The 72,089-nt window shown below is 42.0% G+C and overlaps 1 protein-coding gene across 2 annotated transcripts; it reads left to right on the top strand.

The window, feature by feature from the left end:
• The first annotated feature begins 46,464 nt into the window (after window positions 1–46,464).
• Window positions 46,465–71,048, top strand: ZKSCAN2 (zinc finger with KRAB and SCAN domains 2). Of its 2 annotated transcripts, XM_065924530.1 has the most exons (7): window positions 46,465–47,380; window positions 48,378–48,564; window positions 50,768–50,859; window positions 51,187–51,313; window positions 54,313–54,996; window positions 64,619–65,110; window positions 66,419–71,048. In XM_065924530.1, exons 1-7 carry the CDS (start codon window positions 46,976–46,978, stop codon window positions 67,339–67,341), a joined length of 2,910 nt encoding a protein of 969 aa, XP_065780602.1. In that variant the 5' UTR covers window positions 46,465–46,975; the 3' UTR covers window positions 67,342–71,048. The 2 variants fall into 2 exon arrangements, with proteins under 2 accessions (XP_065780602.1, XP_065780604.1); XM_065924532.1 differs by lacking the exon at window positions 64,619–65,110.
• Window positions 71,049–72,089: the final 1,041 nt, after the last annotated feature.

The following is a 72,089-nucleotide window of genomic DNA, read 5'->3' as shown; positions in this document are numbered from 1 at the left end:
AATCTTTCAATGAAATTTGAAATATTGTATGGCATATGCTAAAATAAGACTTTTCCATGGTTTGAAGTGAATTGAGTGACTAATAATGACCAGTAAAATCCTGATGCTTCCCTGGGACCTCTCTCAGGGCTCCAGAATGGATTTGAACAAATAGCAGAAAACAAGAATAAAACTGTCAAATTATTAACCCTACAGTCCTGCTGGTTCCATCTAATGGCTCCATTTGGTTTTCAAACTATAGAGTACATCAGAAACTCCAGCAGAGCTTGTTAAAAATAGATCTGGAGGCCCCAAGCCTCAAAGAGTCATACTCAGGAGGCCTGGAGGAAATGCAGCAATCAGTACTTTAAACAACCCCCACCAAATAATTCTAACCAAGTTAACTTGCTCACCACACCTTAAATAATACTATTCAAACCCACAGCCCAACCTACAATTGCTTTCCTCTGTGCCTCAACGCAAGCTTTTCATTTCCCTTAAAAATCCATTTCAGTAGCCCGAAATTACATTTCTTTAGCAAAGCTCTCCTGGATCCCCTTCTGGGCTTCCATTTTCTTCCCATACTTGGGGGCATTTGTAACCTCCCCTAAATTTTAGCACTCAGGCTAAAGTCATAGGCTTTGGATTAAAAGCCTGGGGCTCAGGTCCCAGCTTTGCCACTTTACTAGCCACGTGACCTTAACCAAATCATTTAAATGTCCCAGGCCAAAGCAGCAGTTGAGAACTGGAGACTAGAAGCCCAAAAGCTGGAATGAGAACATCACATACAATAAATCCAAAGGACCAGAGGTGAGAGATGAGGTTAGAGTTGCAGATCAGGTGAAGAGTTCAAACCAGGGACAAGAAAGAGAGAAGAAAGAAAATGCTGAGGGTAAAGAAATCAGCAAAACAGAAAGAAAGATAAGAAATCAGCTGAGAAAGGGGGAGAGATTTGGGTACAGAGCATTTGCCCCTGGCTCATGTGACTCATAGGACTCCTGAGGGTCACTCTACACACTTCTCCCCTGATCCTCCTTCAGGGACATCACCTTGTACTTAATTTCAGCCACTGCAGTGTTTACACTGGGGAAATTGGCAAATCTAGAAAATCAGAGTTGTTGGTTTTTTTTAAGCAAGTTGGTTGTCCAACCTGTCCCAGCCCAGCACTGAGTCTACCTGAGGAGATCAATTGTTCTTAAGCATCAAATTTTGTGAGCCGTCTTTTTTGGCAGGCAGGTTCACTCAAACAGGCAGAACAAGCTCACTCAAATGGCCATTTGTTTTTGTTCAGCTGGTAAGTTGTGTCTGACTCTTTGCGGTCCCATGGACTTCAGCATACCAGGCTTCCCTGTCCTTCACTATCTCCCAGAGTTTGCTTAAATTAGTGTTCATTGAGTTAGTGATGCCTTCCAGCCATCTCATCCTCAGTCTCCCCCTTCTTCTCCTGCCCTCAATCTTTCCCAGCATCAGGGTCTTTTCCAATGAGTCAGCCCTTTGCATCATGTGACCAAATGGCCACTGAGGGGAAAGGAATGAATGCACAGATGCATGAATGAATTTTCCTGAAGGTGTTCCTAACATGAACTCCTAATGGAAAGGAATTATAAGCATTTTAGTAATTGCAGCTTTTCAGGTGGCAAATGAGAGAGGCATTCCCTACAGACTGCAGTCAAGAACTCAAGTATCATTATTCAATCACAGACACCTCTTCATGAAGCAAATAAATAGATAATTCCAGGGAATCTGGCAAAGCCAGTTTTTGCAACCTCCTTTCCCTTTTAGGAAGGAGAGTGGGAAAGTTCATGATGGAAGTTTCTCAGCTGAATGAAAGCCATAAACAAACATGGACTGGACTCCCCTAGCAGATGAAGACTCTCTGATTGCTCCAGGATCAAATACATTAATACAAATCTAAGGTCTGACAGACTTCAGACCTCAGCAGTCTCTCTGCACTCTCTCCACCAAAACCATTTCAGCTGACTCGATCAAGGAATGTGTTACTGATTTTTTAACATCCGGACAGGAAGTGGTACTGGGCATATGGTTAAGCCAAGACTGGATTACAATTTAGCTGTGAGAGCCATAACATACTTTCTGCCTCTTTGCATGTGTGCTAAGTCGCTTCAGTCAAGACCAACTCTATGCAACCCTGTGGACTGTAGCCTGCCAGGTTCTTCTGTCCATGGGATTCTCCAGGCAAAAACACTGGAGTGGGTTGCCATGCCCTCCTCCAGGGGATCTTCTCAACCCAGGGTTGGAACCCACATCTCTTATGTTTCCTGCATTGGCAGGCAGGCTCTCTACCATCAGCGCCACCTGGGAAGCCCTTCTGCCTCTTTACCTGATCTATAACCATGTAGTTAGTGTAGACTGAACACGGTTTGGTATATGCTTTAAAAAAAAAAGCCAAGGATGTACATTGGGGTTATCATGCTAATCGAAGTCAGAAAGAGAAATACAAATACCACATGATATCACTTATATGTGCCATCTAAAATACAATGCAATTCAACATATCTATGAAATAAAAATAGACTCATAGATATAAAGGATGACTTGTGGTTGCCAAGTGAGGGGAGGGGAGGAAAGGAATGGGAGTTTTAGATTAGCAGAGGCAAACTATTATATATAGGATGGATAAACAACAAGGCCTACTGTATAGCACAAGGAGCTATATTCAATATCCTGTGTCAAACCATAATGGAAAAGAATATGAAAAAGAATATATGTTTAACTGAGTCACTTTGCTGTACAGAATAAATTAACACAATATTGTAAATCCACTATACAACAATAAAATTTTTTTAATTAAAAAAAAATCCAAGGGACTTGCCTAGCTTCCTCAACTCATTTTGAACTTTCCAGATCTTTATTTGGAGGAATTGTTGTATAACTCACTAAATATTTTTGGTGTATACTTTAAAAAGCTGGAAAATGTGAATGTGTCCTTTAAGTATATCTACTATCAGAGCAGCAAGACAATAAAACAGCTGCAAGTAGAGCCTAAGTTGCGATGCTTAACACCTATAGGTGCTCAATAAATACTTGGTGTTGAGTGGATGTGGAGGAACAAGAAGAAAGATTGTAGGAAGCTTATCTCTTATCCTTTTTCATCTTAGACCAAGCTGCTCAAAAACAAAACATGATTAGCTAGGAATCAAATGTCCTCCTTCCTGGGAAGAAGGCTCAGAGAAGGCAAAATGAGCAGGATGCTGTAGGCAGCTATACTGATTAGGAAATTAGGAAGCAAAAGAATCTCTTCTCATCAATAAGTGAAAGCAGGTCATTAGAGGCTTCTTGTGAAATGTGAAGACAGTCTCCTGTGAGGACTGTTGATGCTCTAAGGTTCAAACAGCAGAAGCTGAGTCCCATTTGGGTATGAATTCGGGTTTTAAAACTTATCCTTCTCCTGACTCCTAGTAGTACAATCAGAATTAAATTAAATTGGATCATGAACATTTGAACTGTATAAAGAAAAATACCACATCATATTGAGGCATTCATATTTCTTAAAGTTTTGCTCTAACCCTTCCATATCTTTATTTATTTTTTAATGAAGTATAGTTGACATATGGAGAAGGCAGTGGCACCCCACTCCAGTAATCTTGCCTGGAAAATCCCATGGATGGAGGACACGACTGAAGTGACTTAGCAGCAGCAGCAGCAGTTGACATATACTAGTTTCAGGTGTACAACATAGTGTCTTGATATTTTTATAGATTATATATTGGCTATATTCCCTGTGCTATACATTACATTCTTGTAACTCATCTGTGTTATACCTAAGAGTTTGCACCTCTTAAGCCCCTTTACCCCTGTTGCCCCTCCTCCCAATCCCTGCCTTCTTGCAACCATCCATCTGTTCTCTGTACTCTATTTCTTTTCTTATATTTGTTCATTTGTTTGCTCTTTAGATTTTGCATATAGATGAAAACATACAGTATTTTTGGATGTTTTTTAGTGTTTATATTTATAGTCAGTTAATTATGACTTATTTTATTTAGAGGGGTTTTTATTTTCAGTGTAATTGTCTAAGGTTTGCAGTAGAGACTAAGGAAATGAGCCTCTGATCCACCCCCTTCTCTGAGAATTGCCTTTGCTCTTCTGGACCTCAGCCCCAGTGACTTTCCTTTGTGGCCCTGATTCCCAGCATGACTGAGTGGGTTAGCATGGACACTGGCTCAGGCTGAGACAAATTCTCCCTGGAGAATTTGAACTTGGGGGGCGAGGAATAGACTCTAGGGAGTGTGGGAGGATGTTCGAATGCTAGACATGTAACTTGGGAGTTTGGGGCCAGCTAAGGGTTTATTAACTTATATGCAGACTATATCATGTGAAATCTTGGGCTGGATGAATCATAAGCTGGAATCAAGATTGCTGGGAGAAATATCAACAACCCCAGAAATGCAAATGATAGTACCCTAATGGCAGAAAATGAAGAGGAACTAAAGAGCCTCTTGACAAAGGTGGAAGAGGACAGTAAAAAAGCTGCTTAAAATTCAACATTCAAAAAACTAAGATCATGGCATCCAGTCCCATCACTTCATGGCAAATAGATGGGGGGAAAAATGGAATAAGTGGCAGATTTAATTTTCTTGGGCTCCAAAATCACTATGGATGGTGACTGCAGCCATGAAATTAAAAGATGTTTGCTTCTTGGAAGAAAAGCTATGACAAACTTAGACAGCATATTAAAAAGCAGAAACATCACTTTGCCAACAAAGATCCATCTAATCAAAGCTATTGTTTTTCCAGTAGTCATGTATGGATGTGACAGTTAGACCAAAAAGAAAACTGAGCAGCAAAAAATTGATGCTTTCAACTGTGGTGCTGGAGAAGACTTTTGAGACTGCCAGGAGATCAAACCAGACAATCCTAAAGGAAATCAACCCTGAATATTCATTGGACGGACTGGTGCTGAAGCTAAAGTTCCAATACTGTGGCTAGCTGATGCAAAGAGCCCACTCATTAGAAAAGACCCTGATGCTGGGAAAGATTGAGGGCAGAAGGAGAAGGGGTGACAGAGGATGAGATGTTTAGACAGCATAACCAACTCAATGGATATGAGTTTAAGCAAGCTCCAGGAGATAGTGATGGACCGGGGAGCTTTGCATGTTGCAGCCCATGGGATCACAAAGAGTTGGACACGACTTAATGACTAAACAATAGCAACAAAGGTCTGTAAAAGTGGACAGAGCCAGTTTAGTGAAAGAGTGTAAAGCGTATATGCCGACCAAAAAGTAGAGATGGAAATAAGAAACCTGAGAACAAGAAACAACTCCCTAGATTCCCAATGGCTTGACAGACTCTACATCTGGCCTCCCCAGGTTCTAACTGTTCTTATGTGAAAAATCCCAGCATCCCTTCTAGAAAATCTTTTTAAAATAAAGCCAGTTGAAAGTGGGTTTCTATCACTCACCACCAAAAACAGCAGAAGCTAAGTATTCTGACACAGTTACTCCTAGCTCCTGGGAAAACCTCACTCATTGGTCCAGCAGCCAAAAGTCAGGCACCACCTGTATCCTATGCCATTGTTGTTGTTGTTGCTCAGTCACATCCAACTCTCTGTGACCCCATGAACAGCAGCACACCAGGCTTCCCTGTCCTTCACTATCTCCTGGAGTTGGCTCAAACTCATGTCCATTGAGTCGGTGATGCCATCCAACCATCTCATCCTCTATCATTAGGCAAGCACGAAACAGAGGTGTGTCCTGGAGCTGGACGAGAGCCTGGATCCTAGTTTCAGGTCTAGCTCAATCCAGTCACGTGTCCTGGAGCACGCTGTACACCTCACTGTGCCTTTGCTTCCTCTTCTATAGTATCCCAAGTCCACCTCTTTCCACTTGCAACGTGCTGAGTGGGTCCTCAGTAGATACTGATCTTCTTCCATAAAGTAACAGCTTCTTCCACTTAGGAAATGTTAGCTCCTATATTGATCTGATTTTTTCTTTGAGACTTTAAGCTCTTGAAATAAAGATCTTAAAAAATACCCATACTATTTCATGTTCATTCAGGGTCCATTTTAAAAGATGGAGCCAGACTGCCTGGCAGCATGGATCTGCTGGTTGTCTTGCTGCAAGACAGAAATGAACCAAATAACATGAAGGAACATGATCAGGGAGTGGAGGATCTTTATAATCTTTATCACATTTAATCCTTACAAACAATCATTCCTAATCTACAGATGAGGAAAATGAGTCCAGAGCATCTTAGTAACTTTCCCAGGTGTCACAGGTGACAACTGGGAGGGCCAGAACTATATTCAGGTCTGAGTGATCTTAACCACTGCTCTCAATTCCCACTGCCTGAAGCTTGATATACATCCCACCCTTGACCTTTGTAGAAATTCTGCTGCCCAGACCTAATTTTTGTTGGTTTTGATATGACTCATTGATCTTCCAGAAAGCAAGCAATGGGGAAATGAACCACTTTCCCTCATCCAGGTATGAAATCCTTCCTGACTCTGACTGCTATCTCCATCCCGTCACCTTTGCATTAGCAGTCTCCTCCTCTGTAAAAATAAGTTTTAAAATAACATCCACATTGGCAAAGTGTTCTGAGAATGAAACAAATAAGCCATGGGAAGCACTTCAGGAAATGTCTAGCAGATAGTGAACACTTGAAAAATGTTGGTTTTTAAACTTAGCATCTGCTTACCTGCCTTCCCCTGGCATAAGTGGCATCCTTCACTTTTAATCAGATTTACACCTTTATTCAGCAAGGAGATCAAACCAATCAACCCTAAAGGAAATCAATCCTGAATACTCATTGGAAGGACTGATGCTAAGGCTGAAGCTCCAAGACTTTGGCCACCTGATACAAGCTGATTCACTGGAAAAGACTCTGATACTGGGAAAGATTGAAGGCAGAAGAGGGTGACAGAGGATGAGATGGTTGGATGGACAACCAATTCAATGGACATGAACTTGGGCAGACTCTGGGAGATGGTGAGAGACAGGGAGGCCTGGTGTGCTGCAGTCCATGGAGTCACAAAGAGTCAGACATGACTTGGTGACTGAACAATAACAACAACACCTTTATTCATTTATTCCTTTGATCCACAAACAAGTATTAGTGATTGTGCTATGAGAGCACAGACATGGATCTAAATCGACAGGAGTTAGGGAATTGAAGAAATAGGGAGGGGTGTTCAGTGAAAGAATAATGTAGATTAAGGCTAGGATGCAGGAGGAGATATGACACATTCTAGGGAACAAGTAGCTCATTTTAAGACATAAAGTTAGAACGTATCATTCTTAGGATCAGAATGATCGATAGTTTTCCATATCACTCACAGTTGTGATATAAGCTGAACTCATCACAAGAAATGGTCACAAGACTTCTGATGATGTGCCTCTGCCCACTTCTCTCCGCCCTGCTCTCCTCCAACCCACCAGCCTTCTCACAGATCCTTGAAATCACCCCCAGGGCCCTTGCACTTACAGCTCCTCCTCCAGATATCCAGATAGCATGTCTTAGCTCCTTCAAGACTTCATTCAACTATCACCTCTTCAGTGAGATATTCCCTGAACACTTTAAAACTGTCCCACCCTCTCCTCTCACCCCCTACTCCGTTCTTGCATTAAGTCTCTCCACTGAACTTATTGCCTTCAGATAGGCTCCATCTGTCTACTTAACTAGAATGAAGCTCTGAGATTTTGTTTCTGTTCACTGTTACATTCTCAGCACGAAGAAAGGACTGTTCCTGGCACCTGATAAAGGTTAATTGAATGAATGAATGAATGAATGTGGTTGGTCATAAAATGGCTAAAAGAAAAGAGATGTTGTCAAGAGTCAGATCACAGGGAGGCCTGTGGGCTAAGACAAGGAGACCTAAGCCTAAATCCTGTGAGGAACCCTGAGGGGTTACAGCAGGGTGTGGTGTGATCAGAGTCACACTGTAAACAACCTCTTAGGCTAGGGTGTGGAGAACAGGTAAGGCAGCAAGACCACTTCAGAGACTAAAGCTGTGATCTCCGTAAGTCAAGAAGGCCTTAATGGAGACTGTGATCACAGGGATGGGGGGAGAAGGGACCCAGTGACAGGCATCTAAAGGAAGAATCTGTGGGACAGTGACTAGCTGACAATGGCAAATACCTAAGGGGGGTAGGTGGTGCCTTAAATGACGCCTGTGCTTTCTTTTAGAGAATATGAGTGGCAATTTGAAGGAGTTTGATTTTGCATATATTGAATTTTATGTGTCAATGAATATGCCCATAACTAGTCACAGAGACTTGATGTTCAGTGAAGATCTGAGTTAGACCAAGGAATCTCCTCACATAAATGGTAGTTGCAGGGGATCCATCTGAAATCGTAGGTCCTGGAATTGTGATGGAAGCCTTATGGTGGCACCCTACAGTGTGGGGGGTGAGAGACAGTAGGGAGTATCAATGGGAACAGATAGGAATCCAATCCAATAGGAATCCAATGGGAAACAGATTTTACTCTCTCTCCAGGTAGAATTTGGAATGCGTTATTCCAATATAATCCACTATGGTAACTGACCCTGCATGATAATTAGGTACAGTGCTACTGGTCACCTACGTTGTGGGTGAATTTGGTCTTGTTTGCTAGCATAGGAAACTAACCACCTGCTGCATAATACTGTTTCCCTGATAAAATGTATAGCCCATTCACAAGCTGAGGACTACTCATATTACAAGACAAGAAATTTTCATAGCAGCCCACATTTTGCAGAATTCCAGCTGTACCTTGTGAATTCTTACACCTAAAGGACAATTGTTTCATAAAATGTGAGTGTAGTATGTTCTGAATTCCCAAGTGGGTTGCTGATGCTGAGGAATGTAATCATCTACACAGTATCATAGCTGAAGCCTGAGATGGAAGGGACCCTTGAGCAGTAGAGCACAGAGGAAACAGAGGTAAGCTCCTAAGGTGTGATAACTGAACTTGGGGAACACGAACATCTGAGAGCACATTATAAAACTTGGTAAATGTGTTACACACAGAGTCTGTGGAATTCAGAGTGTAGGATTTGGACATCTTTACTTACTTCCACAGCCAACACCCAGATCTTGGTTTCTAACGGTGGTGGTTTAATCACCAAGTCATGTCCAACTCTCTGCAACCCCATGGACTGTAGCCCACCAGGCTCCTCTGTCCATGGGATTTCCCAGGCAAGAATACTGGAGTGGGTTGCCATTTCCTTTTCCAGGGGACCTTCCCAACCCAGGGATTGAACCCAGGTCTCCCACATTGCAGGCGGATTCTTTACAGACTGGAGCCATCAGGAAAGCCTGGTGGGATCTTTGGGTTGCCACTAAAAAAAAATCAAAACTGACTTAAGAAAAAAAAGATAAAGAAAGGAAAGGAAAAGAAAAGAAAGGATGGAAGAACGTAGGAAGGGAAAAGAGGGAATGCTTTTGAGTCACGTATCTGTAAAGTCGGGGAAAACTTCTACAGCTTCAGGCATTACTGGATCCTGAATGATGGTTTCTGGTCAGTTTAGCTTTCTACCATCTCTTGACTGATTTCTTGTGAGTTGGCTGCTTAACAAGCAAGCTGACCCTTCATAGAAGCAAGATGGCTGCCATTAGTTTCAGGTTTATGTTTTATTTCCCAACACGTTTACAGAAAGAGGATGCTCTTTTCCAATCACTCTAACAAATGGAGTGAACACAAGTGATTGGACAAGCTTGGGTCATGTGCCATTCCTAAAATGACACTAATACACAGAGGGAATAAAATGCATATCAGCCACACCTGAGTTATATGCAATCTAAAATGCAATCAGACCTGAAGTAGGAGAAATAAGTGATTCCCCAAGGAAATTATGGATTCTATTACCAGAAGGAGGATTAGATGCTGGGCAGCAAGAATACCAGATGTCTCAGGGGAACCAGGCTGGAGAAAAACCTTCCTTAGGGGCTTCTCTTCCCAGAAGGCCTCTTTGAGGGCTGATTCAAAGGTGTTAGTGATCTCAAGGAGTCAAAAAAGAAAAAAATTCACATTAAGTGTAGAGAGAATGGATTTGACTGAGGACATATCTCCCACCTATGAATGGGAGAATGCCTACCTCGAACATTTCTGTCTCACCCACCTTCTTCTGCGGCAAGACACAACAAGTTGACTTTAATACCCAGCCTTCCCCCGTGGCCAGTGTCACACTGATCTCTGCTGTTATTTGGCAGAATGTTTGAGAAGGAGAAAATAAGAAATTAAGTTCAGCAATTCTTGAGATTGGTGTTGAGTATGGAAACAAAAGTTACTTCTGAAACTTGTAGGTGTGCTTTTTTTTTTTTTTTTAATTTGGCTGCACCGGGTCTTAGTTGTAGCACACAGGATCTTTAATTGTGGCATGCAGGAACTTTTAGTTGCAGCATGTGGGATCCAGTTCCCAAACCAGGGATCAAACCCGGGTCCCTGCATTGGGAGCCAGAGTCTTCGTCACTGGATCATCAGGGAAGTCCCTATAGGTGTACTTCCACATAGAGTCTACCCCCACTTCCCCTCACTCTAGAAATTCATACTGGGTGTGGCTCAACCTCAGGTCATACTTCTTTAAAAAGAGAAATTATTATTCTACATGCAGGGAGATTGAATGATAGGGCCTGCCACGTGCCCTATTTTCTGTGGCAGGGAAAGGGGGATGGGTTGGAGCAAAGAAGGACTGGGGTAGACTCAGCTCAGGCACCGGCCAAGGAACCGGTGTCGGTCGTTGGTTTAGTAAAGCAGGCTGTACAGGTCACAGGATGGGTCTAAGATGAGAAAAGTAAAGTCCTAAGTAATGATAGGGATACCAAGAGAAGGCAAATAGGGAGTCTAAAGACACTGCATGAAACAACACAGGCTCCAGAACCCATAATCCAGTTGTTTTAACAGAAGTGCTACAGCCAGATGGGGAGAGTGTGAGAGTCGGTCCCTAGAGGTAATTCAAGCTCAAAGACAACAGGGATTAACAAGGAGAGAACATACAATGAAAGCCGAGTAGGTACCTGTTAATGTACGAATGGATTCATGGGACTCTGGAGTAGGGTCATGGTCATGATGCTTGGATACTCCCCCATAAATCTAAAAATGTAGCCCTTTAAATTCAACCTCTGATATCAACCAATAATATGTTAAAAAACCTTCCTAAGTCCTACTCTACCAGAGCCAACTTTATAGCCTGATGTTAAAATAGTGTTTTCCCAAGAATTCTTTATTAAACTTGTTTCTTGACTTATGATCTGTCAACAGAGGGGTTGTTGTCTCCTAAAATATGGATCCAGCTTTTTTAAGGCCCACACCTTGGCTGGTCACACCTTTAAGAAAGCTTCCTCTTTTGATGGCTATTTTTCTGCTGAAACAGATCATCAATTCTTTCAGTCTGTGTTCTTGTCATGCCTGAAACATTTATGCCTTACTTAAGCCTTTCATTATAATCAGCTGCCCTTACTTTGCTATTCCCTGCAAGGGCTTTACCTCAATCACATAAGCATTAGAACAACTGCCCTTTTAGCTGTGGATCAAGTTTTCTTTGGGGTGCCCTATGTAAATGAGAACACTTCAAAATGGAATTTATAAAAAGTCAAAAGTTGACTGACAGAGTAATAATACTACTGCTATGAGTGGACTGTTGAGAGGCCAAAAGAATGGATCAAGAAAGAACACAGCTGGGAAGAAGAGGTGAACTGATCAAAGGCAAGGACAGAAAAGGAAGAGAAACACAGGCAGCGGTTGCCATCAGAGGTGTGGAGATGGTATTAAGGTGGAACTGAAAGGGGAAAAGACAAATTTCTTTGCTACTGTCATGACAGCTGTGTAACAGAAAACAATATAAGATTTGGAAGTCTCCAGGAAAAACAAATGAATTTGATAGAGTAACTGATAGGATAAAGCACTTTTAAAAACTATGTATGTGAGAAAGGCAAGTATTACAAGTAAAAAGGACAAAAAGGAAGGGTAATGGGAAATTTTTCAAGATAAGAAATATAATCACTGTATACCTTTTGACTCTTTGGTGAACAATACCTATTATTGTTCACCAGTATTGTACGATTAGTTTACCCTTGAACAACACAGTTTGAACTGCATAGGTCCATTTATACACCAATTTTTTTCAGTAAATATGTACTACAGTACTACATGACCCATGTATACACAAGGTCAAATCTAAAGTGATACATGGATTCTTGATTGTGTGGTGTCAGCACCGCTAATCCCCGTTTGGCTCAAGGTTCAATTATATAAACAGTGACATCACTATAGTAGAAGGGTGGGAGATAGGGAGTATAAGTGAGCTAAACCCTCAACTATTACTTCAGTTCACTTCAGTTTGGTCACTCAGTCGTGTCTGACTCTTTGCAACCCCATGAATCGCAGCACACCAGGCCTCCCTGTCCATCACTAACTCCCAGAGTTTACTCAAACTCATGTCCATTGAGTCGGTGATACCATCCAGCCATCTCATCCTCTGTCGTCCCCTTCTCCTCCTGCCCCCAGCCCCTCCCAGCATCACGGTCTTTTCCAAAGAGTCAACTCTTCGCATGAGGTGGCCAAAGTATTGGAGTTTCAGCTTCAGCATCAGTCCTTCCAATGAACACCCAGGACTGATCTCCTTTAGGATGGACTGGTTGGATCTCCTTGCAGTCCAAAGGACTCTCAAGAGTCTTCTCCAACACCACAGTTCAAAAGCATCAATTCTTCACAGTCCAACTCTCACATCCATACATGACCACTGGAAAAACCATAGCCTTGACTAGACGGACCTTTGTTGGCAAAGTAATGTCTCTGCTTTTTAATATGCTATCTAGGTTGGTCATAACTTTCCTTCCAAGGAGTAAGCGTCTTTTAATTTCATGACTGCAATCACCATCTGCAGTGATTCTGGAGCCCCCAAAAATAAAGTCTGACACTGTTTCCACTGTTCCCCCATCTTCTTCCCATGAAGTGATGGGACCAGATGCCGTGATCTTAGTTTTCTGAATGTTGAGCTTTAAGCCAACTTTTTCACTCTCCTCTTCCGCTTTCATCAGGAGGCTTTTTAGTTCCTCTTCACTTTCTGCTATAAGGGTGGTATCATCTGCATATCTGAGGTTATTGATATTTCTCCCGGCAATCTTGATTCCAGCTTGTGCTTCTTCCAGCCCAGCGTTTCTCATGATGTACTCTGCATAGAAGTTAAACAAGCATGGTGACAATACACAGCCTTGACGTACTCCTTTTCCTATTTGGAACCAGTCTGTTGTTCCATGTCCAGTTCTAACTGTTGCTTCCTGACCTGCATACAGGGTGTACATAAATAATACCTGAAGTTGATACATCAAGAAATAGGTAAAGGAACTTATTATTGGGGAAATAGCTTGAAGAGTTAAAAACAGTTGCTTCCAGAGAACAGGAAAGGAGGGTGGAACAGAGATTGTTGCTTCTCATCACAGGTCCTCATGCTATCTAACTATTTTTAGTTAGCACAGGACTTAGTGTCAGGAAAAGTTTTACCAAGGACCTGTCCTGTGCTAAGCATTGTTGTTATTTAGTCAGTAAGTTGTGACCAACTCTTTTGTGACTCCATGGACTGTAGCCCATGTAGAGGACCAGGCTCCTCTGTCCATGGGATTCTCCAAGCAAGAGTACTGGAGTGGGTTGCCATTTCCTTCTCCAGGGTACCTTCCCAACCCAGGGATCAAACCCATGTCTCCTGTATCTCCTGCACTGGCAGGCAGATTCTTTGCCACTGAGCCAAACCACAAACACTTTTCTGGCTTACTGCCAGATACTAAACACTTTACATTTATCAACTCAGTCTCTGCAACAACTTGATGAAGTGGTTAATCTTATTTTGCCCATATAACAGAAAAGGAAATTGAGGCACAGAGGATGAAAGCCTTGCCTGAGGTCACACAGTTGAGAGTGGTTACGCTAGAATCTGAGCCCAGGTAACCCAGCTCATAGCCTCTGCACTTTGCCTGCTCCCTAAAAAAACCAAGGCATAGATATTATTATCTCAACTTTGGAAATGAGAAAACATGGGGAGAGAAAAAGTCATTTTCTAAGATCACATAGTGTATAGGATCTATATGACCACGGGTTTGATTAATTTTAATACTCACGCTCTGTCTCTCCATGGCATCATGCAACTTTGTTTAAAAAGGTGAGACAGTTGTGAACAAGGCCATTTTTGTCACTACTGTGTAATATAGTGCTGGGAGTTCTAGCCAGTGCAGTAAGGTAAGAGAGGGGAAAATAAAAAAGCATACTGATGAAAAGAAAGAGAGAAGGAAGAAATAAAGTGGTCCATATTTACAGAGGACATGATATGCTACATAGAATATTCCAAGGAATCTACAAAATACAACTAGAATAAACGAGTTCAGCAAGGTGACAGGATATAAGATAAATATTCAAAAATCAGCTCTATTTCTACATATTAATAATAAACATACAAAAACCAAAATTAAAAATACAATACCATTTACAATTGCTCCTCTCCGGCCAGGTGATTCTTGATGTGCTGAGACATGAAGAGTAAGGAGTCTATAAAGACTAAAGCAGGAATGATCAAAGTAAAAGAAGTAAAACAGGCTCTGATGTGATGGAATGAGTTTTAAAGTGTTCCAAGAACTAGAAAAAAGTCCAGTGCAGCTACAGCAAAATGAGTAAGATGGGAGAATGGACTAAGAGAGCTTGGAGAGAGAAGCAGGAGCCACGGAACCTTGAAAAGGCATAGTAAGGCATCTTCTCCTTGGGAAATGATTGAGGGGAAACAAAACAATTTGATTTCACTTCAGATTGAATGATTACCCTGGACACTCTGTAGAGACGGCTTTGGAGAGAAGCAAGAATGAAGGCAAGAAAAATGGGTGAAAATCACTGAAGTAAATAATCCAGGAAAGAGATAATGGTGCTGATTCTAGCTAAGACAGTGGCAGGAAAACAGGGAGTTAAGAATGAATTTTGGAGGTAGAGTCAGCAGTACCTCTTGATGGAAGGAAAAGGGAAGGGATCAAAGACAACTCCCAGGTCTTTGACTTAAGCAACTGGAAAAACAATTATACTATTTGCTAAGATGATGAAAAACATGGGAGAAATGAGTAAGCAGAGGAGTGGAGTTAAGAAATCAAGTTTTCGGTGCGGGACATAATAAGACTGAAATTCCTAGGGGACAATCAAGTGAGCATGCCAAGCAGACTCTCTGGATCCAAAAGAGAGCTGGGATAGAGGTTGAAAGGGGACAGCTTCAGCATATAGACGGGTGGTTCTTAACTCTGGCTGCTCAATAAATTAGCTAAAGGGCTTTTAAAATCTGCTACTGCCAAGACACTACCACCAAACCAACTAAATCAGAAGCTCTGGAGGTAGAAACCAGGCATCAGACCCTCTAAGGAACACTCAGATTTACAGATTAGAGGAAGGACAAAGGACCAGCAAAAGAAGATTGAGAAGTGGCCAGTGATATAGGAAGATGCCCAGGAGCTTTGGTTCATGGAAGCTGAGTGGGGGATATTTCAAAAAGGAGATAAAACATTGCTATGCCGGGATGTTATGATAATTCAATGAGCAATACAAGCAAAGCACTTTGTAAATTTTTAATTGATAAACACTGGGCTTCTGAGGTGGTGCTGGTGGTAAAGAACTCGCCTGCCAAGGCTGGAGACAAAAGTGATGTGGATTTGACCCCTGAGTTGGGAAGATCCCCTGGAGGAGAGCATGACAATCCACTCCAGTATTCTTGCCTAAAGAATCCCCATGGACAGAGGAGCCTGGTGGGCTACAGTCCATAGGGTTGCAAAGAGTCAGACACAACTAAAGCGACTTAGCATAGCACAAACAAACACTAGATGAGGTATTAGCATCATCTAAGGAGAAAAATTACTCTCCTCCTGGTACAATAGTCCTACCTGGACCATAGAGGAAGGATACTTCCAACAAACCTGGACCTTAGATAAATGCTGGCAAGGATTTATCAATTAAAAGGATTTATCTTAGATAAATCCTGGCACTTCTTACACTTAAGAGAAATAACAAAAAATCCTAAATGTTCATCGCAGCACTGTTTATAATAGCCAGGACATGGAAGCAACCTAGATGCCCATCAGCAAATGAATGGATAAGGAAGCTGTGGTACATATACACCATGGAATATTACTCAGCTGTTAAAAAGAATTCATTTGAATCAGTTCTAATGAGATGGATGAAACTGGAGCCCATTATACAGAGTGAAGTAAGCCAGAAAGATAAAGAACATTACAGTATACTAACACATATATACGGAATTTAGAAAGATGGTAACGATGGCCCTATATACAGGGCAGGAGAAGAGATGCAGAAGTACAGAACAGACTTTGAACTCTGTGGGAGAAGGTGAGGGTGGGATGATTCGAAAGAACAGCATGTATATTATCTGTGGTGAAACAGACCACCAGCCCAGGTGGGATGCATGAGTCAAGTGCTCGGGCCTGGTGGGCTGGGAAGACCCAGAGGAATCGGGTGGAGAGGGAGGTGGGATGGGGGACCGGGATGGGGAATACATGTAACTCTATGGCTGATTCATATCAATGTATGACAAAACCCACTGAAAAATAAAAAAAAAATTAAAAAAAAAAAAATTAAATTAAAAAAAAAAAAAATCCTATGGCTGTGAGGATTAAACAAATTTATACCCATTATCCTTAGCTCAATGCTTAGCATTTCATCATCAGAGTAATAATAATTATTATTATTATTTACTCTAACAATATGAAATTATTTCTAATAATAATAAGCATTTATTTCATTACTTATTATTATTATTAATGCAAACATAGTGCTTTCTATTTGCTAGGCAAAGTTCTAAATGCTTTACATATACTTACTCTGTTAGCATTCCAAAAGGTTAGCTATTGATTTGTTGTTGCTGTTGTTAACTCCAAATGATTTGTTAATTCAAAATGATTTGTTTCCCGAGTGGGCACTAGGGGCTTTGGCATTCCAAAGCCATTGTTCTGATGTGCAGGTTAATAATGGCCTCGTGAGGCTTCTCTGGACATGGCAGAGAAGATGGGATCTGTCCTGAGGGAAGTCTACGGGTCTCCAGTGCCATGAGTCAATTCCTAGGACCACCTGAGGGACAGCAGGACTGTTCTATAGGAGAGCTGTGTTCCACAGTGATGTGTGAATTCCTTCATGGAGGCTATGTCATAGGCAAGTTCACAGCTATATTTGAAGGCATCTGGACATAGAGATAGTTTCATCTCGGTTCTTCAACTCAACTACCGATCACTCATAGACATCAGGTGCTTAAGCCTCACCTTGGCTTTGGAAAGCAGAGATGGTTATCCCCATTCTACAAGAGAGGAGACAGAGGCTTAGGTTAAAAACTTGTGCAAATTCACACAACGAGCTAGGATCAGAGTCAGGACTCAAACTGAATACCCTAAATCCACATTCAGACCTTCTTTTCTACCATGCTAATCTGTTTTTTTTTTTTAACCAAATTTTAAGGAGTTAGAGCTATGGCCAAACTAAAAGAAACCAAAGACAAAGATCCCCGAAGAGATCACCTTCAATACACTAAGGGAAAAAATGGGCAAGGAATATGAACAGGTAATTTGCAGAAGAGAAACACAAATGTTAAAAAAAAAAAAAAAAAAGAGGCAAATGAAATATAAATTTTTTAAAATATACGTATATTATTTTACACTCATCAGATTCATTTTAAAATGTAAGTCAGAAAACAATAAGCACTAGAAAGGATAATAGGTACAACCCTTAGACATTGCTGTTGGGAGCTATAAACTGGTGCATAGAATCCAGAGAACAAAGCAAGGTATCTAGACAACTTAAAAACTCATAACTCCATGATTCTACTTCTAGATATTGTCCAGAGAGAAACCTCTCATTTGTGTACAAGGAGACACGTATAAGGATATTTCCTACTGGTAACATGAGAAAAAATAAACTATTTACATGTCTATCTATCAGGGCATGAATAAATAAGATTGTGTATTCATTCCATAGAACACTATCTAGAAGTTAAAATGAATAAACTAGATCAATGTATATCATCATGAATCAATCTCAAATATACATACTTGACTGAAAATGGCAAATTAGCAGAATGATACATGAAGTACAATATCACTGAAAGAACTGATTTTTAGAAGCAGAGGTTCTAGGGTTAGTGCAGAATAAAGAGGAAATGTATTTGGAAGCAGAGCAATCTTTGGTTAAAACTCTTCAACAAATCATTTCCGAAGTCTCCCCATTTCTTTCTGATACCATTTTTATTTCTGTCTTCCTTTTTTCCCTTCCAGTTTCTCTCTTTCTCCTAAAAACCCCTAATCTAATTTCTATGAATCAGTTTCAGAGAAACTGTAAATTCTCTGACATCATAAGTAAAGCTCTGTATTTCTAAGTATTATTCCTGGGGAATGGGTCCATTGTTTCCATCAGATTATCAGAAAGGTCAGTGTCCCATTAAGATTAAAAATTCAGAGGAAAAATTTTTTTCAAAGAAACATGTAGTTCTGATACTGTTTCCTTGGTCTGTCATGCCCTGGGAGTAAGAGTTATTTCTCGTCAGAAGAAAAAAATCATAGAGAGAGAAAATGTAAAGTGATTTGTTCTGACCCTGTTTCCACTAGCCCCTTGCCCTGGGAGAAAATGCCCCGCCCTTGGAAACATAAACGTCTCCATCCTCCCCAGGCCTCCCATCCATCATTACAGGCAGGCACTGGGCATCAGCAGCTGGCCTCCTTCACTGCCACTCATGACCCTTTCCATCAGACGTCTAGCTCTGGCCAGTTTGTTGACAATTATGAAGATTTTTTTCCAACCCAGCCAAACAGCCTCTGCAACATCAGAGCTCTCCAGACCTGGGGAAACTACGAGAGATCAGGAAAGCCTAACTTGCTTTGTAGAGGACGCCCCAGCAGAGGGCCCGGGCCCAGACCCAGGTCCAGACATGGCTGCACGGGCTCCCCAGGGCTCCTCTGTAACCCGGAGCTCTGGGCCCCACAGTTCTCTTCTCTAAACTCAAACGTTGTCTGGAGAGACCAGTGGGATGGGGACATTTAATACATATACCTGGGGTGAGCCGACGGTCAGCCAGGTGGCTCTGCTGAGCTTGGCAGGCTTGCTCATGGGGATGTCAACTAGCTATCAGCTATCTGGCTTAGCCTCTGCCAGGTGCCTGGGCTCTGCTTTGCTCCAAACGTCTTTCATTCCCTAGCACTCTAGCCTGGGCACGCTCTTATGGTAAATAGAAAAGTACAACACAGCAAGAACTGAGCCTGCGCTAAGCCTCTGCTTGCATCATATCCAATAATACCCCTTTGGCCAAAGCAAGTCACAGGGCCATGCCCAGAGTCAAGGACAGGGCTTGTTACCCCGCCCACAGTGAGCAGGCTCTGCAAGCCAGGGGTCAGGCTCTGCCTTTTATCAGGGATGTCTTTTCAATCCTTTGAGCAAACAAGAGACTACTTTTCACCTATCTGATTTAGTGAAGGAAAAAAAAATTTTTTTATAACACTGTGTGTTCCAGGCACCATTTAAATGAGGATAGGGAGTGTTAAGACGGGATGCAATGGGGCTTCTGTGGTGGCTCAATTGTTAAAGAGTCTGCCTGCCAACGCAGGAGATACAGATTCAGTCCCTGATCCGGGAGGACCCCACGTGCCACAGAGCAAGTAAGCCCGTGTGCTACAACTACTGAGCCTGTGCTCTAGGGCCTGGGAGCCGAAAATATGGAGACCACATGCTCCAGACTGAAGACTGCATGCTCCTGAATGAAAGTCACGTGATTCTTTTTTTTTTTTTCATTTATTTTTATTAGTTGGAGGCTAATTACTTTACAATGTTGTAGTGGTTTTTGCCATACATTGACACGAATCAGCCATAGATTTACATGTGTTCCCCATCCCGATCCCCCCTCCCAAGCCACGTGCTTCTGAATGAAGACTAGTGAAGTCTGAGAGCCCTCAAACCTGTGTTCCATAACAAAAGAAGCCACCACAATAAGAAGCCCACAGATTGCAACCAGAGAGTAGCCCCTGCTCGCCACAACTAGAGAAAAGCCTGCCAAGCCAGGAAGACCAGGCACAACCAAAAATAAATAAATAAAATTATTTTTTAAGAAGAAGGGATGTGAAGAAGGTGAGCAAACGAGACTCACTGAAATCTTGGGTAAGAGTCATACTGGGAGAGGGAACAGCAGAGCAAAGACAGGCTCCCGAGGGAGGGCTGGAGCCAGAGGAGAGTACAGGATTTGAAGGCAGAGAGATGAAATGGGGAGCAGGCTGTGTAGGGCCACTAGAAGGAGTTTCTTGTAAACTCTTGCACCTTTCTAACCTTTTAAAAACAAATGCGCGTTCCTTTCAAAACCATAATTTTAAAGAAATACAGACAGCAAAAACAAATAACAATACTGAGCTGCTCTCCAAAATTCCAATATTAGTGGACTCTATGTGCATTTTATCCTAATTCCTGGCCACCACATCCTTGAGCTTCCTGGAACCTGTAGATTATTATCATTGTTGAGCACAGGCTGCCCTCTGCTGTTCACTTTTGGATATGCACCCACGAGTATCCCCTAAAGCAGCAAAGTCATTGTCCCAGAAGGCAGATAAACCATTGTCAGAATGCCATCTTCCTTGCCTGCAAGTTTGAAGTCTCAGGAAGCCCTTGAAAGACAGAATACAAGAACAGGTCTCCCAAAGGTTTGCACATTCATTTTCCATCATATATTACACTTTTGAAAGGACTCAATTACTTGCCAACTTGCTCATTTGGTCCTGCACAAATCCGTGCAGGGCAAGCAGTGGGGCCTTGGTAGTCCATTTTGCAGGTGAGAGGACTGAGGCTTTAGGAGGCTGTAAAACTGGCACTCAGTCCCACTAGCCAGTGCATAGGAAACCAGGGTGAGAGTCACAATCCTCCAAGCCCACTCCAGCACAGCTGAAGGGCAGCAAAGGGGAGATGATTTGTTCACAGTCTCAAATATGAAACAGAAAATAAAAATCCTTTTTTCAGGATAAAAAGTTGTGACTTGTCATTATACCAACCAAGCCTCCTTCTCATGGTCTCTTTCTGCCTTGCTCTGAGTCCCATCACTGGCCCATAGTGAGTCTCTGGTTTCTGATATGAAGGTTTTGTAGCTTTTGACAGAAGGATGGAGAGGCAGGAGAAGGCCATGACCCTATGCTGTGGCCCACATCACTCTGTACCTCTTAAGGAGCATTTTCTAACTTAAATCTCTGTTTCATTCCAGAGCATCTCCTATTTCTCTATCCATCTTCCCCACCCAGGAAGTAGCAAAAGCTTCTAAGACCCATGCCCTCAGGGTAGAGTTACAGACATACAAAGAGAAAGAAAGGCATGGGTGCTCACTTTTTTAGTTTTAAAAATAGGCTTTTGAAACTCACAGCAGAGAAAATCATTTGAGAGAAAGGGTTTCTGTTTCTCCAAACCCTAGGCTTGGGGTGTCAGTTATGAAGGCCCTGAAGAAACCAGGCATCAGATTTAGGTCACAGACCACAAAATAAAGGGTGAAAGGTTATGTTTTCCTGCCCTGGAAAAAGAGGACAATTCTCAGGAACAGTGAGGGAAAGAAGGCAGTTGAAGCCTGACAGTCTGGAAACTTTAGCCAAGGAGAAACAAGCTAGGAGACACTCCGCAGAAGGGTTTTTTGGAAGTCGTGTGCTGTGTGGAGTGTCATGTAAAACTCTCCATCGCTTCCTGACAAAATCTCCAGTAGGATCTGCACTGCCTACTAATGCTTAGGGAAGTGTGACTTACTTTTCAAGGGATGTGAAAAAAAACAAGTGCTGCGTTAACTGTACCTTAAGGTGAAACTGAAGTGATACACAAGGAGAAGCCAATATACCAACTGCTGTAACATCCTTGACCTTGGAAAGTTCAAACCTGAGAGAATGAAATCTCCTTATCAAAGCCATCATTAAAACGTAATTTGAAAAACATGCTAAAGGCTATTCTAGAAATACAAAATATTGTATGTACACATTGGAGACAGAAACTAGCTCTACCTGGGAAACTGAAAAACATTTCACATTTCAAGGTGAAATGATAGCTTGACAGATGGAGAAGTAAAGAGAAAATCGTTCTGTTAGAACTAAGAGAACAGTCTGAAAATAGTCATGTTTCTCTTGACCGGGTAACAAAGTAAATGAGGGCAGAATCTTAGGAAAACTGATTGGATTAAATAAATGAATAGGCAATGAGTTAGAGCGCTAAAAAATCAAATACAGATGAAAAAAGAAAGCATGAACTACACTGTAATTGTGAGATTTGATTTAAAGAAGAAAGTATTAAACTAAGCAAAGAGGTTTATGTTAATGATGACAAAAGTACAACCCACATGAAGATCTAACCATCATAAATGTTTATATACCAAGTAGCATGTCGTCAAAGTGCTTATAGCAAAAACAGCAGAAACTAAGAAATAGACAAAAACACAGTGTAAATGTTCATTCAATTCTCTCAGCCCATGACAGATCAAGTAGAGAAGACATTCATAAGGATACAGAAGTTGCAAGCAATACAGTTGATGAAGTTGAGCTTACAAATACAGGCAAAAACATGACTATGATATTCAGTCAAAAACTACTTGTTGAACACCTACTGTGTGCTTAGCACTACTCTAGGTATTCGAGGTACAGAAGTGAATAAAACAGAAATAAATCCCTGTGCTTGGGGAGAGTGCAGAAACAAAGACATATGATCACTGGGCTAAGGTGATGGCAGTCAGGTTTTTCTACCATAAAGTTAATACTTTTCCTTTTTTAAACAATAAATTTCCTTTTGGGAGATACTCCAAGATGACATAACTAACCTGTTTCTCATCATGCATGTATTTACCAGTTTTAACATTCATTGGTGACTCTTACCTAAAAAAATTATTGCTCTGGTTATTGCTAAATGGTGATTTTCTAGTTTCCTTATGGCTTCTATTAATATATTTACTAATTGGAATTCTACTGTAAGCAAAATGTTTCTCTCCTCACCATCTATTTATTTATCCATACAGTAACATCTATATGGACTCATGGATTCTTACTTTATTCATCATCCAGTACTATCGTCATTTATTTTGTTGTTCAAACTGTCCCAGATTTGGTCAGTGGGAGACTCTTAAAACTGACTCCTGAGTCCTTTCCCCCTGTCCTCCTCATCTGAGCACTTCCCTTGCTTGCTAGTATAAGATATTCCAAGTTCATACTGTACTTTCCCTACCCTTGCCTTGGAGTCAGACATTTCTCCAAGACATCTTGACCCTTTTTATTGGAGAATGGGATTTAGATACCAAGATATGAGTATTAGGTGTAATTATTACTGGGTTGTCACTGTTACAAGACCATCTCAGACATTAGATAGAAAAGAAAGACATGTATATATATATATATATACATAATACTATTTACATAAATAATACATTAATAAATCTATTTCTGTATTTTTCTACCCATATTTAAAACCATTAATTCACATTGATATGTCCAGTTCCAATCCAACACCACTGGATTTATTCAAGTCTTTCCTTTTCCCACATTTCCTGTGCCCCGCCCCCCCATTTTTCCGGCATTGAGAAGCTTGTCTCTCATTTTTCACAATGTATTTCCTTTGGGATACACATAAAACAGTTTCAGAATTGTTATTTAAAAAAACACACAAATTGAAGAGTTCCGTTTCTAAAACATAAAAAGACTATTGGGTAGGTCTTTTTTATGTAAAAAAAAAAAAAGAGAGAGAGAGAGAAAGAGGAGAGAAAACTAGAGCCCAAAATATGCACTGAAGAAGGATGCCACAAGTATGAAAACAGATCTTTTCAACAAATCAGCAAGAAATCCCAAGTTCACAGATTAGAATCTCTCATTCCTTCTCCAGCTGGATGAGAACTTCACATGTGATGCTAATTTAGCTGAATGTAAGTCTGAGTTCAAAACTGCTTTGCCTCACAAATTTGAAATCATTGGTTAAATTGCTTTGCAGGGACTTTTAGATTTATCCTCCATATTAACTTTTATCTCATAATTTCTTTTCTTTCCTTTTTGTTGCCCATTTGTACTGCACGTTGAGACAAACCATCACAGATTTGTTTTCAGTGGTGTCTTTTCACTGGTTTAGTCTATCTTGAGGGATTTTTTTAATGGCAGTGTGCTCATTTCAAGATCTTTAGTGCTTCTTTTTCATATCATCCTATAAAATGTTTTGTGAATGCTATTTCTTATCCAATAACTCTTAAAATATGAATTATTTGTATTTTAAAGTCTAGCTCATATTTCCTATTTTCCTATTTCTTATGTGTTAATTTTTTCAGTTTACTCAATTTGTTACCTACTTTTTAATAACATTATTTCCCAAATATTTTTTGTGATTCCTGAAGGTGTGCTTACCTTTCAGTTGACAAAAAGAATAACCTAGGAGCTCCAAGAAATTTCAAAAATGTAAAACCAGTTACCCATATAAGAAAAAATGATCATAATATCAGACTTCTTAACAACACTGAATATCAGAAGACAGAGAAGCAACGTCTATGAAGTTTTGAGAGAAAATTATGTGGAGTCCAGACTTCTAGCTCTAGTCCAACCTATGAAGAAAACTAATGCCATAACAGAGCCTCAAACCCATGAAGGAGAAAATTAACCCCTAAAAAATATGACAGCTGGAGAGGCAAAAGAAAATATTAAATTCTATAATTAATAGTTTCAGAAATATTCAATAAGAAACCACATTAAAACCACATTAAAGGGCTTCCCTGGTGGCTCAGTCATAAAGAATCCACTTGCCAATGCAGGAGACATAGCTTCAATCCCTAAGTTGAGAAAATCCACATGTCGTGAAGCAACTAAGCCTGTGAGCCACAGCTATTGACCCAGTGTTCTAGAGCCCAGGACCCACAACTACTGAAGTCTGCAGTCCTCTGCAAAAAGAGAAGCCACTGCAATGAGAAGCCCAAGCACCACAACTAGAGAGTAGTCCCCAGTTGCAACAACTAGAGAAAAACCCGCATAGCAATGAAGACCCAGCACAGCCAAAAATAAACAAATAAAATTATTTTTAAAAATCATATTTAAAACTCCTGTTAAGAAAAATAATTATTAAAACTATTTAAACTTTAAAAAATTAAAAATCAGAAATTTATAAAATATATTCACTATAATTTGACAATATATAGACAGCACAAAATCACAGAGCTAAAAGTCTGAATTTATGATCAAACTAAGAGACTCCCAGAATGAACATAAAAGAACAAGAAGATTAAAAGTCTTCTGTAAATAAAGTTCAGAGGAGTAGGGAATAAATACAGAATTTCTGCCATTTGTCTGTCAGTAGTTCAGAAAAAGGGAACACAGAAAATGGATGGGGATAAAATAATAAAAGAAATAATAAGGGAAAACTTTCCCCACAGTGAGGAAATGTAAACCTATGAGTAGCCAAACTATGCATAAAATGTTATAAAGTTATTTTTCAGACATTCAAGGATTCAGAAAATAGACTCTCATTCTTTTAAAAACAAAAAAAAAAAAGCCCTCATTTTTTCCAAAAAAAGAGGAAAACATAGTGTCTAAGATACAATGGCTCTAACCTAGTAATACACAAAGGGAGACCCCTAGACATTTGTGTAGCAGGTTGCAAAACAACTAGTTTAAATCCAAGGTGGAAGTCAGAGGGCTCTGGGGGAGCTGGAGATGTCTTTGTAAAAAAAGACCATACTCAGCAGAGAGTGGAGTTGGACATCTGTTAGAAATATCATTATGCTTAGGGAAATTATAAAGACAAGCTTCTTGAGCTACAGAGAGAAAAAAAAAAAAGGAAGGCAATTAGAAATTCCAGAACCACTTTCTCCCTAAGAAAGCTATATAAGGAAGTTAGGTTCTAACTATAAAGCCAACCTAAGTGTGAAGCAATTTTTGAGCAATTGATGGATTCATAGAAAAGATAATCCAATTTATTTTGATACAATGGAACACTTACCTTCAAGCATACATGTTTAGCAACATAAGATCATATTTTCCTTTCAACAGGTCCAATCATAGTACTTAGCTCTGGAATGAAAGATATTTACATTATCATATTTATAATATCATAATAATGTATGTATTTATTCATTTTTAATTTCTGTGCTAAATCTATTAGCAAAATGTAAATATTATGAAAGTGGCAATGCACAGAAGTTGGGAGGCAGAGGAAAGCAAAAAATGTAGGAGTATTAATTTCTACATCCTTGATAGTATCAGAAGATATTATCTGAAGATAGATATTGGAACAATAAATTCAAGTTTGTAGATCATATTCACTTTAGAGGAATAACTGCTAGAACTATAAATAATAAAGTAGCTAGTTAAATTTGGAGGTGGGGACTTTTAAGTAAGATTTTTTTTTTTTTTGGCCTGTTGACAAAGATTTATTCTCTTTATTCCTTTGTCTAAAGAAATTTTCCATAGGTTTGACAGTATTATCACTGGTTTCACAAACGTACTATGGCATTTCTTTTGTTTTTTAACCTGGAAGTATTTTACTTTTTTAGTTTTTTTTTTATATTGGACTATATAGTTGATTTATTAACACAGTGTTGTGTTAGTTTCAGGTGTATAGAAAAGTGATTCAGTTATACATCTACAGATATCTAATCTTTTCGAATTTTTTTCCCATTTAGGTTATTACAGAATATTGAACAGAGTTCCCTGTAGGTCCTTGTTGGTTATCTATTTAAATATAGTAGTATATATGTCAGCCCCAAACTCCCAATCTGTCCTCTGCAACCTTTCATAACCATAAATTTGTTTTGTCTATGAGTCTGTTTCTGTTTCATAAATACAATCATTTGTAACATTTTTTAAAGTACCACATATAAGCCATATCATATATTTGTCTTTCTCTTGTCTGATTTACTTCACTTAGTATGATAATCTCCAGATTCACTCATATTGCTGCAAATGGCATTATTTCATCCTTTTTAATGGCTGGGTAGTATTCCATTGTATATATGTAAGTAAGACTATCCCTTAACTTTCAAAATAGAGCTTCAATAAATACTGTCTGTATATAACAAATAAAAACAGTAAAATATAAAAAATTATTTGCTATGAAAGTAACAAGCAAAATAATTCAGAAGAGAAATGAGTCAAAAGTAGATTATGCTGAGGAATGGAGTTAGGGGTCTGGAAAAGTCTTGCTTTTCATGTTATGCCTCCTTTCCATATTGCTTAGCTTCCCCCCCCCCCCACATTTGTGCTCTAATTTAGTGATGATTTTTTAATGTGCTAAAATATTAGGGCAACCACTGAAGGATAGAATAGGATCTATAACTTCTAAAAACCCAATATGGAAAAAAATGAACCAAACTCAATCAATGCAATAATATATAGCAGAATAGGGGAGGGAGACAAAGAACAAAGAAGAATTGTAAACAGAAAACATGAAGTATGATGGGGAAAAAAGATACAAAACTTGAAAGGAAAATGGATCAGAAGGTAAATCTACTGTATTAAATGAGAGAAACATATTAATTTAAAAAAATAAATTGACAAAAGCTTTGGCTGTTATATAAGCAATAAAATTAAAATCGTGAATTCAGGGAGGACCTTAAGAGAAAAAAAATTGAGAAGAAGATAGAACAGAGAGTTGTATATTCTTAGGACCACAAAAATGAGGTGAGCCCAAACCACAGCTGAGTCTAGCCAGGTTCAGCCAGTCGTCCAGCTGTGACTGAATGGGGCCAAGGCTATGTCTGACTACCCAGAGAGTATTACGGGCTGAATTGTGTCCCCCTCCCAACACCAAATCATATGTTCAAGTCCTAACCCCTAATACTTCAGAATGTGACTGTATCTCAGGATAGGGTGTTTTAAGAGGTGATTAAGTTAAAATGAGGTCATAAGGGTGTGTCTTGATCCAGTATGACTGGTGTTCTTCTAAGAATAGGGATTAAGAGACAGATACACACGAAAGATCAAGTGAAGACAGGGAAAAAAACAGGTATCTACAGTCAAGGAGACAGGTCCAGAAGGAAACCAATCCTATGGACACCTTGATCTCAGACTTCTAGGCTCCAGAACCATAAGCAAATAAACCTCTGTTGTTCAGGGCACCCAGGGTGTGGTAGTTATGGCAGTCCTGGCAAACTAAAACAGAGGGTCTCCTTTTCTTGATAAAGATATTATAATTAGAAAAGTCACATGCCAATGACATGGACAGAATAAGCAGTAATTACCAGTAGAACAGCATATGGTCTAGACAGTTCCACTTTAGCAGAAGGTCTGGTGAGTGGTTTGGGAGGTTTATGAGCAATTAGCAAAGAATTAAGAGAGAGAGAGAGATGGGCTTGGGATATAAACTCAAGGAAGCTGGCCTGAAGCTATGAGCCCCAGACATTTTTAGCTACTGCAGCCCTGTTCTTTCACTGACATGGTCAGAACTAAGGTAGAAAATCTTGGCAAATCCATGTTGCCTAATCCTTTTATCTGGTGACCACCGATTAGTAGAAGGAAACCACTACTTAGTAGAAGTAGAAGGAAACCCACTAACAATAAGCAGGCTCATTCTCCTGATGGCTTTGTGAACTAGTTTACTAGTGGTTAGATAGTCATCTGCCTTATCTGCTTTTTGTATCCTTCCCTGTTACCAAGAAAGTTTGGGCCTAATTAAAGAAATGAGAATATATAGCAGGCAGTCAACAAAGTACATCAATAATCTCCAATTAAAAGACAAAGACACAAAGTAAGGATAGGGAAATAGATCAGTGGAACAGAATAAAAGCAAGAAGACTCACACCTACTCAATCCACTTATTTTAAACAAAGGTGTCAAGTCAATGCAATGAAGAGAAGAATTTTTAACAAATGATGCTGAACAATTAGGAAAAAAATAAAAAGAACTTCCTCCCTCTGTCTGCTTTATACACAAACATGAATTTTAAATGAACCATAGACTGAAATTCAAAAGGCTCAAAGTCCTACTTTTTTAAAGAGTGAAACACTTGAACAGAAACATCATAATTCAATAAACACTGGGAAAAGTGCTCAATATCCTTATTCATTAGGGAAATGCAAAAGACGGAGACTCTTTGTTTCTATGTCCTGCTAACCAACTATGGGCTGTGCATTCCTAAAAATAAAAATAACTCCCTTAAAAAAATGTGGGAGATGAAACGGATGGAAAAATCAACACTCTCATTCTTCTTTTTTAAAATATTTATTTGGCTGCCCTGGGTCTTAATTGCAGCACGAAGGATCTTGATCTTCACTGAGGCATGCAGGACTCTTAGTTGCAGCATGCAGGCTCTAGTTCCCTGACCAGGGATCGAACCAGGCCCCCTGCATTGGGAGCACAGAGTCTCAGCCGCCGGACTGCCAGGGGAGTCCCCAGCACTCTCATTCTTCATTAGGAATGTAATTGGCACAGCTTTTGGGAGAGCAATTCAGCAGAATTTAACATCATTTTATGCAATCATCTTCGACCCAGTGATATCAGTTACAGGGACAATCTAAAGAGAACTCACCTCTGTGCACAAAGATGCCTAGACGAAAGTATTCACTGCAGATTTGTTTGGAGTGAAAAATCTAGAAACTCTCTAAAATATTAGCCCATAAATATGGGAAAAGGTTAAGTTATGGTGCATCCATTATTCATATGAGAGATGCAATTGTTAAAATGACAGAGTAGATGCCTACTTACTGACGTGGAGAGACCTGCAAGGTATATAGACCTACTGCTAAGCAAAAAGAAAGAAGTCTCCAACAGTGTAAATGGCCCTATTTACATTATTAAAGACTAAACTCCTGGAGATAGTGAAGGACAGAGAAGCCTGGCATGCTGCAGTTCATGGGGCCACAAAAAGCGACTGAATAACAACAATGTCTTTAAAGACACATAAACAAAAGCCGAAGTACATTTCTGGAAGGATGCACATAGGAATGTGGCAATGTTCGCCTCTGTGCACACAGGGAGTAAGGACACCTTTCATCACTTTTTACTCTGTTATTTGTTTATAACTGGGATGAATTTACTCATTAACAATGTAATTATTTATAAAATAATACAATAAAAACTGCTTTTTAAAGTACTGAATATTAAATATTAATGGAACTAACACAAGATTATGTGCCATACTCTCTGCTAAAGAGCCTTATATTTCATTTAATCTCACAAAACAAGCACTGGTACTCATTTTTTTAACTTTTTATTTCATACTGGAGTAAAGCCGATTAACACTATTGTGATAGTCTCAGGTGGACAGCAAAGGCACTCAGCCATATGTATACATGTATCCATTCTCCCTCAAACTCCCCTCCCATCCAGGCTGCCACATAACACTGAGCAGAGTTCAACACTGTACTCATTTTTATTACATGAGAAAGCTGAAGCTTAGAAAGTTTGTTTGTAGTACAACGGCCCCTTAAAATAATCTGAGGAGTGATTCTGAAAAAGAAACTGATGACTGGACCTCATGTCAGATCTACAGAATCAGAATGTCTGTAGATGGAGTCCAAGCACCTGTATTTTGTAGTTAAAGCTCCCGACAGTGATTCTAATGTGCACACAGGGTTGAGAACCAATGAATGACATTGATTCTCAGACTGAGGTCATATTGCTTGCAATTGGAAGAGCAAAGGTTGGGATTCACTGACACTTCATATGCAAAAAATGATAGAGACAGAGATAAAGAGATGGCAGAGATGTAGGCAAAGATATACATACTGGATTTTTTTTTTCAGCTATTGAGGAAGAGCATCTCAAGCATAAAATGGTCCATGCACTAATTCCTCTTCTTCCTTCTCCAGAACCCATCCTCTGAATCTGCCTTCTGCAGTGGTCCCTGAAACTCCTGCGGGATGATGTTTCAAATAGTTAACAACCAGACGCTACAGGCACCGACCAATCAGCATGGACCCTGAACTCAGCACTGGAGCGGGAGCCAGGTTTTCAGCCTTTGATCAGTGGATCCTAGAGAGCTGAGGCAGTCCCAGGGAAAAGAGCAGTGGGATGCCACTTAGCAAGCTCAAGACAGCAGCTGTTTACTAACCAACATGGAAATAGTTCAATATTTTAACAACTAATACAGTAGTAGAACCAGTGTCTGTCTGCACCTAGACTAAGGTCTGAGGGTTTGGGGAGGTGGGGATGGGAGGGGGCTGAGGGGTAAGTATTTTTAAAGGTTGTTCTATGATGGTCTGCCTATCAGGCAACTATTTTATGTCTCTACCCAAAGACTGCTTATTGAGTGTCGGGAGGGAAAGTAAGAGGCTGGCACACAATCTGTGATCCACACGGAGCTGCCCCACCAGCTGCTGTGTGCCTAGCAGCCCCCGTTCCCAGCCCGATTCATTCCTAGCTCCTAGGGGGGTTGTCACTTTGCTGGTTATTGCTATGTTTCCATCCTGAAGTGGCAGCTCCAGTTGTGCTTCCCAGATAATTTCAAAGATGCTAATTGCCACCTGCTGATTTCCTGTAAACACTGTACTTTACACATGTGATTAATCAGAGTGCTGTGGACTGTTCTGAGGAAACGTGTGTATGTGTGTGTGCATGAGTTTCATTACTGTGGCGGATTTAAATCATAGGCAATGTTTGCTCACAAAGCTGCATTAGCAAAACGACAGGGAAAACAAAATTACAAAATACTATAAACTGCAAGTTCATAGACTATATAAACAACTACTCGAATCAGCCAACGATGCACTGACTAAATTCTAAAACCAAGCCTGAGGAAGGCAGCCTCTCTAAAGGAGACTTTGACTCACAGATGCTTAAGTTTCTAAAAGAAACCAAACCTGAAAACATTTTCAAAGGTTTCAGAGAAAGTACATTCTCTTTAGATTCAAGACTGGCCTTATGTCAAATCCTAGCTCTTTCAGTGACTACCCGTAATATTCACGCAAATTACCTGGATCTTCAAACCTCCTTTCTTCATCTGTAAAATGGATATTATAATTTCTAAGTTACCTGAGACAACATGTATCAGGCTTAATTGCATATGTTAGTCAGAATTGTATGGATTGTGACAAATTTAATTCAAAGTGGCCTCAGCAAAACAAGAAATGTATTGGCTCAAATTATTAAAAAAGCCAGGCCTCTGGCTTCAGGTCTAAGAGCCCAAATGATGCCTATGGAACACTTTAACACCCTCTCCACTTTCTGGCCCTGCTTTCCTCTGCCAGACCTCATTCTCAAGTAGACTTTACTTATGGCAAGCTAGTAGACTAGCCAACAGCCCCACACATATGTTTTATCCTCTCAGCAACCACAGAGAACTGGTGTAGATTACATTTCACTTGGGAAATGACCCACTAGCCCATTCTCAGATCACATAGTTGGGTATGGAAGTATCTACTCACACAGAACCTAGTCAAACCCCAGAGGTATGCACAAAATCAGTCACATATATGATAACATAGCTGGACTTCTGACCCCAAAACCAAATAAGAAGTTTGTAGGGCACCCAGCCTCATAAGTTGGACCATAAAGAAGGCTGCATACCAAAGAATTGATGCTTTCAAACAGTGGTGCTAGAGAAGACTCTTGAGAGGCCCTTGGACAGCAAGATCAAACCAGTCAATCCTAAAGGAAATCAACTCTGAATATTCATTGGAAGGACTGATGTTGAAGCTGAAGCTCCAATACTTTGGCCACCTGATGTGAAGAGCTGAATCACTGGAAAAGACCTTGATGCTAGGAAATACTGAGGACAGGAGAAGGGGTGACAAAGGATGAGATGGTTGAATAGCATAAACAACTTAATGGACACGGATCTGAGTAAACTCCAGGAAATGAAGGACAGGAAACCCTGGCGTGCTGAAGTCCATGGGGTCTCAAAGGGTCAGATATGACTTAGCGACTGAACAACAACATAAGAGGGAAAAATCAGTATTCCATCATCAGAATCTGAATCCCAGATTGATACTCAACCTTCCATATAAGCAGACGTGCTGAGTGACAAGACAGAGAAGTTTGCTCAACTCAGAAATGCTGGTCAGTCTTCTCTGCACATGCTCACATGGGATGAGATGATTTCGGTCCTAGGCCAACAGTGGAAAGGTGGGTAGTTCACAGATTCAAACCCAGGCCCATTTGCCCAAGGTAGTCATTTGCCATTTTCTGTTTTCAAGCATCTCTGAAAGTTTACTGCATTTCCCACAAAAAACTCTCATAGTATTCCAGCCTGTGGTCCTGGTCTCCACCTAGTCACTTTGTCCCTTTATCTAGCCCCATCCCCACAAGTGGGGAAATATGGGGTCCTCTACCCCTTCATTTCTATTGTCCCTCCTCCTCAACATCCCCCCTGATGTGAACAGGGTCTTCAGGATGTGGTAATGTATCAAATTTATCCTGTGATAGTTGGTCAATATTAACCACAGGATTTCATGGTCTTTAAGTATCTTGCTCTAAAAAAATAAAATAAAAATGTGAGAAATCAGGGCAAATGGGTATTATCAGGACAAATTTTAAAAAGTAGGTACACAAAAAGTCTAGAGCTCTTGTTAAATAAGAATGGAGGGATGCCAAGATAAAGGGAACTTCTCGGTGTCTATGAAAGTAAAAACTAAGCCTGATTGAAAAATAATACACATAAAACAGAAATGTTGGTAGCAGCCTCTGGACTCTGACGCCCTTCCTGATCAGCTATGAGGAACATTGAAGTCCTTTCTATAATGAGTTGAGTTTATTTGCCTTTCTGGTCACTTGGTTAAAGTACCAGAGTTAGCTACAGCATAAAGTGATATGCTCCTTAGCACAGCTTCTGGTTCAGACCACCTGGATCTGAACCCAAGATCCTCCATTCCACAGCTAGAATGCCTTAGGCACATTACTTAACTTCTCTGTGCCTCCATTTCCTTGCTAGGAATAATAGCATCTGCCTCCCAGTGTTGGCATGAGAAAGAAATTAACATCTATACAGTAACTAATTCAAACTAAACCTGGCTCATAATAAAACTGAATACACTTAGCTGTTCTACAAGCAGCAACCTAGTCTCCCTTCCTTCAGGAAACTAAGCTCCTTGTCTGCATGAACTTGGTTGATTGGGTAATACCTCAGGACAGTGTCAGGTCTCTCTATGGACTCAGAGAGGCAAAGCTGAGGTACCATAGGGATGTGGCTTGCACACACAGAGCTTTGGTTTCCTTACAAATTGCTACTTGCTTTTGTGCACTTGATTTTATGATTAGCAGGGATTTTTCTTCTGTTTGACAGTGCTGGAGTAAGCTCATCCGTTGGTTTACTCTGAAAAGGGGGAACGGTCGGCAGCATACTTTTCTTGCCCTTAGGCTGAAAAGACTTGGCACAGTAAATTACAAGAGGTGAGCTAAGCTGGTCACAGGAGGGCATAAATGGACATCAGACTTTGCTAACAACTAGGAAGCAGCATCACAAAGCAGTAGCAGGTGTTACTGAAACTCCAGAGGCAAAGGCTACAAAACCCGGAAGGGTTGTTATCCAAGCATAGAGATGAGGGTGGAGACTACTCAATGGGCTGGCACAAGCCAACTTTGCCTGAAGGCTTATTTGCAGCTCTTGGAGCTCGAGGTAGCTTGTCAAGGTCATCTTTGCATTCTGGTACTTCCAACCTCCCTCCTTCACCAACTTAAACACTCGGGTCACTCTGGTCCCTTGCCTGTTCTCCACTCTCAGTCACCTTTAGAATTCCTTTTCTTTATCAAGTCAGTTCCTACTTGTTCCTCAAGCTTAACTAAATTTCAGTCTCCTCCAGAAAGTTTGTTGCCCACTTCCAAATCCTTTGAACTGATGGTTCTCTTTATGTAATACAACCAGGTGGAATTATACAGTCTTAAGGCACTCCTTGGGACTTCCCTGATGGCTCAGAGGTTAAAGCATCTGCCTGCAATGTGGGAGACCTGGGTTCCATCCCTGGGTGGGAAAATCCCCTGGAGAAGGAAATGGCAACCCACTCCAGTATTCTTGCCTGGAGAATCCCATGGACGAAGGAGCCTGGTGGGCTACAGTCCATGGGGTGGCAAAGAGTTGACTGAGCAACTTCACTTTCACTTTCAAGGCACTCCTTACACTCAAGCCTTGTAAGACAGCAAACATCATTGGTCGTACCTGGGTAGCGTCTCTTATTCTTCCCTCTGGCAGCAATACCTACCTAATTTTTTTCTTTGGGCAAAAAGCCCTTCCAAACTCTTGGTCCACATGGCTGTTGGAGGAGGTCATCAGAAGGACATGACCACCAGGCGACCTCCGAGCTGGACCAGGGCAATCAGCGGCTCTTCAGGCCCTTGCCTGTCCTTGACGTGCACACCCTGCCCTCCAGCCCTACAGTGAGAGCTCTTCAAGGATGCAGCCCTGAGAGAGTAATGTGCAGTAGAAGGCCAACTAGACTGAACGCGTGACTGAACCCAATCAAAGCTTCTATATAAACTACTAAGATTCTAGGGTAGGTACCAAGATCTACTCATCCATGGGCACGAAGACAAGCCTTGTATGTAAGTTCCCTCACAAGCTACCAGGCCCTGCAGAGTGCGGAGACCCTCCAAATGCTCCTGCCCCCAATCCTGGGGAGAACCCTGTAGCCTATAGGGAGGGAGTCAGGGAGATTCCCGCTAACGCCTGTTGCACGAGTCCAGTTGGAGTGACTCACCCACATGGACTGCAGTTGCTGTTAAGCCCAACATTGACACCATCTGGAGGGAAATGGGAATGGACTGCAGTTGCCAGAGGGCTGAACTCAGCATTTGGTGTTAACTTCCAGGGGGTGCAGTGGTAAAGAATCTGCCTGCCAATGCAGGAAACTCAAGAGACACACATTCAATTCCTGGGTCAGGAAGCTCCCCTAGAGATGGAAATGGTAACCCATTCCAGTATTCTTGCCTGGAGAATTCCATGGACAGAGGAGCCTGGTGAGCTACAGTCCAAGGGGTCACAAAGAAACGGACACAATTGAGCCAATGAGGACACACACACACACACACTTGAGCCCTGGTCATTAGCCCTTTGCCCTGACAGTTGGGCTGTTCTAAGGGGACTGGCCCCACAGCTTAGAAAATGGGAAGCTGAGGGGTAGCTGATCATGAATAAGCCCTTGTGGAGTCAGGATATGTGCAAAGTCATTTGAGTTTGCCTGTAAGAGCTTGAGTCAGTCCTCACTGTCTTCCACATCCCAGCTCAGAGTGTGCCAACACCCCAGGGCAACCAGGAAGTTGATGTTATGGCCTAGGTGCAAGACCTAGGAGCTGATCCTTCAGCCGCATTAACATCCAAGGGTCAGGCCACAGTTGTAGTTCTTACAGAAGCGGAAGACCTCCCCATATAAGTTCCTACTACGTTTCTGTCTTATTACCTTGGTCTCCTGCTGCTCCTGTGGTTTCCAGCCATGGGATGGGCACCTGATGGAGATACGCTTCTACAGTGGGTCCACCTGATGTCCAGCAAATGAAATCAATCTACCTGTTGGGTATGTGGGCAGCTGCCCCTCTCAGCTTGTCAGGACTGGCATAGTGGGTATCACCACACCAGAAAGGGAACTGGAAGGCCCTAAAGCAGTACCTTAAGGAATGACAAGCCAGGACTAATACTCTTTAATTCATCTGATATCACCAACACTGATCCAGAACACTGGCCACCATGATCACTAACACTGAACAGGGTACACTTTTTCTGTCAATCAAACTACACAGGCAGGCCATCAAACTACCGACAGGAAGGCTTCTGAAAATACCACTGGAGTCATTGGTGGTTGCACTCAAATTTGGGGTGGGTTCATTTGGGTCCATGTCAGCTGGTGGACATTTAAGCACCTGGGCAACTCAGTATTGGGAACAGAAAAATCACTCTGATAGAAAGGACCCAGACTTCTCTGGTGGTTTAGTAGTAAGAATCCACCTGCCCATGGAGGGGACATGGGTTCAATCTCTGGTCCAGAAAGATTCCATATGCTTCAGGGCAACTAAGCCCATGTGCCACAACTACTGAGCCTGCGCACTCTAGAGCCTGTGACTCCGTGATAACAAAAGCCATGTCAATGAGAAGCCCACACATCACAACCAGAGAGTAGCCCCTACTCCCTTCAACTAGAGAAAGCCCACATGCAGTGATGAAAACCCAGAGCAGCCAAAAATAAAACAGAAAAAAGAAACCAATTATACCATGGGTGTGGGATGGCTATCACTAAACTGTGTGGTCATTCTGTCACATTAAGGGCTAGTGAGTGTTTTGGCACTGACTGGTCACACCCCATATCTGCTAGATGACCTGGAATGTGACCCAATGGCTGTGTGGCTCAGATCTTTGGCCATGGCTTCCACCTGTGGTTGGGCTACTGTGACCCTGGGTTTTCCTGAGCCCAGGGGAGAATCCACCCAGAGTAACAAAAGCTGCCAAATTCCCTGTGGTCAACGCCAGATGGGCACGTCCTGTTTTCCACTGGCACGACCATCTGGCCTCCATCCTTATCCCCTCCATCCCCCTTATGATGGCCTGGAGGACATCATAGCGCACACAGAAGCCCTTACTAAGTTCACCCAGAAACTCTTCTATGACAGCCAGCAAAAGCTGTCCTTACTAGACACTGAAGTGTGTCCAGTGAGAAAATCCATCCTACAAAACAGAATGGCCTTGCATGTTGTTACTACAAGGAGGCACCTGTGCCATGACCCAAATGAGATGTTGTGTGTTCACAATGGATGAGCCAGCTAATGCAGCATCTTTAGCAAACCTCATGAGGACACAAGTGCGTGCCCTGAGTGATCCGACCCCTAGCCTAGGGATTTAATAAACCAATGGTTCAGATCACGGGCTTCGTGATGGGAAAAACTGTTACTTATGCTGAGAATCATTATTTTGATGTGTGTTTTCTCTTGTATGTGCCTCTACAGCTGCTGTGGCTTCTGCCTCTTGTGCAACCAGATAACCACCCAACAAGCTACCTCCCTGCTGGTAACACCCCTTGCTGACCACTCAGGGCCCACTGTGGAAGTGGGGGCTAGGTGGAGCATCAGAGGAGGTCACCAAGAGAACATGAATGCCAGTTCACCCATGAGCTGGACCCCAGTAATCAGAGGCTCCTCACTCCCTTCCTTTGCCCTTGGAATGTATGTTCTGCCCACGGCCATTTCAAGGACACAGCCTTGAGAGAGCAGTGTGTTGTTGAGAACATCTGGACAGTATTCAAGGCTGAACCCTGTTAAACTATAAAACTATTAAGATTCTAGCACTGGGTGCAGGGATCTAGTCATCTTGTGGCCCCTAAGCCAAGCCTTACGTGTCAGTTCCCTCGCTTGTTATACCCACCACCTACCCATCTGGAGTGGCTGCCTCTTTTTGGTCTCTCTTTGTCCTCCATGGACAGGGACATGTTTACCGACCCATAAGTAGCTCAGAAAGCTCAGCTCCAGAAATGGACATGTGGCCCAGGTCTAACCAATCAGCTATTGCATCACCCTGGTCACAATGATTGGTTGAGGAACGGCACGTGACCCAAATCAACCAACCTCATCAATGTCAGTCCCAGGAGTTTTGCTGGAACTATTGGGAAAAAAATAAAAGAGCAGGTACTCTCTTCCTAAAGACCAACAGATACCATAGGATGGCGAGAACCTTCGTGAAAATAAAGCCAAGTCAGAAGAAAGCAGAGCTGCATAAAGGGAGAAATCGGATACCTGAGGGCACAATCTGGATGGAGCTATGCCTGAACTTACTTTCCCTGGACATTTCAGTTATAAGAAACAAATTCCCTTCACTCAACAAATATTTGTTGAAGGCCTACAGCTCCAACCACTAAAACACATTAGTTAACATTTTTTTAACTTAATATGATATAAACTAGATTTCTTCACTTGAAGCTGAAATAGCTTTGGTCAAAAAAAGACTTCATGTTGCTGAATTCCTGCATTGCTATTTAGCATCTTTCATGCAGATGCCTCTTTTTCCTAAGTAGATCACGAATTCATTAATAGAGACCCTATATTGTCTCTCTGTATCACCAACTACGGTATGTACATAATTGTAAATAACTGACAAATCATTTGTTAAGTCAATAAATAAAGGTTACATTTATTGGGCATCCAAATCAGATAGCCCAGTTCAGAAGAAATGTCCAAGGAGACTAGCCGGTGAGTTCTGATTAGACCCTGCATTTCAGGAGGTATCTGTGCTCCATGAACACAAACATAGCATGATAATAAAATCAACAATGACCCACAAAAATGGAACATATCACAGTCAGAACATATGCACATGCCTCCCTCTGCTCTCAGCCCAAATTCCTAGAAATGACCCAAGGAAAAACTACTGTTGAATAATAAATACATAACATTGATGAAAATCAAGAAAAAGTACAGCAAAGGACAATAAATTCTGAACAGAAGAAAAACGAGCTAAAAACATGCATAGAAAGGAATTGGCCATGAAGATGGAGTGGTTTCAGGTATGGTCCAAATCCAAAACAGGAAGCAGTGAGTAGTGAATGGTGAATGGAGCAATCAAAGAACCCAGTTCAAAGCAATCGAGTGGTCATTCCATTCACTGAGACTCTCATGCTCCTGGGGAGTAGGCAGCAACCACCTTTTCCTACAAAACAAAGCCGTGACTGAACACAAAGGAGGAGGACACGTGACACTGCCGAAAGTATCTCGCAACTCTCAGGAGAAATGAGAAATACTCAAACCAGAACAAAAACTACCAGTTCACTCTACCTGTGAACAAGTAGGAACCAAGTCCCTTCTCACACTGAAGACAAGGTGATGCATTAAAGTCATCCACAGGTGAATACTGAATGTCAATCTCAAACATGAGAGGTTGTGGGAGGTGGAGAACAAGAATTCCCAAATATAATGCAAAATCTAATCTAATAGTCCTTTCACTATCCTCCTATTTGATCTCTCAACAGACTTTAATAAAAACAACCCCTTTCTCCTTCTTGAAACACCTATTTTCCTTGGCTGCCATGACACCACACTCAAGTGGTTTTCCTTCTACTTCTCTGGTGAGTTCTACCCAGTCTTCTATGCAAGATTCTTCTATTAGTTAGTTAGCTAGGGCTGCTGTACCAAAATATCACAAACTGAGGGACACAACAGAAATCTATCATTCATGGTTCCAGAGGCCAGAAGTCTGAAATCAAGGTGTCAGCTGAGTCACGCTCCCTCCGAAGGCTCCAAGGAAGGATCTTCTCCAGGCCTTTCTCCTAGCTTCTGACTAGTCCTTTGACTGTGGTAGCAAAACTCCAGTCTTCACATGGACTTCTCCCAGTGTGGGTGTCTATTTTCAAATGTCCCCTTTTTATAAGAACAAAAGTCATAATGGATTAGGGCCCCCCAGTCCAGTGTGATGTCATATTAACTAACTACATCTTCAATCACATTCTGAAGTACTGCAGGTCTCTACTTCAACATATGAATTTGGCAAGGGACGTAATTCAGCCCATGACAATTCTCCTTCACTGTCTGCTAAATGATGGGGTGCTCTAGGGCATGAACCAAGCTTCACTTTCCTTCAATATCTATGTGTATGCATGTATATGTGTGCTCAGTCATATCCAACTCCCCCTCTACTCTTTCCTTATATGTTCTCTTCAAGTCTGATGGCTTTTAATACATGAGGATGACCTCCAGGTTTCTATCTTCACCAAGGCCTCCCCCTTGAGGTACACCCACCTGTCTACTTGACAGATATCTAATAAAGATCTCAAAATATCACATCCAAATAAGAATTAATGATTTTCCCATCACCATGCATGCATGCTAAGTCACTTCAGTTGTGTCTGACTCTTTATGACTCCATGGACTATAGCCCACCAGGCTCCTCTGTCCATGGGATTCTCCAGGCAAGAAAACTGGAGTGAGTTTCCATGCCCTCCTCCAGGAGAGCTTTCTGACCCAGGGATTGAACCCGAGTCTCTTAGGTCTCCTACACTGGCAGGCAGGTTCTTTATCACTAGTGGCACTTGGGAAGCCCCCTTCCCATCACCACTTCACTCCAAAAAACAACCCCCTACCAGTTCTTCCCATATCAAAAACTGTAGTGCCATCAATCCAAATACCCTCAAACAAAAAACCTAGGAGCCATCCTCAATACCTCTCTTTCTCTTATGCTCCATAACCAAGCTATTCTGACAGTTCTACATTAAAAAACACATGGAAAAAAAAACATATGGAACACATCCATTTCTCTCCACCTTTGTTGTCACTCTCAAATCCGAGTCACCATCACCTTTTGCCAGAACTAAATGCAGAGGCCCATCTGGCCACTCTTCCTTCATTCATGCCTCACTCCAATTCTCTCTCAACATCAGCCAGGGTAAAGTGTACATCAGATCTTGTCACTTGCTAGTTTAAAATCCTTAAATGTCCATTTTTAGAATCAATTACCAGGACTTGCAAGACTCCTGCAACATAGTCTGGCCCCTGCCTGACACTGCATCTCACTCCAGTCCCATTCCTTCCCTTGCTCAGTATGCACCAGCCACACTGGTCTCCTTTCAGCTTTTTTGTTTTTTGTTTTAATATATTATTTTTTTAATCTTCTGGCCATGCTGCTTGGTATGTGAGATCTCAATTCCCCAACCAGAGATTGAACTCATGCTCCCTGCACTGGCAGAGCAGTCTTAATCACTAGACCGCCAGAAATCCCTCCTTGCAGTTGTGTGAACACTCCACACTTTCCTACCTCCAGGTCTTTACATTCTCTTGCCATTTCTCCTTCAAGAAATGCTCTTCCACGAGCTGCACATCTATGGTTCCATCTCCTCCTTCAGACTCCAGCTCGCAAACATCAAACCTTCGAGAAACCTTTCACTGATCAGCCTTTCTAAAGTAACCTCTGCCTAGTTAGTCTATTCCATCATCTTATTTATTTTCTTCATAGCATTTATAACAATCTGATGTTACTGTTTACTTATGTTTCCCTGTATTTTATTTTTCTCCTTCTCCAATCTCTATCTAGAATGTAAGCTTCTTAAGGGCAAGACTCATGTATGTCTTTCACCACTGTCTTTGGTACGCAACACTTTACCTGGAATGTAATTAGCTTCAATATCAGACCAGTCAATCCTAAGGGAAATCAACCCTGAGTGTTCATTGGAAGGACTGATGCCGAGGCTGAAGTGCCAATACTTTGGCCACCTGATGCAAAGAGTCGACTCATTGGAAAAGACCATGATGCTGGGACTGCTTGAGGACAGGAGAAGGGGGCAACAGAGAACGAGATGGTTGGATGGCATCACTGACTCAGTGGACATGAGTTTGAGCAAACTCCAGGAAGATAGTGAAGGACAAGGAAACCTGGCATGCTGCAGTCCATGGGGTCACAGAGTCAGACACAACTGAGCAACTGAAGAATATGTGTCTAAAGTATGGGTGCATGAATAGAAAAATTAATAGACCCTAGAAATCATCTTACTCAATTCCCTGTGTGCTGAGTACTCTCTCAGTATACTGTTTCCATAGTGGATCTGGCTCAGGAGTCTACATGGGAGAAGATTTTCTCCCAAAGACACAGAGATGCCCTCACCTTCCTACAGAACAAGCACACTTTCCACTGCCTTCATCATAAAATTCAAATGCTCTCCACACCTATGTGCACAACTTCATCTTCCATCACTTCCTTCCCCTGTGCTAAGGTCATGGCAAACTCAACTTCACACCATTATACGAAAATACCACTCATGCTCGTGACATTGCCTCTCTTTGGAATGCTAAACATCGTCAGCTTCCCTCTATGAAGTTTTTCCTGGTAGCCAGAGGCTATACTCTGTACTGTCACAGGCCGTCATGCATCCCTCCACCACATGTATTCTTGTTGTTCAGTCGCCAAGTCATGTTTAACTCTGCGGCCCCACAGACTGTAGCCTGCCAGGCTCCTCTGTCAGTGGGATTTTCCCCGCAAAAATATGTGACAATTCTATGACTAATTTTCCCCATTTTGCTGTTAATACTTTGAATAAAAAGATTGTCTTATGTCTCTGCTTATCCCACCATGCTTAGCATGGCACCTCATAGAGATGCAGAGAAAAACCATTGACTATTACATATGCATATCAAGAAATAATTGAGAATTTTTCATTATTGTATTACTCAATGTGGTGAAAAGAACTGCGACATTTAAATGGTTATTATTCTGTCAATTATCTGACCATCATTAGCGAACCAGTGGGAGAGGCACTTTTTAATCTGTGAAATGGAAGTTTATTTCAATTAGTTATAATTTGGTTAAGAAATCATATTTGAAAATATTTATACAATGTCTGAAATAGACACAACAATACAAACATACTCAACTTTTTCACTTTTCACTTTCAGCTTGGATTTTTTTAACATGGCAATCCACTCCAGTACTCCTGCCTGGAGAATCCCACGGATGGAGGAAACTGGTAAGCTACAGTCCATGGGGTCGCTAAGAGTAGGACACAACTGAGCGACTTCACTTTCACCTTTCACTTTCATGCATTGAAGAAGGAAATCGCAACCCACTCCAATATTCTTGCCTGGAGAATCCCAGGGACAGACGAGCCTGGTGGGCTGCCATCTATGGGGTCACACAGAGTTGGACACAACTGAAGCACCTTAGCAGCAGCAAGCACTGATAAAACTTCTTGGAACCATATCATATTTATATATGTGTGTATATATATATATTGTATTAATATATTTAATGTTCACTTTTATGGTAACCCTTCATTAAAATCTCATTGGCCAAAAGCAAGTTATAGCTGCTCTTAGTTGCTGGCTAAAGGCTGGCAGATCAGCACCATGGACAGAGGGAAATGGTGCAAAAGGTCACTCTAGGGCTACTTGTAAAGTTAACAGCTGTGATAGCAGATGTACTACCAAGGAGAGACTTGTGTGAGTGTTCCTCTGGGGATCATGGGAAGAGCATGACATTAGTGTTTGGGTCTTAAGAAAACAACCACTCTACCAAGATGGTTCTGAGTAGCATGATCTGCTTCATTTATTGACCCATATTGATTGACCCACTTTTCCAACAATTTGCTCTTCTGTTCCCAAGGTGTCAACATTTTCAATGCTGAATTAAATACCTGACTAGAAAATATGAAGAACATTTGTTCCGTTCTACCTGTCCAGCATCAATGACCCTTTTTTCCTTTGCAAACCACCTTTCAAACAAATAAGACATCTTTAAAAGATGACACTATGGAATTGTTGATACTGTTGGGAAGCGTTTATGATGATACTGAAGTTATGTTTAAGGTGTAAGTCCCAGTCTTTTAGCAGTACATCCTGACAGTTACAGATGAAATAATATGATATCTGGGACTTGATTCAACATAATCCAGGATTAAGGGACTGGACTGAGGTATAGGGAAGACAAGACTGGCCATGAATTGCTAACTGTTAAAGGCAGAGCATGAGAACACAAGAGTTAATTCTCTCTACTGTTTTATATGGGCTTTCCTGGTGGCTCAGACAGTAAAGAATCCGCCTGTAATGCAGGAGACCTGGGTCTGATCTCTGGGTCGGGAAGTTCCCCTGGAGAAGGAAATGGCAATCTACTCCAGTATTCTTGCCTGGAGAATTCCATGGACAGAGGAGTCTGGTGAGCTACAGTCCATGGGATCACAAAGAGTCGGACATGACTGAGTGACTAACATACACACACACTTCTATATGTTTGAGGTTTTCCATTAAACACATATATACAGGTGTATGCATGTGTCACTGAAAGACCACACACAAAAAATGAAAAGTGATTCCTGAAGAATGTATAACCCTGCTCCTAGACTAACAAGGCTTAATACCCTCTGCTCCAAGAGTACCTTTAATAACTGTCCACTGCAGACTTGAAACTTTGAGCTATAACTCTCCACTGCTCCCTAATGTACCTCAGCTGCTTGTGACACTTGCTTCTCCTAAAAACACCAGATGGCTCAAGGAGCTTATAAAAGACCTTATTTCTTAGCTGACTCAGAATTGTGGGTGGCCACTTAAGTCTGAAGTAACCTTGGGCAGTTATATCACCTCACTGAGGAGTTAACGTCCTTAACTCTAAAACAGAGATAATCTTACCTGCCTTATAGGATTTCCATGAGGACTAAACTTTGCCTAGTCAGCTCTTACTCCTCCTTTGTTTCTCATCTCTAGCTTCACCTCTTCAAGAAACTTTCCCAGACCTCCTGACTAGGCCATTTCCCTCTAATACACACAGACTCTCAGCACCATGTTCCTCTCATTGGCCGTACCTGCCGCAGTTACAACTATCCATTGTGTAACGCCTGCCTCTCTCAGCAGCAGCAGGGGATGCTGTTTTTTCTCACCACCTATCACCATGCCTGGGAAAAGAAAAAAAAAGGGGGGAGGGGGGCTCAATAAAAATTATTTTAAAGAGACAAAAGAAATGAAGTAAAGGAAAGTAAGCTTTGTAGACAGCTGTGTAAAGACAACTTCTGGTATATACTAGATGCCCAGTAGTCTCACCTAATGTCTCTTGGCTGTTAGAATTTGCATGTCAAGCTTTAACTAAGACGTTCTCTGAGAAAGAAAAGCCACTAAGTTCTATTTTCTAAAAGGCTATCTACCCAAGTCCCCGCCCCCAGAACAGGGATTTTTTTTTTGTTTTTTTTGCTTTGCACGCTGAAGTATGCCAAATGCCTAAAACTGCCTGGCACCTAATCAGTAAAGGGATGGAGGGATGGATGGGCACTGTTCGGGGGTTTCACATAAGTTGGGTGACTGGACAACTCCTCCCGGCACCACCAGAAGGAAGCTGGAGCCCGGTGGAGGGACTCTGAGCCAGAGACGACATCCCCTCCGAAAATTTTTGCACTCCTCACCCCCCGCCGACTTCCCGGGTGCCCAAAACAGTAAGAATCTCCCAGGCGAAGAGCAGACTCTCCCGCTGCCCTTCAGGCAACTAATGGGAACATTTACAGATGCGGTATTCACAGCTGCTCCCACCCGGGACGGTCCAATGCGGCGCCATGTCCCTCCGCGGGGGCCGCAGTCCCGCCGTCCGATCGCCTCACGCAGGAGGTCCGCAGCACGCGACGGGGTTCAGCGCGTCACGGAACCCTCCGCCAGGCAAACGAGTTCTCACACCGCGCGACAGAAAGAACTTTGCACCGCCTCCTCAGTAGCGCTCCTCCACCTCAGTCTCCCCGCCTCCCAGGTTCCCCGGCTGAGAGAGGACGCCCACTCCCCTTTCTCGTGCCATTCTACCGTCTCCGGCAAAGTGCCTGTGCTGTGTCCCTCCGCCCCGCGGACGCCGCCCGTAAGCGCCGCCGCGCCCCTTCTCATTCCTAAAGTGTCTCAGCAGCGAGTCACTGCGCTGCGCGCTCTCGCGAGAGTCCACCGCGCAGCCCCCTCCCCCAGCCCCTCGCTAGCGAGGGAGCCTCCCCTGAACCCCGCGGCGCCCGGGCGCTAGCGGCGCATGCGTGGCCGCGGCTCCCAGCGCCCCCCGCGCAGTCCGGGAAGAGAGCGGACGAGCCTCCAGCGAGGAGCCCGTAGCCGCTACCCTGGGAAGCGTCGTTTGGTCCCCGCAGCTCCTCTCCCTTAAGGGGCAGGGCCGCTTCGCGGCTTTCCTCAGCGTGCGGTAGTTTCCTGAGGACGGCCCAGGCCACCTTGAGCCAGAAAAGCCAAGCGCTGGCCTCGGATAACGCCGGCCCCTACCAGCTGCCCACAGCGGCCTGGGCGCGCCGCCGTGCCCCGAGCCTCGAACCCGGAGCCGGGAGGGGCTTGCACACCCGGCCCCACCCACTCGGGGCCTCGCCTCCCCGGGCCCCTGACACACCCCCTCCCGGCCCCGCTGTCCGCCCCTGCCCTCCTGTCCTCGGTCCCCTTGATTTTCTGATCCTCTAGCCTCGCTGTTTCAGACATTGCACTAAAAGATGAATCCTGAAAAACCACATCGCGGGGACATATATTGTGGCGAGAAGAGGCCGAGTTTTTGGACCTTAGAGTACAAGTTCACCTTTTCAAGGGCCTAGGATGGATTTGAGTAATCAGCCTAGGGTACCCTGTTCCTGCTGACACTGCCGTTTTCACCTCCCTTCCTTCCCATACTTCCAAAACCATTAGCAGGCGGCTCTCGGAGGTTTCACTTCTTTGAGTCTCCTTCGAATCAGACGTGAGGTTGACCTCCGGGTTGGAGCATGGCTGCATCCCTGGACCCTCAGACCGACGCGCCCCTGGGGGTTGAAGGATGCCTCATAATGAAGGTGGAAAAGGAGCCCGAGTGGATATCGGAGCCCATTCTCAAAGGATCGGATAGCTCTGAGTCTGAGACCTTTCGCAGATGCTTCAGGCAATTCAGTTATGAGGATGTGACTGGACCCCATGAAGCTTTCAGTAAACTCTGGGAACTTTGCTGCCGGTGGCTGAAGCCAGAAATGCGTTCCAAGGAACAGATCCTGGAGCTGCTGGTGATTGAGCAGTTTCTCACCATTTTACCGGAGAAAATTCAGCTGTGGGCACAGAAGCAGTGTCCGGAAAGTGGAGAGGAGGCGGTGGCCCTGGTTATACATTTGGAGAAAGAGACTGGAGGACTAAGACAGCAGGTGAGAGAGGCTTTTCCAAATTTTTATGTTTAGCAAGGAGAGGGTGGAAAGGAAAGTGGACAAGAGATGCATTGCAGAAAATGCAAATTGCAGAAGGATAAATATAATGAAAGACCATTGAGGGGATCTACCTCAAAGGGATCAGAATTTCATATTAAATAGGAAAAAAGCTTTGATTGAACTATTATCTTGCAAATGACACTAAACATTATGCATCTGAGTATTTGTTTTAAATCTTTGCATAATATTTCCCCAAAATTTTGAGAGAACAGTACATTATGCTTCACAGGATTTGACTTCTGCAGCTTGCTTCTAAAGAGGGCTGTTTTGATCACTCTCAAAAATCAAAAAAAAAGGACTTCATCAGTTATCCCAGGGCCTCCTGTAATCCTTTAATATCCCAGTCCAGTCTTCTGAAGTGCCGTCAATGTCATCATCCTTGTCACCCTTCTCCGTTTTAATCGCTGATCCTTATTGTCAGTGACTTTGCATGCTCGTCTAATTGTTTTTTCAACAGCCCTTTTCCTAACCTCATGAAATCCTGCAAGGTTTGCACTTTCACCTGGCAAGGAATTTGCATTTATGTAAAGACCTGTCTATTAGCAAGTTGCTATGCTGGTCAGAAATAGACACTCAATGTCAAGATTAATTTTCTAAGTTTTCATTTCACTAGTGAATTAGTGTTCTGAGAACTTTCACTTCTTTGTGAACCTAACAGATGTGAGGACTCAGTATTCTGATAGCAGGGAGGCTCTGTATTTTACTCTTAACAGATTTTCCCTCTCTGTATATTACCCCCTCTCCTGTTCCCTTCTGCCTAGACTTTTGGATAGCACTATGGACCGGTGTCCTCAGAGGTCCCATTGGGAATAGAATGAAATTTTCATTCCTTCTCATATCTTCTATCCTTCTTTGATATCTTTCATGGGGGAATTTGGCCCTTATCTGGCCCTCTTTTCCTCCCTTTTTCCATTATGGCATTGACTTTACTTCCCAGGTTAGCAGTCCTGTGCACTCGGAGAAGCAAGCCCCCCTTGGAGCAGCCTGGGAGGTGGCAGACATTCAGCCAGAGCCCGTGGAGGCCCAACCCAGAGTGATGTCTCAGGAGGAAGCTGAAAGCCTCCACTCAGGACACCAAGAGCAGCCAAACCAAAAGAGAGAGCTTCAACCCTTACCCAAAAATGGTAAGAAGAACGTACTACATGCCCTGTGCAGTGACCATGGCAGATTTGTTTTGTAGCCCTGACATTCTCACTTGTTCACTGTAGGGCCCTCTCGATACATACTTGAAAATAAATTGAATATTTGTGGAGAAAGACTTCATTAGCTTCAAGAGTTGGGAATATGGGTGACGACTCTTTGTGACCCCATGGACTGTAGGCCACCAGGCTCCTCTGTCCATGGGGATTCTCTAGGCAAGAATACTGGAGTGGGTTGCCATGCCCTCCTCCAGGGGATCTTCCCAACCCAGGGATCAAACCCAGGTCTCCCACATTTTAGGCAGATTCTTTACCAACTGAGTCACCAGGGAAGTCCAAGTAAAGGGGATCTTAAGGTGAAATCTGAGAAAGTTTAAATTGTCCAGACTGGCCTTAAGGTCTCCTAATGTTATTTAAGAGTCTGCATTCTGCAATCATCTTGTGGGTTTTAGTCCTGCATATATATGATTTCTTGGCTGGCTATAAACACCTTGAAAGATTGGAAGAAGAAATGAGATTTACTTTCAAAAGTGACTCACAGTAAGGTATCACAGAAGTGACATGTGAGAGGGATAAGACTTCGCAGAGAAGGGACCACTGATGTTCATGTCTGCCCTGGACATAAATGAATCAAGTCAGATACAAGGAAATGAAGAGCTGTCCTCCCCATCCCCTGCAGCGTAGTGTCAGGCTTAAAGAGAGGAGTGGAAAGATCACTGGACCTAGAGCACAGTGTAAAAAAGTATGGTTTATATCCTTTCTCTGCCCTTCTCTCTTTGTGATCTGAGCAAGTAATATTAATTAACCTCTGTATTAATGCATAGAGATTAAGAGATTAGGCTTTAGAGGCAGACAATCTGGGTCCAAACCCTAACTCAGCCATTCTTTATCTGTGTGACCCTGGTCAAATTGCTAAACTTCTTGAACTTTCCATTCTGTCATCTCTAAAAGGAAGATAGTAAGATTTTAGCATAGATTAAAAGAAGCCTCATAAAAAAGTCAGTGCGTAATAGTTCTCAATGAATGTTAGTTTCCTTTCTCCCACAATGGCATGGTTATTTTTAAACTTTAAAATCTATCTGATTTACACAATCCCTCATCAAGAGGCAAGATTCACCACTACGGACACCACCTCCTTATCTGTCCTGAAATACATATTATGATAGAATGCTTTGCAAATATTAATGGTTTCTGGATTCTTCAATGTTTGTTCATCAACATCAAAGTTCCTGTGTTCACATGGATTAGATGCTGTCAGTTCCTTTACCTGCTAAATGTATGGTATTTCTGGGTTTTGCTATTACAGGGTGATAAGGAGTTCCTAAAGTGGGAAAGTTTGTTCTGTGGAGGTTCTTACTGGGGGTATGGAGGACAGGAAATTTGAGGGATAAGTATCTCAGAAAAGTGAATACCTTCTAAACAATGATGTAGGATTTCAGCCAGGTGTGCCAAAGGGAATAATATGTTTCCAAGGAAGTGGTTCCATTTGGTTTCGTAGAAAGTAGTAAAGCAAGCTTCTGAGTTCTTGGTCACAATAACATTTATTTTTGAAGTTTTCCTAGATAGTGCTAGAGCAGAAGTTAGACTGCAGATTGTCTTATATTATATAAGTTTATTTATTTTCCTTCCACCTTTCTGGAAGTACGTTTGCCTGTAGTATTCAGTACTGTGTGTCTATATTTGTTAACTTTATAAGGATAAGATTTACTCAGAGGGGATGAATTTATGCTAGAAATTGCAAACTGGTAACTCATGTGCCAAGTCAAACTTGTTTCTCAAAGAGTTTGGGGATGAAGGTTTTGTTTGTCTGTAGTTCTCAAGGTTTAAGACTTGTGATTGTACATAAAAATCCAGCTTCATGGCTTCTCTTGAAAAATATTAGAAACTCTGGCTATGGCAGGGCCATAGTCTAAAAGGGAGGCATCACCCAGAACCGAACACTGGACCTGTGCTCTCCAGTTCCCCACAGTCCTCACCTCCCCCCTTTCATGGTGTACTTTATCTGCTTACTTCCTAAACGCATCTGCATTTTTGAGCCCTGCTCATGGTTTGGAGCGTTGTTCTGAACTCACTGAGAAAATGACCGCTTTTTGTTGTTTTTTTTATACATGCTCATTCATAAAAGGAGAAGCAGAATGAGTAAAAGGGCCAGAGCCCATAGCACTAATAGTTTCTTTTCTTCTTACAGCTCGGCCTTCTCCCTGGGTTCCTTCTCCTGCTAATGAATGGAACACCATAGATCAGGAAGTAACAGTCACACGAGTTTCTGTCGGGTCCCAGGTAAATTGTAACAGTTCTCTCTGGCCTAACTTCCTAGGATACTCAGTCACAATGATTTCTTCAAACCTCTATACCCACTCCAAGAGACTTTTCCCCCATTGCTCCTTTTCCAGAAAAGAATGCACGCAGCCTTCTGAGTAATCGGACTCCTTGCTGGATCCTCTCTCATGATTCTTTATAGTACTTTCACTTCATTTGGCACATAGTGTATACTTGGTTCTTTGATTTCAGTTTTTATCTAGGGCTTTCCTGTCCTTCATCCATGATCATTCATCCTTCAGAACCTATGTGGTTATCTTGGTAGTCATTACTCTTGGTGTGTTACAGGGACCTGTGAAAGATGACCACATGGCAAGAGGTTTTTCCTACAAAAAGAGTGTGCGTCAGATTCCTGCTCACAAAGACCTCTACCGGGATATTAGAAAGGAGAGTGTTGGGAACATGGTCTCCCTGGGTAAGGATTCTATCCCTTTTCAAATAAAAGATTTGAGGATTTCTAGTGTATTCACTTCTACTGATAGTAAAATAGTTATAAAAATGTTATCATTTTAAGGGCCATGGGTTTTCTGTCATTTCTGTGCTCTAGCATACCATGTTCTCTTACCTCACTCATTCCTTTCTTCCAATTTATATTATAGATTTATGCATATTCTTATAATTTAGTGGTTAAAAGATTAGAGAGGTTTATAGATGATTGTCATGTTATTTAAATATAAAACTCACCCACATCCAGTAGACTAAAAACTCTATAAAAATCACAAGGTATTTTTAGGATTTGTTTTTGTTTAACATACAGTAACCCCAGCATTGTGCACAGAGCCTGTTTATGGGTGGTGCCCAGCAAATATTCCTTGAATGGATGGAAATCTTACAAATGAAGGAGAAAAAGTGATTTAAATACAATAATCTTGTGAATTATTTAAATAGCACACATGTTTACAAGCACATATAACCACTTGTTAAGTGTAATTTTACAAGCAAACTTTTGAAGAACTGTATTATCTGCTTTAACGGCAGGGATAAATATGTTTCATTCATATGTAAGCTGAAAGTCAAAGATTACTCATGAATGGAACTAAAGGCCTAAAATGTGTACAGTACACACTATATAGATACTACAGACCTGTGTTGTTTGAGTAGCCACTAGTTATCTGTGGCTATTTCAATTTAAATTTATGAAATTAATTAAAATTAAATGAAGTTTAAAATTCAGTTTCTCAGTGGCAGTAGCCATATTTAAGTTATTCAGTAACTGCTAGACAGCACAGTTATAGAACTTCGTCACAGAAATTTCTGTTTGACAGTACATGTAGACACTAAAGTATAGAGATTATAAAATGGGCCATGTCAACCTGAATGAATGAAGATAAACCAACAGTTGTTTATGATCAGAAAGCAATTAAAGCACTTGGAAAAAACTGCCAATTTAAGATGATACCAATGACACACCAGTAACAAAGCACTCTTCCCGAAACAACAGGACCCTTGATTTTAACTTTCACTTAGGGCATCTGTGCTTCATTGCTGACCATTCATCCTTCAAAGACTTGTGTGGTTATCTCAGTAGTCCTTGTTAGTTACAGAGACAAGTGAAAGATAGCCACACGGCAAGTTGCCCACACAATAGGTGTTTCCTAGTGTTCCCTTGGATCGCATAGCATCCAGACCTAGTAAAATGATGGATTAGAGGCCTTAGTGAAAGCTGCTGTGAGTGAGTGATAGGCCTTCTTTTGGACCTTCAGCTGCAGCCCAGTGATTTCATGTATGATAATTATATATGAAAAGGCTCAAAGACACTTGGCACAGTCTTTTATCTTAGATTGTAAGCTAAAGGCTCGTGAATCTAGCCTGCAAATGTATTTGGGCCTTGCACAGAGTTTTAACTTAAAATTTGTTCATAAATCTGGATTTCCAGCATCTCTTAAAGAACCAACCGTCAGGCACGTTCTCACATTGCAGCAGCTGACCAGAGCAAAGTGGAGGAGCTTGTGCTGAATGGCCGGGGCTCTCACTCCAGTCTGCCTGGTCCTTGTAGATGTTCAAACTTCCATTGTCCATGCCCGTCTCTCATGTGAAAATGAAGAGCAGATCCTCAGCCCCAGGGTTCTTTCAGCTAGGATTTGATTTAATGCTGCTTTTCTAGGAGGGATTTCTTGATAGCTCAGTTGGCAAAGAATCTGCCTGTAATGCAGGAGACCCCGGTTCATTCCTGGGTCAGGAAGATCCCCTGGAGAAGGGGTAGGCTACCCACTCCAGTATTCTTGGGCTTCTCTTGTGGTTCAGCGGGTAAAGAATCCACCTGCAATGTGGGAGACCTGGGTTCAATCCCTAGGTTGGGAAGATCCCCTGGAGAAGGGAAAGGCTACCCACTCTGTATTCTGGCCTGGAGAATTCCATGGACTGTATATATCATGGGGTCGCAAAGAGTTGGACACGACTGAGTGGCTTTCACTTCACTCTGTAGGAAAATTCCATGAAGCTCTTGTGTGTGTTTTCTATAGAAGAAAACTAAATGTTATTACATACCTATTAGGCATTAGACACGTTACAGATGATCACTTACTTAATATTCCTAGCACCTTGTTGGGATTCCCAGGTGGCTCAGTGGTAAAGAATCTGCCTGCCAACACCACAGGAGACATGGGTTCAATCCTGGGTCAGGAAGATGCTCTGGAGGAGGAAATGGCAACCCATTACAGCATTCTTGCCTGGGAAATCCCATGGACAGGAGCCTAGCGGGCTACAGTCCACAGGGTCACAAAGATTCAGATGCGACTGAGCATGCATGCACGTACCTTTGGATGGATGATATAATTCTCTAGGAAACTGAGGCTCAGAGAGATAAGAAACTTCCTCTGGTCCAAAAGTAAAGTGGTGGAGCTAGGATTCAAATTTAAGACTTTTTGATCTCCACAGTACTGTAAGGTAAAAAATTCTAGTTGCTTTCCTATTATTGCATCTCTTTCCCATTAATTTTGCTAGAATGTCTCCAAAAATTCATGACTTCTTATCTCCCACAGCCCCAGTGTGTATGTGTATGTTGTGTGTGTTGAGTAGGGGAGTGAGGAGATATGGGGAGCAGGTGTAAGCACACTTTATAAGTAACAAACACCAGTTCATAGGCACATCCTGTAAACCTAACAATGTTAGATACTTGAGAGCGAGTCAAAGGTAGTAAGTGTTTCTTACCCCTAAAGGTTTTCCTTTAAGAACTAGCTGGGGAAGGAAGCGGTACATACATGAGATGTGAAATGGTAGTGTAAGTGCCAAATAACTCATACAAGAATCTAGTGTGCACTGTCATGGTTGAGGAAGGCTTTTAGAGAAAAGATGAACTGGACAAAATCTTTAAAGGATAGCTGTGAACACGTGGTCCAGGAGAGCATGCTAAGCAGGAGCTTGGGGCATGCAGTCATGATCTCTCTAGCCTGAAATGTGTTTGTCTCACTATAGGAAGCACAGTGCCTACAGCTAACAAGATAGCCCAGTTGGAGCCACGAAAGGAGCCATGGACCATAGGTCTGCAGTCCTCTAATAGGAGGACTGTCTTGCGAAGCAACTACATCAAGGAAAAGTCAGTTCATGCTATTCATATCCCTGCAAGGAATGCAGGGAAAACATGGAGAGAGCAGCAGCAGTGGGGTTTGGAAGATGAAAAAATAGCAGGCGTGCATTGGAGTTACGAGGAAACTAAGACTTTTCTTGCAATCCTCAAAGAGTCTCGCTTTTATGAAACACTTCAGGCTTGTCCCCGAAACAGCCAGGTATATGGTGCTGTGGCTGAATGGTTGCGAGAATGTGGCTTCCTCCGAACACCAGAACAGTGTCGGACCAAGTTCAAAAGTCTGCAGAAGAGTTACCGAAAAGTGAGAAATGGCCACGTGCTAGAACCCTGTGCCTTCTTTGAGGACATGGATGCTTTGTTGAATCCTGCAGCTCATGCTTCATCCACGGATAAGCCAAGGGAGATTCTGTCTCTCCCCAGACTGAAGAGAATTGGCATCAGTGCTAAAGAACAGATCAATTTGGTGGAGGAGGAAGAAGCTGCAGAGGAGTCTGACGGTGATGAAATGGGCGTTGAGTTTATCCGGAAGCCTGAGCTTCATGGTGGCCCTGTCATATTTCAAAACCTGAGTGGTAAGAATGGCACTTTTATCCTGGTATGGGAATGGATGATGTTGTCTTGTGGAAAAAGGAGTAGACCCACAGAAGTGACCAAACGCAGGGAATCCTGACACACACACCTTGCCACTCATCACTGTGATTGGCCACATAACTGAAAGTGCTCCCAGGTGTTCGTTGCTGCCCCCGGTGCAGTCTGAGTAACAGCCATGAAGGATTCTTTTTCAGGTTAGAGCATAGCATGGGTTTTGAGTATTTGGAGTCTGTGGAAGGAAAACAAATGGAGTCCAGGGGTCCTCAGGATCTAACATTATCTGAGAACTGTTATAATGCAGTCAGTGTGTTAGATTGTAAAAGTCAGGGACCCGTTATCAAGGATAACCAGTAAAAGAATGTGTAACCAACAAAAAAAGAATTGAAAAAAAAATGAAATTCTCAAAGAAGAAAGGAGACAAAAAGGAACACAAAGTAGATGCAACAAATGGAAAGAAAAAAACAGGATGGTTGATGTGTATCCACATGTCATTAATTATAAATTTAAAGGAGAGGTTTTCAGATATATTTTTTTTTCTTTCAGATATTTTTTTTCATTTATTTTTATTAGTTGGAGGCGAATTACTTTATAGTATTGTAGTGGATTTTGTCATACATTGACATGGATCAGCTATGGATTTACATGTATTCCCCATCCCGATGCTCCCTCCCACCTCCCTCTCTACCCAGTCCCTCTGGATCTTCCCAATGCACCAGACCTGAGCACTTGTCTCATGCATCCAACCTGGGCTGATCTGTTTCACTATAGATAATATATGTTTCAATGCTGTTCTCTCGAAACATCCCACCCTCACCTTCTCCCACAGAGTCCAAAAGTCTGTTCTGTATATCTGTGTCTCTTTTTCTGTTTTGCATATAGGGTTATCATTATCATCTTTCTAAATTCCATATATATGTGCTAGTATGCTGTAATGTTCTTTATCTTTCTGGCTTACTTCACACTGTTTAATGGACTCCAGTTTCATCCATCTCATTAGAACTGATTCAAATGAATTCTTTTTAATGGCTGAGTAATATTCCATGGTGTATATGTACCACAGCTTCCTTATCCATTCATCTGCTAATGGGCATCTAGGTTGCTTCCATGTCCTGGCTATTATAAACAGTGCTGCGATGAACATTGGGATGCACGTATCTCTTTCAGATCTGATTTCCTCAGTGTGTATGCCCAGAAGTGGTATTGCTGGGTCATATGGCAGTTCTATTTCCAGTTTTTTAAGAAATCTCCACACTGTTCTCCATAGCGACTGTATTAGTTTGCATTCCCACCAACAGTGTAAGAGGGTTCCCTTTTCTCCACACCCTCTCCAGCATTTATTGTTTGTAGACTTTTGGATAGCAGCCATCCTGACTGGCGTGTAATGGTACCTCATTGTGGTTTTGATTTGCATTTCTCTGATGATGAGTGACGTTGAGGATCTTTTCATGTGTTTGTTAGCCATCTGTATGTCTTCTTTGGAGAAATGTCTGTTTAGTTCTTTGGCCCATTTTTTGATTGGGTCATTTATTTTTCTGGAATTGAGCTGCAGGAGTTGCTTGTATATTTTTGAGATTAATCCTTTCTCTGTTGCTTCGTGTGCTATTATTTTCTGCCAATCTGAGGGCTGTCTTTTCACCTTGCTTATAGTTTCCTTTGTTGTGCAAAAGCTTTTAAGTTTCATTAGGTCCCATTTGTTTATTTTTGCTTCTATTTCCAGTATTCTGGGAGGTGGGTCATAGATGATCCTGCTGTGATTCATGTCGGAGAGTGTTTTGCCTATGTTCTTCTCTAGGAGTTTTATAGTTTCTGGTCTTACATTTAGATCTTTAATCCATTTTGAGTTTATTTTTGTGTATGGGGTTAGAAAGTGTTCTAGTTTCATTCTTTTACAAGTGGTTGACCAGTTTTCCCAGCACCACTTGTTAAAGAGGTTGTCTTTTTTCCATTGTATATCCTTGCCTCCTTTGTCGAAGATAAGGTGTCCATAGGTTCGTGGATTTATCTCTGGGCTTTCTATTCTGTTCCATTGATCTATATTTCTGTCTTTGTGCCAGTACCATACTGTCTTGATGACTGTGGCTTTGTAGTAGAGTCTGAAGTCAGGCAGGTTGATTCCTCCAGTTCCATTCTTCTTTCTCAAGATTACTTTGGCTGTTCAAGGTTTTTTTGTATTTCCATACAAATTGAGAAATTATTTGTTCTAGTTCTGTGAAAAATACCATTGGTAGCTTAATAGGGATTGCATTGAATCTATAGATTGCTTTGGGTAGAATAGCCATTTTGACAATATTGATTCTTCCAATCCATGAACACGGTATGTTTCTCCATCTGTTTGTGTCCTCTTTGATTTCTTTCATCAGTGTTTTATAGTTTTCTATGTATAGGTCTTTTGTTTCTTTAGGTAGATATACTCCTAAGTATTTTATTCTTTTTGTTGCAATGGTAAATGGTATTGTTTCCTTAATTTCTCTTTCTGTTTTCTCATTGTTAGTGTACAGGAATGCAAGGGATTTCTGTGTGTTAACTTTATATCCTGCAACTTTACTATATTCGTTGATTAGCTCTAGTAATTTTCTTGTAGAGTCTTTAGGGTTTTCTATGTAGAGGATCATGTCATCTGCAAACAGCGAGAGTTTCACTTCTTCTTTTCCTATCTGGACTCCTTTTACTTCTTTTTCTGCTCTGATTGCTGTGACCAGCACTTCCAAAACTATGTTAAATAGTAGTGGTGAGACTGGGCACCATTGTCTTGTTCCTGATTTCAGGAGAAATGCTTTCAATTTTTCACCATTGAGGGTAATGCTTGCTGTGGGTTTATCATATATAGCTTTTATTATGTTGAAGTATGTTCCTTCTATTCCTGCTTTCTGGAGAGTTTTAATCATAAATGGGTGTTGAATTTTGCCAAAGGCTTTCTCTGTATCTATTGAGATAATCATATGGTTTTTATCTTTCAAGTTGTTAATGTAGTGTATTATGTTGATTGATTTGCGGATATTAAAGAATCCTTGCATTCCTGGGATAAAGCCCACTTGGTCATGGTGTATGATTTTTTTAATATGTTGTTGGATTCTGTTTGCTAGAATTTTGTTAAGGACTTTTGCATCTATGTTCAACAGTGATATTGGCCTGTAGTTTTCTTTTTGTGGCATCTTTGTCTGGTTTTGGAATTAGGGTGATGGTGGCCTCATAGAATGAGTTTGGAAGTTTACCTTCTTCTGCAATTTTCTGGAAGAGTTTGAGTAAGATAGGTGTTAGCTCTTCTCTAAATTTTTGGTAGAATTCAGCTGTGAAGCCATCTGGTCCTGGGCTTTTGTTTGCTGGAAGATTTCTGATTACAGTTTCAATTTCCTTGCTTGTGATGAGTCTGTTAAGATCTTCTATTTCTTCCTGGTTCAGTTTTGGAAAGTTATACTTTTCTAAGAATTTGTCCATTTCTTCCAAGTTGTCCATTTTATTGGCATAGAGCTGCTGGTAGTAGTCTCTTATGATCCTTTGTATTTCATTGTTGTCTGTTGTGATCTCTCCATTTTCATTTCTAATTTTGTTAATTTGGTTCTTCTCCCTTTGTTTGCTTAATGAGTCTTGCTAATGGTTTGTCAGTTTTGTTTATTTTTTCAAAAAACCAGCTTTTATATTTGTTGATTTTTGCTATGGTCTCTTTAGTTTCTTTTGCATTTATTTCTGCCCTAATTTTTAAGATTTCTTTCCTTCTGCTAACCCTAGGGTTCTTCATTTCTTCCTTCTCTAATTGCTTTAGGTGTAGAGTTAGGTTATTTATTTGACTTTTTTCTTGTTTCTTGAGGTAAGCCTATAATGCTATGAACCTTCCCCTTAGCACTGCTTTTACAGTGTCCCATAGGTTTTGGGTTGTTGTGTTTTCATTTTCATTCATTTTTATACATATTTTGATTTCTTTTTTTATTTCTTCTATGATTAGTTGGTTATTCAGAAGTGTGTTATTTAGCCTCCATATGTTTGCATTTTTAACAATTTTTTTCCTGTAATTGAGATCTAATCTTACTGCACTGTGGTCAGAAAAGATGACTGGAATGATTTCAGTTTTTTTGAATTTACCAAGACTAGATTTATGGCCCAGGATGTGATCTATTCTGGAGAAGGTTCCGTGTGCACTTGAGAAAAAGGTGAAGTTGATTGTTTTGGGGTGAAATGTCCTATAGATATCAATTAGGTCTAGTTGGTCCATTGTGTCATTTAAAGTTTGTGTTTCCTTGTTAATTTTCTGTTTAGTTGATCTATCCATAGTTGTGAGTGGGGTATTAAAGTCTCCCACTATTATTGTGTTACTATTAATTTCCTCTTTCATACTCGTTAGCACTTGCCTTACATATTGCAGTGCTCCTATGTTGGGTGCATATATATTTATAATTGTTATATCTTCTTCTTGGATTGATCCTTTGATCATTATGTAGTGTCCTTCTTTGTCTCTTTTCACAGCCTTTATTTGAAAGTCTATTTTATCTGATATGAGTATTGCGACTCCTGCTTTCTTTTGTTCTCCGTTTGCGCGAAATATTTTTTTCCAGCCCTTCACTTTTAGTCTGTATGTGTCTCGTGTTTTGAGGTGGGTCTCTTGTAGACAGCATATATAGGGGTCTTGTTTTTGTATCCATTCAGCCAGTCTTTGTCTTTTGGTTGGGGCATTCAACCCATTTACATTTAAGGTAATTATTGATAGGTGTGGTCCCGTTGCCATTTACTTTGTTGTTTTGGTTTCACGTTTATACAACCTTTCTGTGTTTCCTGTCTAGAGAAGATCCTTTAGCATTTGGTGAAGAGCTGGATTGGTGGTGCTGAATTCTCTCAGCTTTTGCTTGTCTGTAAAACTTTTGAATTCTCCTTCATATCTGAATGAGATCCTTGCTGGATACGGTAATCTAGGTTGTAGGTTATTCTCTTTCATTACTTTCAGTATGTCCTGCCATTTCCTTCTGGCCTGGAGGGTTTCTATTGATAGATCAGCTGTTATCTTTATGGGGATCCCTTTGTGTGTTATTTGTTGTTTCTCCCTTGCTGCTTTTAATATTTGTTCTTTGAGTTTGATCTTTGTTAATTTGATTAATATGTGTCTTGGGGTGTTTTGCCTTGGGTTTATCCTGTTTGGGACTCTCTGGGTTTCTTGGACTTGGGTGGCTATTTCCTTCCCCATTTTGGGGAAGTTTTCAGCTATTATTTCCTCGAGTATTTTCTCATGGCCTTTCTTTTTCTCTTCTTCTGGGATTCCTATGATTTGAATGTTGGGGCATTTCACATTGTCCCAGAGGTCCCTGCAGTTGTCCTCATTTCTTTTGATTCTTTTTTCTTTTTTCCTCTCTGCTTCATTTATTTCCACCATTTTATCTTCTACTTCACTTATCCTATCTTCTGCCTCCATTATTCTACTCCTGGTTCCCTCCAGAGTGTTTTTGATCTCATTTATTGCATTGTTTATTTTTAATTTACTCTTTTTTATTTCTTCTAGATCTTTATTAAACATTTCTTGCATCTTCTCAATCTTTGTCTCCAGGCTATTCATCTGTAACTCCATTTTGTTTTCAAGATTTTGGATCATTTTTATTATCATTCTAAATTCTTTTTCAGGTAGATTCCCTGTCTCCTCCTCTTTTGTTTGACTTGGTGGGCATTTTTCATGCTCCTTTACCTGTTGGGTATTTCTCTGCCTTTTCATCTTGTTTAGATTGCTGTGTCTGGAGTGGGCTTTCTGTATTCTGGAGGCCTGTGATTCCTTTTTATTGTGGAAGTTTCACCCAGTGGGGTGGGGTTGGACGATTGGCTTGTCAAGGTTTCCTGGTTAGAGAAGCTTGCGTCGGTGTTCTGATGCGTGGAACTGGATTTCTTCTCTCTGGAGTGCAATGGAGTGCCCAGTAATGAGCTTTGAGATGGGTCTATGTGTTATGTGTGACTTTGGGCAAGCCTGTAAGTTGACGCTCAGGGCTATGTTCCTGCGTTGCTGGAGAATTTGCATGGTATGTCTTGCTCTGGAACTTACTGGTTCTTGGGTGGTGGTTGGTTTCAGTGTAGGTATGGAGGCTTTTGAATGATCTCTTATTACTTAATGTTCCATGTAGTCAGGAGTTTTCTGGTGTTCTCAGGTTTTGGGCTTAAGTCTCCTGCCTCTGGATTTCAGTTTTATTCTTCCAGTAGTCTCAAGGCTTCTCCAACTATACAGCACTGATAATAAAACTTCTAGGTTAATGGTGAAAAGATTCTCCGCCGTGAGGGACACCCGGAGAGGTTCACAGAGTTACATGAAGAAGAGGAGAGGGTGGAGGGAGATAGAGATGAGCAGGAGGAGAAAAAGGGGGACTCAAGAGGAGAGAGACAGATCTACACAGTTGTCTGTTCCCAAAGTGTTCTCCGTAGCCCAGACACCCACAAAGATTCACAGAATTGGATTGGGAAGAGAAGGGGAAAGAAGGAAATAGAGGTGTTCTGAGGTAGAAAACAGAGAGTCAAAAGTGGGAGAGAGTAATCAACACACTCCTGAGTAAAAATGGGAACTGAATATTGGATTCTTAAATGTTCAAAATTTATATCACATACTGAAAAACAAAGATTAAAAATCTAGAGTAGAGGTTAGACTCTTAAAAATACAATATTAAAAACAAAACCAAAAAATTTTAGAAACATATATGAAGTTCGGTTTAAAAATAGGGCTTCTCTTTTTTTTTTTGCAAGGTTATAGTGAAATGAAAATGAAAATTAAGGAGTAGTAGAGGAGTAATAGAGGACTTTATAAGAAAATAAGAGAAAAAGAAAAGAAAAAACAAGAAAAAATTTTTATTCCTAATAAATCATAAAAATATATGAAAATGAAAGTTAAGTAATAGTGGGGGAGTAATAGGGAATTTTAAAAGAAAATAAAAGAAAAAATAGAAAAGCAAAGAAAAAAATTTTTTTAATTAGGGGGGAAAAAAAAGGCAAAAATATATCTAGGAATTTCTCTGGAGCTGTTGCGGTCAGTGTGGGTTCGGTTCAGTTTCAGATAGCTCCTCGTTCCAGCTTAACACTTCTCGATATCTACAGGCCCTTCCGGTGTAGTCAGTGTTACCTACAGGGATTTTAATCTGTTGCACCGGTCCCTTCTGAAGTGGTTCCCTTTGTTTATTTGGCTTCTGTTTGCTGGTCTCTTCAGTGTCTTAATTTCCGCCCTGACACAGGCGGGCGGAGGTGGTCTCTTGTTCAGGTTCGCTAGCTCTGTCACAGCTGCGAGGGTGGTTGGGGGGGGGGGGGGGCTGCTTTCCCCGTCTACGCTGCTCAGGCTCCCGGCTGCTCTATATGGAGCGTGCCCTGGGTTGCGTGCGGTTCCAGTTTTCGGGTGTTCCACAAAAGCGCGGACTTGGTTGCGCCTGCGTTTTGTGCCTTCCCTGGCCGAGCAGCTCAGGCACCCAGGAGCTTGATGGGCGCACTCTCCCCGGGTGCGGTGCGCCCTCTCCCCTCCTTGGCCCCAGCCTCAGTTTCCGCTCGCGCTGGTTGGGTGCATGCGCCCTGTGTTTAGCCACGACCCTCCCGGCAGATGTCGACCATCCAGAATCTCAGGAAGTCTTTGGTTAGAAACTGGAGGCCCGTTTGCAGTGTGGTAGGGGATGCCGCCTCTGGGGCCGAGTTTGCCCCTTTCCCCTCCCCCCTGCCTCCTGCCTCTGGTGGGGCTGGGCCGATCCACAGCCGGCTAGCTCCTCTGGACTTGCTCAGACCCTTTGTTCTGCGAACGGCCAGCAGTGTGTTCGGGCCGGTTAATTTTCTCTCTCTCTTTTGCTGTCCCACAGTTTAAGTTGGTATCTTACAAAAGCTCCCTCCGATTGCCCTCGGGACACTCAGGCCCGGTCCTTACCCTCAGCAATGCCGCCCGCTCCTCTCCGTTCTGCCCCCACTTGCTGGTGGCGGATACGGGCGTCTGGGGTACTTTTCTGCTGGGAGTTGCTTTTAGGCTCGTAATCTGTGGGTTTTATTTATTTTTCCTCCCAGTTAGGTTGGCCTCTGAGATTCGAAAACTTCCCCCAGACCCGACAGTGCGAGGGTTTCCTGGTGTTTGGCAACTTCCTCTGTTAAGACTCCCTTCCCGGGACAGGTCTCCGTCCCTAGCTCTTTTTGTCTCTCTTTTTGTCTTTTTTATTTTGTCCTACCTCCTTTCAAAGACAATGGGCTGCTTTTCTGGGCGCCTGATGTCCTCAGCTAGCGATCAGAAGTTGTTTTGTGAAGTTAGCTCTGCGTTGAATTGTTCTTTCGATGAATTTGTAGGGGAGAAAGTGGTCTCCCCTTCCTATTCCTCCGCCATCTTGGCTCCTCTTCAGATATATTTTTTTAAAGCTATATTTACAAGAGCTACATCTTTAATATTTTTTAAAAGCTATATTTACAAGAGATACATCTTTAATGTAAGAAAACAGAAACATGAAAATTAAAAGGGTAGGAAAAGATACTATGCAAAAGGAAGATGTTAAAATTTGGGGACTGGGAAATGCAGAACTTAACCACCAGTTGACAGTCATTGTGTGACAGTTGACTTATCATGTAACTACTTAGAACTCACTTTTGTGTCTTTAAAATATGGCTTAGGTTATGAGCATAGTTGTTAGTGTTAAATAATATGGATGAAGGCATTCTGCAGATGCTACAATGCAATAGAACATTGCCTGGTGTCATAGTTATTAGTGCCACCTTATGAAAAAGATGATAGTTTCTTAGATAAAATGGAAAAATAAACCAGACTAGGAAAGCTGAGACTGTATAATCGTGATTGCACCTATTCAAAAGAAACAAATCTCAGGAAAAAGATGGGAAAATGTATTGCATATATACAGGTATTCACCATTCTGGAGATCCATAAACATGAGGGTCAGACAGTTTCAAATTTGGGAATCCAGTGAGACTGAAGGAAACCAGTAAGACAGAGGATAGAAAAGACTACTACAGATTACAAAACACCCCAAAAGCATGTTTAACTATATTCAAACATACTCTTAAAACTTTAATTCTGCTATAAAAGCAGGACATCTGCTTGTCTTATAGATCATTTCATCTCTTGAAGTAGAGGACTCAGTAACATCAAAAACTACTCTGGATATAGTTCTGCTCTTCAAAGAAGATGGGCTAAAGAGGTGACAGCAACTCTCATGCTGTTGGATGTCTTAGTCCATTATTCCTAAAAATTTTTTTAAAGGCAGACAGCTGAATCCTTATTAACCATAGCAATGGCAGATTTAGGGGCTGCATTTTTATTCTATCAGATAAACTTTGAGATCAGTATATCAATTTTAAAATCCTTCTGGGTTTTTGACTGAATAGATTTGAGAATTCATATCTGTACAGTTTGAGCCTTCCTACCCAGAAATATAGTGTCTCTTCATTCTTTCTAATTCTTTTATGTCTTTCAATATAAAATTATAGATTTTTTTATACAGACCCACTCCTTTCTTACAAAGCTTATTCCCAGACATATCATAGTTCCAGGAAATAGGATTTGTTTTCCTGTACTTCTTATAGTTTGTAATGTATGAAGGCTACAGACAACTTATATCTTTGAACTTTACCCTTGAATGGCTCCAGACACTTGTATCTTTGAAATTTATCCTTGAATGGCAGGTGTGCACTGGGGCTACGAGGAAACCAAGACTTTCCTTGACATCCTCCATGAGACTCGGTTTTATGAAGCACTGCAAGCCTGTCATCGGAAGAGCAAGTTATATGGGGCCGTGGCTGAGCAGCTGCGAGAGTGTGGCTTCCTTCGAACTCCGGAACAGTGCCGGACCAAGTTCAAAAGCCTTCAGAAGAGTTACCGCAAAGTGAAAAATGGTCACGTGCTAGAGTCCTGCGCATTCTACAAGGAGATGGATGCCCTGATTAACTCTCGGGCATCTGCTGCTCCCACCAGCTCCCCAGAAGAAGCCCCATCACCCTCAGTTCAAGAAAGAGACGACATGGAAATTGAACCCCAGGAACCTACAGTCTGGGAACCTGAGGAGGACTCCCACGAGGCACTTGTTGAAGACTCTGGCAGTGAGAGAATGAGTGAGGAGGAAATCTTGCAAGAACCAGAATTCCAGGGACCTCCAGGTTTACTGCAAAGCCCGAGTGGTAAGGATCATTGGGCTCTGGGGTAAAGGAGGAGTCAGTGGGATTGCTGACAAATTAAGAGAGCTGGCACATCACGGTGCATGTCTGTTCATGAACACATATTAAGGTTTGTGTGTCCTGTGCCATTTGAGGAAAAGGGTAAAGTAGCAGTGAATGAAAGAGAGTCCCTGTCCTCATGGTACTTCTGTTCAGGGGAGGAGCTTACATTTTCCTGATTTGGTCCTTGGGATCTCAGCCTTGGTTTTTGTGTGTAGGGGGCAGATAATGTTTTATATCTCCTAGAAATACTGTTGGGAAGAAGAACTTGGAGTTATATGTGAGAAAAACTCAGGTCAAGGAGACATGTTGGTAAGCTCAGAGCAGAAATGTCTGTTATGTGTGATATGCATAAGAAAAAGGCAGAGACAGAAAGACTTTATTCTGATTCTGAGCTCCACCTGTGGGTGTCCCACCAACCACTGGATGCCTTCACAGGCATCTCACCAGCAGCCCAGCCTTAAAAGTTTCAAAAGGAACATCAGCGCCTTCCTTCCCACACCGTGGCTCCTCCTGGTGTCCTCCCGTAGCACATCCGGCCTGGATGGTAGGGATGTTTTCTGATGCCTTCTCTCTCATTTACATCCAGGCAGATGACGCATTTTCTCAACTGTTGGGGAATTTGCATCTGCCCCCTCTTTAGTTGCCATAACCACTAGTTTAGCATTTCTCTGTCTCTTGCCTAAACTATTGTAAAAGTCCCCAAACCAGTTTTCCTCATTAGACTTGTGTTAAGCTCCCACAGCCATCCTTAATCTGAGCTTATCTTTTTAACCTTACCTGTCATCATTTTCCTTCCTATACTCTATACTTATTCAAAACAAACATTTGAAAAAGGTATGAGAATTTGTAGTAGGCAAGATGGAATTGTTGACTCTGGAACTGGAACTGCTGAGTTGATAACTTTGGAAACAAAGTCTTTCTGTACCATCTCTGGTGAACCTTGTTTTTTAAGATGAGCTCCAGACCTGTCACCAAATTCCCAGGCTCTGTGTAAGCCAACTGCTAGGCTATAACTTCCTCCAAGGCCCAGATGGACCCAATCAGAACACTTCCAAAGAGGACATGATTAGGGCTTCTTACATAAGTCAGTGGACTCACTGATGGCTGTCCATGGGACTGAGAGAAGGTAAGGCCCAGTGAATCAGAGAAGAGTCCCCTTGCCTGAGGCCAGTGCAGCACACAGAGGCCTGAAGGCACAGGGCCTGTCAGCCGTATTATTTATATTAGCCCAGAACTGGTCTGAATTGTTTATTGTCTTCTTTTTTTCAGATTTTGAAATTGAAAGTAGTATCAAGGAGGATGCAACACAGGTGATCTGTAAGGACATGGAGCAGCATAGGGCATTCATAGAAAAGTCTAAAAGGGTCATTTCCCAGAATGTTGACCCAGGTAAATATCGTAAAAGGGATTGCATCTCAGGAAGACAGTGGGAAAACCTTCACGGAATCCGACAGGGAAAACTGATGCCTCAGCCTCGAGATTTGGGGAAAGCCGTAGTGCATCAGAGGCCTCTCGTGGGGAAGAGGCCCTTCCGGCTCCTCAGATATGGAGAAAACTTTGGAAGGAGTGCGCGTCTCATGTGTCGCATGACCCACCAGAAGGAAAACCCTTCTAAGTGTAGTGTCTGTGGGAAGTGCTTCGGCAGAAGCAGGAGTCTAGTCCGACACCAAAGAATCCACACGGGAGAAAAACCTTTCAAGTGTCTCAACTGCGGAAAAAGCTTTAACGACTCCTCCAACTTTGGTGCCCACCAGAGAATTCACACAGGAGAGAAACCCTACAGATGTGGAGAGTGTGGGAAATGCTTCAGCCAGAGCTCGAGTCTCGTTATACACCAGAGAACCCACACTGGCGAGAAGCCCTACCAGTGTGGAGAGTGCGGGAGGAGCTTCACCAACAGTTCACACTTCAGTGCCCACCGGAGAGTCCACACTGGTGAGAATCCCTACAAGTGTGTGGACTGTGAGAAAAGTTTCAATAACTGTACGAGATTTCGCGAGCACCGGCGAGTACACACTGGGGAAAAGCCCTACGGGTGCATCCAGTGTGGCAGACATTTCAGCAAGAGTTCTGTGCTCACCAAACATCGGGAGGTTCACATGAGAGAGAAGCTGCTGCCACCCCCGCCAGCATTCTGCTCCCCGGAGAACCCCCTCAAGGGCAAGACTGATGACTTCAGGCAGACTTTATGATGATGAGCTCCTCTCTTCCTAAACGCCCCCTTAGCCATTTTACCCTGATCTCACTCTCAGAAGCAATCTTTTCTTAGCTATACAGTGTCATTCCCAAGATAAGCTTGAGAATATAAATAAGCTAAAGGCTTGGATCCTGTTCTCACCTCTGCCTCTTACTTGATTAGCTGTTCCTCTCCTGTGTGTCTCAACCTTTTCCCTTTAATAAAGTGAAGAAGATACAGGGTCTGAGTACACAGTGAAATTCTCTTCAGTATGTCGAAGCCACTGCTGTGGGATCCCTAAACCCAACAACATCCAGAATCCTTCAGCACAGGGGAGAGTTGTTGCCAAGGAGATGAAAATGTTCAAGGTCGCTTTCATTATCCGCCATATGTGATCTCGGATGCAACTCGATCACAGCTTCCTGTTTGGGTAGAAATTTCAGGAGCCTGATAAGAACCACATCGGATCTGTCTTGGTTTTGAAGGTATTCACAAAAGGAGATTGAAGATTTTTTAGTTCCTGTTAGGAGTCTGTTGCAGTGTACCTTTTTTGTGTCAAGAAGTTGATCTAAAGAGCTCGGGTAGTGTCTCTGTATTGTCACTGAAACAATGCCCTGCTCTCCGTAGAGACAGGACACAGCTGATCACCCGTTGTCCTTTGTAGACTAACCTTCTCTGTACCTGAAGACTGACATCCCTTGGCTGTTGCTCCTCCAGCCTAGGAGTGATCCAGTTCCCTTTACTGTTTCTTGTAAGTCCTACACTTACCTCTTCATTGTTCTGGGTGCCCTTGTCTGACTCTTCGGAACTACCATGCCTTCCTCAGACTGAGTAGCATGCATGCTCCTGGTGTGTCTCTTTAAAGTGGAATTCAGACACATTCCAGTTCTGAATGTGTAACTGCTCTGGTTTTTATCTAGAATATGACTGATACGTGGCAAATTTTCTGCCTCCCAAACCCACACTTATACATAATGTTATATAATTTTAGATAGTTTTGTAAAACTCTGAGGAGCCAGGGAAGAAGTGAGTTAGAGACCTGAAACATTCAGTATTTCAAAGACCAGATGGACTCCTTAGCCCTGCTTTAGATCAGGTAGTCACCTTGGTCCAAACCAGCTCTCCAGGGCAGTTTGTTAAGTATACCATTGTTCTTTTTTTGAGGCTAGCCCTTGTTCATATGGTCATAAACCTCTCTGTAGAGCCCTGAGTAATTTATACAACTCTACAGCTCACTGAGTGAAGGTAGAAATACTTTCTGACACTTCAGCCCAGAACACTTTCTGTTTTCCACACTTAACCTGTTGGTCTGAAAAATCTCTTTGACAACCTCCAGCACTGACCCAATAACTACTGGAGGAAGGGTACAGATGGGGAGATAGTTCACTTATGGATGTTGCAGATAAAACACCTGGGATTTGGTCATCCAAAGCTGTTACTTCAGGATGCGACCAGTGGCATTTATACCCTTAAGGTGACGGTAACCTCAGGGGACTTTGCTTTGGGGAAGGAGAAGTCACAAGTTTAGTGGAAAGATAACCAGAGTCAGGGCTGTGTGTAGATCATTTTTTCACTTTTCTCCTTTCCTTTGTCAGATGCTCTTATTAGAAGACATCTGAGTATGTTTGAATTTTTTGAAACTTATCCAAGAAGATACCAAGGAGGATATAGGCAGTGTAGAAGGGAACCCAACCTATGGTGTCAGAATAGGCTGTGGCCTGTTGGAAGGCAGGTGACTCAGGTAAACGCTGATAAATGTTTCTTTCTGACATTCATTAGGAGCATTACGATTGTTCACATCTCACTAGGTTGATTTCCACTGTGTTGTCCAAACTATAAATTCCTAATAGTTAAGTGCAGTTTCATGTCACTAGTGTGCCCAGCACAGAGAGGTGTGTGTGGTGTTAGTGGGTGTGTGCTGGTATTGTGTAGATGTTCTGGAATTCCTGCTCTAGAGAAGATGCACATTAATAGAAATCACCACTTAGTGATAGGTACCCAGGGTTGATCATTATATCAAAGCATGATTCAGGAAAGTAGATGATTTACTATAAATATTAATTAAGCACGGTTATGTGTAAGGCTATGTTCTAGGCACAGTGAGGGATATGAAAATGGAAAAAAAAAAAGTCTTGGTGTCTGTGCTCAAGAAACTTGAGGCTTGGTGTCTGTGCTCAAGAAACTTGCAATATGGTGAACAAACTATTGTAGCAAAAGATAATGCCAATTACATTCATGTCAGTTATGGAGCATTATTTGTTCATTAATGAAAGAGCCACCTTCTCTTGCAGAAGAGTTTTTCTCAATGCCTAAAATCATATTCTCTACCTCTGTCTCTTAAATTTCCCCAATGGCCAGAAAGGCTCAGGAACCATTCCTTCTCCAAGTGGAACAATCTGATTCTGTCTGTCATGTCTGGGATCATGCCAAAGTGGAATTGGGTCCCCTTGCCTGTTCCCAGTTGTAAGTGGGCATTTGGACTTGTATTAAATTAACTTAATGAACTTTGCTTCTGAAGAAGGAGACAGTCCTACCCACCATCTTAGACCAAGGCTGTTTGTATTTTATCTTTTTTCAGGTGGAAGGTGAAAGTCAAAAGTGAAGTCACACTCTTATTACTGTGTCTCATAGCACATAACATTGCCTTCATGACAATCTGTAGGAGAAGTTTTTTTCCCTAAGTTTCAGTATCAGGGAAAGCTCTGATCCTAAAGCAAAAAAAAAAAATTACCTTACAAACACTGTGACTTTTTTTTTTTTTTTTTTAGCAACTTACTACTATTCTTTCTTTGTTCTGGCTGCTGGAACAAAGAAACTTACAAAAACAGAACTTTTAAGTCATCTCAGCCAACCACTTAAACCTGTATTTGCTTAATCCTGTCTTATATCTTTAAAAATTACCCCGTATCCTATTTTTTTAAAGTGTACATAAGTAGTCATTTTATTCTCTGACTTCTTAACCAAGACCCTTTGGAGCCTGGCTGTATCCCTGCCTACGCTTACTGTGTTACTCCCACAAATACCCTAATTCTTACTAGCATTTTTATTACACATACAACCTACTTTATTCTTCTGGAAGGAAGCGTTTTTTGGTTGTTTTTTTTTTAAGAGGAAAACTTCACAGTACACTTACAACAGCTCAGGGCAGCCTGCCATGTAGAATGAGCATTAGACCAGAAGCTGTAAGACAGGTTTCATTCTTGTCACTACCACTTTCTGAGTGTTGGACAAACCAGTCTCTCTCTCGGCCTGAGTTCCTTATCTGAAGAGAAACTGAGTCTGATTGCCAAGATCACTCCAGCTCCAAGGTCCTGTGAGGCTCTGGGGCATTGGAAGAGAGAAGTTATAAGACCAGGCTTGCCACTGCAGGCAGCATTCAGGCCATACTGAATCCAATCCCGTGAATCCATCCCATACTTCAGCAAGAGGTTGCTGTGAGCAGTCCAGGAGCGTGCTCAGTGAGGAGAAGGGACAAGTCACTTATGTTCAACAGCAGGCAATAGACAGTGGCAGGTAGCTGCAGTGAAGAAAGGTGATTTTGGGACCTCTGGTGCCCCATGACAGACGAACCTCAACTCTGAGGGAGCCGGGGACACCCCAAATGCAATGCTAAGCCCTTACCTCTGAATGCATTCCTAGTATAAATGTATGTACACTCATTGTTTTGTGTGAATGTTCACTTAGATGTCTTCTTGAAAACTTGTATGTGAAATAAATGTCTAAATAAATGACTCCCATTGGTTTTTGCCATAACTCGAAGACTGTCTTCTATTGAGGGAAAAGAGAACTTATTCAAGAGGTAATAAAAGCTGATTTTCACAGCGAAGGAGAATCTGTCTCTTTCCCAGTCCACTGATCTGCCCCGCAGCTAGCAGAGGTCTTGTGTGAGCCCACAGCTATTCCCCTGCAACAGTCCTCTGACATCTGTCACTGCCATTGTCCTAGAGGATGCTTCACTGTAGTTCCAGAGTAGATTAGCTGTGGAGGCACACACTGGGTGTATGCTCATACACTCACAGCCTCTCCTGGTAGAACCAGTTGACACAATTTCCCCAGACACAGTGCTGCTTTTGGTTCACTATTTGACTTAAAGTGTTCCAGTGGCTTCCACTTAGCCCTCCTTCCAATAGCAGCTCCAACTCCATAGGTCACAGTCAGTGTAGTGATTTTGCCCCTTGTTGAGGATGTTTTTCCAACTATACTCTTAGAAACTGTGAGAAGAACTGCAGGATAAATTTCGAGCCAGTTCACCTAAATATGAAGTGGATTCCAAAGAGTCTCTCCCACCTAGCCCTTATAAGCAACCGACTGCAATAGCACCCTCCCAAGGTTCTCAAGAGTGATAACCGCTCAGGGTCAGTACCTGAGTCCCTGTACGTTTTCTATACTTTGCTTGAGCAAATGGCCATGACCTTTTTGGAGGAAACAAAGATAAAGGCTCAGAATATTCATGTTAGAGTTCTTCCACAAGATTATCTGATCTTCCATTTCTCTATAGAGATTTAGGTCTAGGAATTGACTCACAGAGTGAGTTAGATGAGCGATTTTAAATCTCAGGCAGCAGGAGGTGGGGGGTTGGGAGGCATTCTCTGAAGGTCCGGTGGTGAAGAAGAATCCACGTTGCAATGCAGTGGACACCAGTTCGATCTTAGGGAAGCTCCCACGATGCCGTGGGACAACTGAGCCCGGGCACCCTGAGCCTGAGCTCCACAACAACAGAGGTCACTGCACCGCAGCCAGAGAGTGGCCTCCACTCACCACGCC

The sequence above is a fragment of the Muntiacus reevesi genome, chromosome 2 (assembly GCF_963930625.1).
Source record: "Muntiacus reevesi chromosome 2, mMunRee1.1, whole genome shotgun sequence".
NCBI classification, from domain to species: domain Eukaryota; kingdom Metazoa; phylum Chordata; class Mammalia; order Artiodactyla; family Cervidae; genus Muntiacus; species Muntiacus reevesi.
The sequence above is the reverse complement of the archived record's forward strand: the minus strand, read 5'-3'. Positions and strand labels throughout refer to the sequence as shown.

Bases quoted from the DNA above. Each gene is read 5' to 3' on its own strand.
- ZKSCAN2 (XM_065924530.1), top strand. From the start codon at position 46,976: ATGGCTGCATCCCTGGACCCTCAGACCGACGCGCCCCTGGGGGTTGAA. The intron at 48,565-50,767 runs GTAAGAAGAACG...TTCTTCTTACAG, and splicing joins TCAACCCTTACCCAAAAATG to CTCGGCCTTCTCCCTGGGTT. The intron at 54,997-64,618 runs GTAAGAATGGCA...CTTGAATGGCAG, and splicing joins CATATTTCAAAACCTGAGTG to GTGTGCACTGGGGCTACGAG.